The 69539-nt window shown below is 47.6% G+C and overlaps 4 protein-coding genes and 13 non-coding genes across 18 annotated transcripts in view; 7 read left to right on the plus strand and 10 right to left on the minus strand.

The window, feature by feature from the left end:
• Window positions 1–8225: 8225 nt before the first annotated feature.
• Window positions 8226–36456, minus strand: LOC139216949 (LIM and SH3 domain protein 1-like). Its single transcript, XM_070848197.1, has 7 exons — window positions 36085–36456; window positions 27198–27292; window positions 20717–20801; window positions 15395–15502; window positions 12500–12578; window positions 11388–11482; window positions 8226–11078 (listed from the first exon to the last, which is right to left on the minus strand). Exons 1-7 carry the CDS (start codon window positions 36151–36153, stop codon window positions 10905–10907), a joined length of 705 nt encoding a protein of 234 aa, XP_070704298.1. The 5' UTR covers window positions 36154–36456; the 3' UTR covers window positions 8226–10904.
• Window positions 36457–37141: 685 nt separating this feature from the next.
• On the minus strand, window positions 37142–51258 carry LOC139217018 (plexin domain-containing protein 1-like). The gene is made up of 14 exons (XM_070848286.1): window positions 51186–51258; window positions 45438–45604; window positions 45109–45252; window positions 42307–42376; window positions 42069–42191; window positions 41879–41997; window positions 41694–41793; window positions 41516–41611; window positions 38262–38343; window positions 38121–38181; window positions 37918–38038; window positions 37792–37827; window positions 37558–37715; window positions 37142–37458 (listed from the first exon to the last, which is right to left on the minus strand). The coding sequence occupies exons 1-14, from the start codon at window positions 51256–51258 to the stop codon at window positions 37348–37350; spliced, it is 1461 nt and encodes a 486-aa protein (XP_070704387.1). The 3' UTR covers window positions 37142–37347.
• trnac-gca (transfer RNA cysteine (anticodon GCA)) lies at window positions 38529–38600 on the plus strand. The gene has a single exon. It is a non-coding gene; the product is annotated as a tRNA-Cys (tRNA).
• On the plus strand, window positions 38951–39022 carry trnac-gca (transfer RNA cysteine (anticodon GCA)). Its single transcript has one exon. It is a non-coding gene; the product is annotated as a tRNA-Cys (tRNA).
• Window positions 39445–39516, minus strand: trnac-gca (transfer RNA cysteine (anticodon GCA)). Its single transcript has one exon. It is a non-coding gene; the product is annotated as a tRNA-Cys (tRNA).
• On the plus strand, window positions 39720–39791 carry trnac-gca (transfer RNA cysteine (anticodon GCA)). Its single transcript has one exon. It is a non-coding gene; the product is annotated as a tRNA-Cys (tRNA).
• On the minus strand, window positions 40133–40204 carry trnac-gca (transfer RNA cysteine (anticodon GCA)). The gene has a single exon. It is a non-coding gene; the product is annotated as a tRNA-Cys (tRNA).
• Window positions 40574–40645, minus strand: trnac-gca (transfer RNA cysteine (anticodon GCA)). The gene has a single exon. It is a non-coding gene; the product is annotated as a tRNA-Cys (tRNA).
• trnac-gca (transfer RNA cysteine (anticodon GCA)) lies at window positions 40847–40918 on the plus strand. The gene has a single exon. It is a non-coding gene; the product is annotated as a tRNA-Cys (tRNA).
• On the plus strand, window positions 41214–41285 carry trnac-gca (transfer RNA cysteine (anticodon GCA)). Its single transcript has one exon. It is a non-coding gene; the product is annotated as a tRNA-Cys (tRNA).
• Window positions 42936–43007, minus strand: trnac-gca (transfer RNA cysteine (anticodon GCA)). Its single transcript has one exon. It is a non-coding gene; the product is annotated as a tRNA-Cys (tRNA).
• trnac-gca (transfer RNA cysteine (anticodon GCA)) lies at window positions 44047–44118 on the minus strand. Its single transcript has one exon. It is a non-coding gene; the product is annotated as a tRNA-Cys (tRNA).
• On the plus strand, window positions 44391–44462 carry trnac-gca (transfer RNA cysteine (anticodon GCA)). Its single transcript has one exon. It is a non-coding gene; the product is annotated as a tRNA-Cys (tRNA).
• On the minus strand, window positions 44809–44880 carry trnac-gca (transfer RNA cysteine (anticodon GCA)). Its single transcript has one exon. It is a non-coding gene; the product is annotated as a tRNA-Cys (tRNA).
• Window positions 51259–53057: 1799 nt separating the features above from the next.
• Window positions 53058–53129, plus strand: trnac-gca (transfer RNA cysteine (anticodon GCA)). The gene has a single exon. It is a non-coding gene; the product is annotated as a tRNA-Cys (tRNA).
• Window positions 53130–53665: 536 nt separating this feature from the next.
• On the minus strand, window positions 53666–57263 carry arl5c (ADP-ribosylation factor-like 5C). Its single transcript, XM_070848170.1, has 6 exons — window positions 57194–57263; window positions 56752–56812; window positions 56469–56616; window positions 55902–55985; window positions 55365–55516; window positions 53666–54414 (listed from the first exon to the last, which is right to left on the minus strand). The coding sequence occupies exons 1-6, from the start codon at window positions 57237–57239 to the stop codon at window positions 54366–54368; spliced, it is 540 nt and encodes a 179-aa protein (XP_070704271.1). The 5' UTR covers window positions 57240–57263; the 3' UTR covers window positions 53666–54365.
• A 6890-nt stretch (window positions 57264–64153) lies between these two features.
• The window catches only part of cacnb1 (calcium channel, voltage-dependent, beta 1 subunit), a 27350-nt gene continuing 21964 nt past the window's right edge, over window positions 64154–69539 (minus strand). For both annotated transcript variants that reach the window (XM_070847292.1, XM_070847291.1), the window contains exons 11-14: window positions 68423–68574; window positions 67765–67860; window positions 67499–67684; window positions 64154–66184 (exon numbers count right to left, since the gene is read on the minus strand). In XM_070847292.1, the coding sequence (XP_070703393.1) occupies window positions 65645–66184; window positions 67499–67684; window positions 67765–67860; window positions 68423–68574 (974 nt within the window). In that variant the 3' untranslated portion in view covers window positions 64154–65644. The remainder of the gene's footprint in view (window positions 66185–67498; window positions 67685–67764; window positions 67861–68422; window positions 68575–69539) is intronic.

The raw sequence follows: 69539 nt of genomic DNA on the forward strand, positions 1-69539 counted from the left end.
GAGGGTGAAATCATCAGCTAAGTTCATCCAGCGCAGTAAAACAGAGCGGATGTGGTCAGGAGACTCCACAGAGCCTGAATGATCGATCAGACAGCACTAATGAGCCAAAGTGATCTGCAGTGAGTCTGGCAGTTTAATCGTCCTCTGACGATCGGCGTTCCCACACCGAGAGCCTTCCCGGTGTTTTACAAACTTGTAAAACCTGCACTGAGTGGACGCTCGCTCAGACCCTCTCTGGCACAAAGAGGTGTCCCACCGCTGCCCTCCATTCGCTCTCACAGACACTTTATGTAACCAGCTTTTTCCTGTTCCTCCCCGAGCCCCTGCCCTCCTTATCACCCTGCATGTGTGTTTGAACATGTGTGTGTCCTCGCACGGCCATGTCCTGTAAACTCTGCAGCCTTTCCACGACTACAGTAAACACTACACGCCTCTGTTTACGCTCACACGGCGATGTTAGTGTGTGTTTACGCTGCCGAATGACAGCAGACGTTCCTCAGACTCATTCTGGACGTCCAGAATCATCCTGAAACACCCGGACGGGGCAGGAAGCACGAGCAGAGATAAGACGCTCGGCTAAACCACCATGATACTCCGTCACGTGATGAACAGGAAGTGCTATAATCATATTTGGCCGTGACATCACAATGTGGTCGATCTCTAAGATGACAGTGAGCCAACCTTGCCGTGCAGCGAGGCCTCGCCGCGTCAGCATCTCGCCACTTATAAATAGTCTTTGTTTCCTGTGAGCTGAAATGTGCTGTAAGCGACACCGTGCTGGGCTTTTGGTGCAGAATGTGAACTGATACTGAGTGTGTGTGTGTGTGTGTGTGTGTGTGTGTGTGTGTGTGTGTGTGTGTGTGTGTGTGTGACCCGTACACGTGGCGTCCACTTGTTCTCAGACACACTGTGGACTCTGTGCTGCTGCCTGAGGTTTCTCATTTGGGGAAATAAGGTTAAGAGATAAACAACACACACACACACACACACACACACACACACACACACACACACACACACACACACACACACACCCAGTCTGACCAGCAGCAGTGGTGACATCATCTGTGCTGTTCTGGGGGGGTAACGTCACCCCGACCAGCAGACGTCCCCCTCATGGACCACATGTATTATTCACCCACAGGAAGGGCTGGGCTGGGGTGTCCCACCCTTACACCACCTTAATCTCCCCCCTCCTCCTCCTCCTTAATGTTCAACCTGATGCTGACAACAGTTCCACCTCAGGAGAGGAGAGGGGGAGGAGGGGGAGGAGGGGGAGGAGCAGGAAAAGGGGGGAGGAAAGAGGGATGAGGTAATCAATGAGTAGGACACAGTGGCAGTGCGAGGAGGGCAACGGAGGGGAGATATGAGGGTGTGTGTGAGCGCTCTCTCTCTCTCCTCCATCAGATAATCCATCCATCACTACAACTAGCAGCAGCAGAGTAACAGCACACACACACACACACACACACACACACACACACAGAATATCTAAACACACCCGTAAACCCGTCAGGTGAGAGCAGGTGCAGCACACACACACTGACTCTGGATGTGAACCCTGTTGCACGACACCCTGCCTCCCACCTCCCACCTCCCTCTCTCCCTCCCTCCCTCCTCCCTCCTCCATCCTGACTCCAGGACGGATCACGACAGAGGACGCCACCAAACCGAGCCACACCCCTCCCTGTACACCCCTCCCGGTGAAGTTTCCAGCTGTGTCATCTCTCCAGAGGCCCGCCAGGAGCTGGTGCCTGTGCCCGCCTGATGGCAGCACCTCTGCCCCCTCCCCCCTCTGCCTCCCCCAGAGTGAAACCGAGCTGGCCTCAGGGAGGCAGAAAACACATCTGCAGAATAAGCAACATGCTGTGCTGTTTGTGTTCGCCTGGAGGGAGTGGACAGGGCGATGATGGATGCTATGAATGCACCACGAGCTGCTGTGTGTGTGTGTGTGTGTGTGTGTGTGTGTGTGTGTGTGTGTGTGATGTGAAGCACGCCGAAGGTGGTGCTCCCCTTCACTTCCCCTTCAGTCCCTCCCCTCCTCGCCTCCTCTCCATCCTCACCTGGTCCATGGTTTCAGCGAGCCTCCTCCCTCCTCCTGTCCCCGCTCATGACACGAGATCTCCGGCTGCCTTCCTCCTGCTTTTCTCCTCCTTTTCTCCTCCTTTTCTCCTCCTCCTCCTCCTCGTTCGGGGTCCCGGCAGCCGTTCGGTCCTGCTCTGCTCACAGAGGCGAGGCAGGCTGGCAGCCGCCTGCTGCTGCTGCCGCCGTCCTCAGAGGCATGCTCCTGCCTCTCCTTGTGTCTCCGGGTGTGACAGGCTGAAAGCTTCCTCTCTGCTCCTTCCCTCCGGCTTCTCCTCCTCTCCTGCTGCTGAGGGGGGAGGCTGGAGGGCAAACAGGGCGTGCGTGGGATCCTCACCCCTCTCTCTAGCCCGATAACCACACAGAGGGAAGAGGCTCCCGCTCTCCGTTTTCGCTCTTCCACTCGCTCCCTGTGTAAGCTGGCCCCTCGCCTCCCCTCCCTCACTCCCTCCCTCCCTCTGTGTCTCCACTTCCCTCCTCTCTTTCCACCTCCCCTCCCCCTCCTGCTGCAGCCCAACAGCCCGAGCGAGCCAATGAGAGGGAGGGAGCGAGGGAGAGAGGAGGGCGGGGGGCTGGGATTGGCTGCCGGGGGATCACGTGACCCCCCAGCAGAGGGCTGAGGGACCCTCTACCAGCTGTCCAGCTCATGCTTCCCTCAAAACCTCTGTTGCCATTGACAACAGCTGCCGTGCAACGCACCAACCACAGGTCTCCAGACACAAAGCCATTGGCTGGCGGGATCTACGGCCCCCGCCCCCTATTGTTGGGGGGGTTGGGGGTGGCATGTTGGGACGTGTAGTCCAATCTGAAGTGAAAGTGGTCGTGGCGCTGAAGAGCAAACCCCCCCCCCACCCTGTGCTTCAGCTTCAAACTCACAGAAAACACACAGGAGGGGAGGAAAGACCTGCAGGCCCGGGCAGGAAAGAGATCAGCCTCCATGGCCCCCCCCCGGCCTGCACGGAGGGAAACTCCCAACCCACAACAACAGGAACTCCAGCGCTGAAGGCCACAGCAACCCCCCCTCACTATTTTCTTTCATTGCCTCATTTTTCTTTATTTGCTCTGCCCCCCCCCCCCCCCCCTTCCCTCTCCATCTATTGTATTATTATACTCAGCTCCTCACTGCTGCCCCCCCCCCCTTGTTGGGTCCAGAGGAGGCTGCAGGAGGTTACAGGTGCCTCAGGGGGGGGGGGCAGCATGCTTCAAGGAAAAATAGCTCAGTTACACATCATCAGTCAGGGAGCTTCAGCACATTCCTGGAGTTATTACATGATGAAGTGATGTAATTTATGATGGGGGGGGGGGCTCCCTCTGTCTGTGCTGTCTGTGACTGATCACTACAGCCGCTCTCTGCCTCACTGGTGCCCCCCCCCCCCACGACTGTCCACCCAAACCTGGTGTGTAATCCGCTGCCCTGCAAACATCTGGCTCTGGTGTCACAGCAAAATGAGCCCAGACAAGTGAGGCCCACAGCTGGAGCAGAGCCGGAGCACTTCCTGCCCCCCCACAGCGTCCTGTGTCACCACATCCACCCCAGAAACACCCCCCCCCCCCGGGAGGGCCAGCGTCCCTGCAGCTGGGAGACAAAAGAGCACCTGTTCTGGCTCTTTTTGACTCGACGGACACGTTTGAGCCGTGACGCAGCTCTGATGGGGCAGAGTGACAGGCCACAGGGGGGGGGGGGGGGGGGGGGGGGTCAGCAGGAATGCAGGTGTGTGTGTGTGTGTGTGTGTGTGTGTGGGGGGGGGGGGGGGGGGGGGGGCAGTGAGGTCATGCTACATGCTCAGCTGCCTACAGTCCGTCTGTCCCTCTGAGCCCTCGGCTGCAGACTGTCCATCACACAGAGATGCTGTTTGAAGTGTGTGTGTGTGTGTGTGTGTGTGTGTGTGTGTGTGTGTGTGTGTGTGTGTGTGTGTGTGTGTGTGTGTGAGTGTGTGTGTGTGTGTGTGTGTGTGTGTGTGTGTATGTGTGAGTGTGTGTGTGTGAGTGTGTGTGTGTGTGTGTGTGTGTGTGTGTGTGTGAGTGTGTGTGTGTGTGAGTGTGAGTGTGTGAGTGTGTGTGTGTGTGTCAGACAGAACAGCGGCTGTATTGTGGTGGCAGAGTGGCAGATTATACTATCAGCAGAGGAATTCAGATTATTTCCCAGAGAGTCTGTCTGCACACATGTGGGAGAAACTTTAGCCGGGGTGGGGGGGGGGGGGACATGAAGCTACAGCCATCAGATGGTTAGCTTAGCTTAGCATAAAGACTGGAAACAGGGGGAAACAGCTAGCCTGGCTCTGTCACAGGGTCGTCACTTAACAAGGCGCTCTGACCAGGCTAACTGTTTCATGTCTTTGTGCTAAGCTAAACTAAAATAAGCTAAACTAAGCTAAGCTACTGCTAGCTTCACATTAACTCTCTGCAAGGAAGCACTGATGTTCTGATGTTTCTCCCAAAATGCTGAAGTGCTCCTTTAAGGACAGAGTGTGTGCTGACAGGAAGGTGTAAACTAGAGACATGGAGAAGAGAGGGGGTCTGTTCAGAGACAAACCTGCACCTGAGCTCACCTGGTCCTTCTCACCTCCACTGGTGCTGCACAGCTGAAGGCTGACAGGACCGACAGGTGTGTGGGAGCAGTGGGGGCCAGGTGAGCCACCGAGGCTCCTGTAGATTAAAGTTTATGATGGTTCTCCTCCACCACCGAAGGTGAACGGCGCCATCTGCAGGACACAGCTCACACCTCCATGTCTATTCTATTCTATTCTATTCTATTCTATTCTATTATATTATATTATATTATATTATGTTATGTTATGTTATGTTATGTTATATTATATTATATTATATTATTTTATATTATATTATATTATATTATATTATGTTATTTTATATTATATTATATCATATTATGTTATATTTTACTGCAGATTTATTGTCTTTTGTCATATTTTATTTCATTTGATTGTTTCTTGTTAAATACTTTAAATGTCCTCACACTGATGGAAACAGGACTAGTTTTGCCCCTGGGGGGCTGAATGAAGTAGTCTGAAGGTGACACACCTCAGAGCTGCTGTCCTGTTCGACAGGTAAGACTTGGCCCCCTACTGTGATTTGGCCCCGCCCACTAAGAACCCGAGTCCGCCTGTCTGTCCTCCATGGTTGTTACCTGTCTGTTGTTACCTGTCTGTTGTCACCTGGTCCATCTGTCCTGGGGAGGCCCGCTACCGGTCGGAGCTCCAGCTCGGATCGATGGCGGCCGTCTGTGAAGCTGCAGGTTTGTTTTTCTGCTGTTTATTTTCAGGTTAGCCTGTTAGCATTAGCATGTAGCCTTAAAGAGACAGGAGCCAAAACGTGTCTCCTTTAAAACACGGCGCGGTGAGTCACGTGACCATCACAGGAACCGGAAGCTGACGTCAGACACTTATTTTAAAACTAATAACTCAGCTCAGAGGTCAGACAGAAATCATTTTATTATAATTATAGAAGAAACTACATAACAGTCCGTTTTGTGTGCGGGGAGGGGAAACAGTGTAAATAGGGAATAAATAGTTCTTATTTCATCTCCTGCAGGTCATCTGCAGCTGGAGCTCATTTCTCCACAAATACACATTCATAATAATAATAATAATAATAATAATAAGAGATGACCACATCAGGAACCAGAACACCATCTAGCACAGACACTTCAGATATCTAATGATCTGTAAAGGGCAGAAGAGTCTTCCTCACTGTAAACACATGAGATGTGACCAAATGGTGCTGCTCTTCATCTCTGAGGTCCTGATTCATCAAAAGGCTGCAGGTCGCTCAGAGTTTAGGACTCGCTCGCTGTAGCAGAGTAACTCTAACGTTACCTTTGTGATAACCTGTGTGCTGAACTGAAGAGGAAGCTTCACTGAAACCATCACGTGATCAGTAAACTCAACACTATTCAAACATAAGAGATGATTTCTATGAGCTGTGGTGTAAACACTGAGATGAACACTGAGATACTGAGCCTTTGTTTCAGCAGTGAGGAGGAGACCACGGTGAAAATAACATGGAGTTGGCAGTGGAGGCGTATCTGAGCGCAGTCACTGTTAAAAAGCCTCCAGCTCTGCTCTCCTGCTGCCTCACCTACCGGCTCACTGTGCACAGGTAACTAGTCCTCCTCTACGGGAAACAGGGTTAGGAAGCATAGAAAACACACGGAGGGGGCTGCTGGAGCATCCTGGTCTGATGGAGGACGGGGGGGGGGGGTGATGGCAGAGAGGCACAAGGAGTTTGGCTTCTTCTTCTTCTTCTTCAGGTGTTTTTCCCCTCTCTGCTGCTCCGGCAGTGAGACGCCATCGGGGCCCTGCAGCCTGGAGCAGGAGACATTTAGTCTGAATCACTGACAGCCAGCAGGGTCAGCAGCTCTGTGACACACACACACACACACACACACACACTCTGTCCGGCAGCTTTCTGACATTTTCTCCCGGAAATGTGTGAAAATCATCCCGGTTATCAGCCCGCATGCAAACAAACGCGCCCTCACCGATGTCCATGATGGAGAGCAGGGATGCAGGAGAGCACAAACACACACCTTCTGTCCGCCGGGGCAGCGGCCGCCTCATCGTCATCTTCATCGTCACCATCATCATCCTCAGAGCAGGTAGATGATGTAGGAGAGGAAGACGAGGCCAACGATGGCGAAGAACATCAACATCAAAATGTCCACCATGATGAACAGGCTGTCGGAGGCTGCTGGAGACGCGGAGGACACGCAGCACTCGGGCCAGGAGATCGGCAAAGATCGGAGCCGCTCGGAGGTCGACGGAGCGGGTGAGTCAGCTCGACCCTCCCCCCTCGAAACAGGAAGCGACGGGAAAAGAGGCTCTTTCACCTGATGGTTAGCTGCAAAAATGAAGCAAGACGTTTGATTCAAAAGCCACAAAGTGTCGTTGTTAGGGCCTCAGCAGGAGGAGGAGGAGAGGAGCCTGACAGGACCAACTCAGGGTAAAGACTCCCCCAGCAGGAGGAGGAGGAGGAGGAGGAGGAGGATGAAGAGGAGGGGCAGCAGGAGGAGGAGGAGGAGGGGCAGCAGGAGGTCAGAGATGCCAGTGAGCCTCACATCACTCCTCCTTTGTGTCCAACAACTCAGGAAAACTCAGCCAGGTGCCTTTTTATTAGGAACACCTGAGTGACACCACCTCCTCCATCAGGACGGCTTCACCTCAGACTGAACTGTGACCTCCTCATGGGGGGGGGGGGGGGGGGTGACCCCAGGTGACTCCAGGTGACCCCAGGTGACTCCAGGGAACTATTTGTACTGTATATTTTCTCTGCGAGCTTCAGCAGAGACGGCAGAGTGTTTTGTAGGAGACCGAGCTGTAAAATAACTTTTGTAATTAAATGAAAAGTGAACTCTGTAGTTCTGGTGTCTTCTAAACCCTCGGGAACATAAACAAGACTAAAATACAATCAATGAAGTTAAGTTTTTGTGATCAGGGAATTAAATTTAAGGCCGGTTTTAAACACAAACCTAAACTGCAGTCGTCCAAACACTCTGCTGTCAGTTAAAGAACATTAATGTTTATTAATGTCCTGAAACAGGACGACAGGCGTCTGGAGGGATTTCATCAAATATTAAATGTTCAGACGTTTTGTTCCTGGAGTGGATTCAGACCAGCTGACAGCATCAACACATCAAACATTTAAGACTCTTTAATACTTTTTAACAACCAACAGAAGTAATAGTAACATTTTAAGGACTCTGGCTGTGACACTAATGTTCAGAATGTTGTTTTATTTAAAAGGCTAATTAAAGCCAAAAGAACTGAAACATGGAAGATATGTAAGTTTTTAACAGAAAACTTTAAGAGCAGTAATAATAGCTTTAATAATAATACTGTGGGTGTGTGTCGGGGGGGTGAACCGCTCAGCAGGCGGCTAACAGGCTAATTTGATTAATTACAAAAATAATTGGCACCGCTAAATAAATAAAAGATTAAATCTCATCTTTGTGTTGCAGAAACTGAAGTTTTGTTTTGAACCAAGCGACCAAAAGCACATCAGTAACACACACAGACCCCCCCCAGAGGGCTGGGGGCCGAGAGGGGCCCAACGGTGGGGTTATTTCTGTGCCCCGGGGGCCTCCGGACGTCTCTGCTACACAACACAAGACAAGACGAGTCGAGTCTGAGAAAAAATGACATTTTATTGAATCTGCAGAATCATAAGTACAATTTGAAGTGCTGTAACAGGGAACAGGAGATGATATCAGGTCCTTTACTCTGAGGATGTATCCAGTACGAGCTTTGAATACACGTGTAAGTCAATATGATGCATATGATATCTTTATTTTTTTATTTAAAAAATAACAAAATTATATCAAAAACAAAAACAATTTAAGATGGAATGCACAAAACCGGTCTGAATGCTAAACCCGATTGTGGATTACATGATTTCACTCTGCGAAGTCTACAGTATATATCCAGTATCATAGAAGCGGGGGTGATCGGTGAGAAGCGCAGGAGCCTACGATGGCGGCTGGAGGACGGGGGAGGGGGGGGGATGTGTGAGCAGACGGGGGGCGGGACGCAGACGGGGTTATGGCATGGCGGCACGGTTCAGTAGACGAGTGATGAGGTGAAGTCCTGATGAACATCCAGGTCAGACAAACAACCTGCCCTGCCTCGCTGCCGGGGTGGGGGGGGGGGCGCAGGAGGGCGTCAGATCAGCACCCTCCGTCACCCCCCCACCCCCCCACCGGTCTACATCACCACACGCTCAGTCGACTTGAGCCAAACTAACATAAACCACCTCAAACCTTCAGTTCACCCCAGAAAAACACCAGAGACGACTTCTCTGCCCACTACAGGTCCACACACACACACACACACAACACACACACACACACAACACACACACACACACACTCCAATCAGAAACCTGCAAAGTGTCCCATCACTTCCTCTCATCTGCAGGTGAGTCACTTCCCAGAGCACCAAGACCTGTGTCACATTCCCCACCTCACCTTTATGATACATATACAATGATACAACGTCGTCTAGCTACATAGTGAGAGCCTGTTTTTTTTTGTTTTTTTTTAAGTAAAGCTGTTTCCACCCCCGCCCCCCCTCCCACCTGAAAACACGGCGCTCATGTCTGTGACCGTCACAGTGCATCACAGGAGGGCGGGAGGGCGGAGAGGTGTGAGCGGTCCGGGGCCGATCAGATTATTTACACCACTGAGATGTTCACACGTCATGATCAGAGTCTGAGGAGTCGTGCAGCATCTGTGTGTGTGTGTGTGTGTAGAGGTATATGTGTGTGTGTGTGTGTGTGTGTGTGTGTGTGTGTGTAGAGGCGTGTGTGTGTGTGTGTGTGTGTGGACCAGCCTTCTTCACGTCTCAGTGACCACCAACCAAACGCTGGAACCTTTGGGTCGGATATCAAAAATAGTGGATGGTGTTTTGATTCACCTGCCAGACGGACAGAGAAAACCTCCCATCCTGGGTCAGGGTGCAGAGCTGCCCCCCCCCCCCCCTTTAGATAAAACTCTTTCACGTGTTTTTTAAATGCCTTTTTTTTTTTTAAAACATGACTTTCTCATGAGCTCCAGAATATCAAAGAGCCTCCAGACGTTCAGGGGAGTTAAACTGATCTGAGCTGCTGGTTCGTTCATTTGCTTTTTTCTTTTATGGGTTTTTTTTTGTGTGTTGAAAATAAAAATCTCACGATAACAAGAAGAAGAAAGCCAAAAGAAGAAGAGCATGAGGAAACAACAACGGCACCGACATTTACCACAACCAACGAGTCAACAACTTTAGCTCTCACGTTAAATGGAAGAACAGACGGGGACGTTAGTGGAGTCACTAAAACAACCAAAGAGCCACGACAGGAAGTTGTGCTCGGCAGAGGGGGAAGGAGGAGACCTGTTCCCATCTCCTCTCCACACACGGTTTAACCTCCATCACCAAAACTTTGTGATTCTCTCGGGACTGAAGGCATTCAGGCTGTGAGTGTGTGTGTGTGTGTGTGTGTGTGTGTGTGAGGCGATGCACTCTGCAAGAGTCGGACTGATGTGTCCCCTAACGTGTCCCTGACCCCTCCTGTGGTTCTCACTTAGGCTACGATTCCAGTTTGACAGCGATACCCACAATGCAGCGCAGGACACCAGGGCGCCACGGTGGCGAGACGCCCGTCGGGCCCGTGAGCGAGTTAAAAACCGATAACCGGCTGATCGTCGCCGCAGCAACAAGGTTAGAGGTTAAAGGAATGTACGCGAGTCAGAAGTATTCAAGCTTTGTTATGAGAGACTGAGATTGTTCACCGTGTTTCACAGTCCGGCCAAACACACACACACACACACACACACACACACACACAAAACACACACACACACACAACACACACACACACACACAACACACACACACACACACACACACACACACACACACACACACACACTCACACACTCACACACACTCTCCTCAGTAACGTCTGCAGCTCTGTTCGAACATGTGATTGTTGAGAGCTGCAGTCTGCTGTGAGTTTTTTTTTAATAAAGAATTTAGATTTCCACGTGTGACGGCGCCGGAGTGGAGCCGGGAGACGATAACAGAGGACGGGGGACATCAGCACAGACGGACAGACAGACAGACAGACAGACAGGAGGACAGAGGACGTCTGTGGCTGAACAGTGAGAGCAGAGCAGGGGATGCTGAGGGGGTGGGGGTGGGGGGGTCACAGGACAGGCTGGGGTAAAATCAAGAGAAAGCGGCGTTAAGATGAGATGGCACTGGGCTTTTCCTTTCCTTCTTTCCCTCCCTTTCTCTACCTCCTCCTCCACCTCTCTCCCTCCCTCTCGCTCAGATGGCCTCCACGTAGTTGGCGGGCAGCATGCCCTGCTGGCCGGTGCGCTCCACGCGGCCGTACATCCAGCCCTCGTCGATCTGCTGCACGTCCATGATCACGTCTCCGTCCACGAAGGACACCTCGTCCTCGTCGGCGGCGGAGTAGTCGTACACGGCCCTGTACCGCTTCTGTGGACGACAGCAAGAGCTTCGGTCAGCGCTTCTCATCAATACATCCGGCTTTCTTTTTCACACATGCTACAACTAAATATAAAGCTGCTCCTAAGTTACTGTTACTGACGAACATTCATATTCTGTCCATCATCTCAGTGATAACATTTATTACTCTGCTTTGTTCAATACTCCATTCTGCCGTTCTACGTCTGTCTCTGTATAACAGACTGTTTCTACGGACGCCGTCAGGACAGGAAATCATGTTTAATCATCTTCAGTACAAAGCCGAGCGATAAGCAGAATAAGGCCCAGTGGAGGACTCACCCCAGTGGCGGGAGGCGGGGCGGCGGCCGCCTGGCGCACCGGTTCAGGAGCTGGATCAAAGTGGTAGTTCTGAGTGGCTGCAGGCTGGAAGGCGCCTGGTGAGAGAAAGAAAGAAAGACTGTGAGCGGAAAACACTGGAAACATTTCTCCTGACACCAGACGCCCCGGGGGGGCCACACCGGGAGCCACCGTTTTAAGAGGGAGAATGGAGATGCTATAGAGACAATCCCTGTTGATGCGTGGTGCGTTCACTGACTGCGCGCTGCTCCACACAGACGGAGGAATTCTGGAACACGACAAGCCGGGACGTGCGTCCGCTGGCTCTGGATTTCCCCGTTACACAACCTGCTGAACAAAGCCTCTCTGTGTCGAGGTGGAAACGTCCGACACAAGCAGCAGGTGGACTCAGACGCTCCTCATGCTTCAGTGTCGCTCATACTCACGACTTCACAGTGGCTTAAATGTTGAGCAAACCTGTTTGTCAGTAGATCTGACCACTTCATGTCAGACTGTTACAACTATTTTCATGCTTGCAGCTCTGCAACACAGGAGTGAACGCAGGGAACAAGTCAGGACCAGTGGCGGCCTGCGGTGGACGGAGCCACGACCACACGGGTCTGAAGGGTTAAAGTTCACCCACATTACAAAACATTAGCACTTTTCAAGCACTTTCAAGGCCTCTAAAACAAAAGTTTCCAGACTGTAAAAAGCCTCTATCATCACGTCTAGTCATTATAAATGCAACTGTGAAAGCTCCTTCACACTTCAGTCTGTGTGCGCTGACACCTGCTTTATTTCACCAGCAGCGACACAACGAGCAAATATTGATTCATTTCAAATACTGTTACAGATTATATTGAAAATCAAGCATTTTTTCAACAGAATGTGTTCAAACTCAAACATCTTCACGACCTTGAAAACATCAGTTGTACAAACTGGTATCTAATATAGGAGGTTTTATTTAGGAGGGTTTATTTGGGTGAACTGATCCTTTATGAGTGTTTCATAGGGTGCCCTCTCTGTAAACTTCTCCTCCCTACTGTTCTTACTCCTCCTCCTCCTCATCCTCTGTCTACTGATGAAGATCATGTCATGTGTGTTGGAGGGGATACCTGGGCTGGGGTTACTCGGCTGGTGATGTGAGGCCTCTCCTCCCATCTTCCTCTTCTCAAACTCCTCGTGGTACTTAATCTGTGGGAGACACACACACACAGGGTCAGGACACACACACACACACACACACACACAGAAACAGCCTCAGATCGACAGGAAGCCTGTGGAGGAGCGCAGTTCCCTTTCCGCCCCCCAGAGGGCTCCCACTCGCCCTGCTGCGGTCGTGGTCATAGGTGGGGCGCTACGAGCAGCGGCGCCTCGGGAAGCAGCTTGACGCTGAGGGGAAATGACATCTCGGCGGGCGGAAGTGGTGTGAGCTCCGAGTCGCTGAGCAACCGTCGCTGACACATCAGGAAGAACAGGTGAAGTGAAAAAGGGAACTAAGAAGACGCTTCGACGCTCGGGGCGAGAATGAGCCAGCTCGATTTAAGAGGAAGCACTGAGAGGAGGAGGAGGAGGAGGGAATCATATGACTAAGCTAAATCATTCAAATTAGTGCTCTTACATGGAATTAATGGACATTTTGAACATTTTCCTCAGAGCTTTATCAGTCCTAAAGCAGGTAACCACCATGTCAGGTACAAAGAGATCAATTAAACAGAACACAGTCCTCACAAACATTAGTTTTAATCAGTTTACGGGCTGAAATAAAAGCTTTAACGTGCTCACAGTATAAACACACTGCTGCATTTTCTAGTGTTATGTGGATTTATCATTTATTTATTGCTAATGTGCGTCGTATCCACGCCCCAGAGATATGAGAAGATGCTCCATGTGCTGTAATATATTTATTGTCCAGTGCCTGTTTTAAATAAACCAATAAATCAGGGAACAGACAGACGCTGCAGCCTCAGCAGTGAGCGTGACAGAGGCAGCATTCAGAGCTAATAAAACTAAAACTGCTCTATGGCTGCACTAAATAACCCGTCCGCCTCATTAGCCGCCTGATAACAGACTGACTCACAGAGATCTACAGCCCCGATTGTGTCCACGCTCACGCCCGCGCTCAAAGAGCCCAGTGTGCCGCCAGCGAGGGGGTGTGTTCACGGACAGGGGGGGTAAATGACGGAGCGTTTGTGAGAGGACGGCGGAGCGAGTGACTGAGAGGACACAGGGACGCTTCTCCAGCGCAATATGCTGCGTGAGAGTGTGTGAGGGAGATTATTTAGGTTTGTTTTGAAGCAGCAGCTCCAACAGATGGTTGGTGTGTGTGTGTGTGTGTGTGTGTTCACAGGAAGTGACCAGGCTGCTGCTGCCACCACTTCTCATTTGCTGCTTGACGAGAGGAAGGTGACAGGAAACGGAGGAGGGTTGACGGAGGAGTGAAAAGTCATGACGAAGAAAAGCAAAAAAAACCCCAAAAGTCTAGAGACGCCTGGAGGAGGAGGAGGAGATGAACAAAAGGCTTCATGTGTCTGTTGTTCTGGGAAGCCGACCAGTTTGTTTCTTCTTCTCTCTTCTGATTGGCTGTGAGTGACGCACTGATTGTCAGCAGATGTCTCTTGGTCATCAGTTATACCTCACGATGCGCCCAAATCCATCACATCCATCACATCCATCACATCCATCACATCCATCACATCCATCCCGGCTCGTATCTGGATGCGGCCGGTGTGTCTGCGCACTCACACACGAACACATCGCGCGTCTTTGATCTCAGACACTCACAAACTTTCTCCACATGAAAGCGGTAATTACCCATCACCCTCCACACTAATTATGTGGTTAGCGAGGCCGGAGCGGAGCTGGTTAGGCGAGCGTGAGACTGAAGGTTGACACTGCGCACATGTCTACAGCGCTGTGCTGCGTTTACAGAGAAACGGCAAATCAATGACGGGAGCTGAGGGGGAGACGAGGGGGGGAGAGTCCATTACTATAACCGAGGAGCGGTGTGAGCAGAGGAGGGAGGATGAACGATACGTAAAACAGTCATGATTAAAAACAGACTTTTTTTTCCACTGATCTGATTCAAGAGAAACAATTCAGGTGGATTTATTTTCTCCTCATTTAACCCTGAACACTACACGTTATCTAGTTTTATTTTACACGTTATCTAGTTTTATTTTACATGTTATCTCTTTACTAGTTAGATCTTTAGTTGTGCTCATGCGTCGGCACGTGTGTTTTTCCCTCAGAGCCGTTTCTCGATTTATCTGTTTTCTCTCCGTGTTCTCGGACGAACGTCACATCTTATCCGTGTTCATAGGAAATGTTCTGTCCACGGCGTCTGACTGACAAATTAACAACTCTGTAAAATGTCACAGTCACATAAACGGGAGAAAACAGCCGTCGCAGACGTACAGGCCAAAATAAATGATTGGACGGGTTTATTACGATGAAGCATTTTCCAGACTTTCTACAACGAGTGATTTCACCACTTCCTCTACTGACGTCTGACAGTTTTATTTGAGAGAACTGATCTGAAAGTTTCTGTATTTTCAGATTACAGTTTTCTGTTTTCATTTATTGGTGATGACACTATGACAACAAGTGCCTCTAAGCCGAGTTGCAGACGTGCCTTTAATGTGGTGAAGCTCTCTGAGGCCTGAGGTGAAGAAGCTGCAGCCAATCAGGGAGTGAAATGAGAAGTCTTGTGGCTTCCGCTGGTGAATATCAGTAAATCTTTATATTAGAGCTAACGAACGTATCATGCAGAGTTTTTAAACCACACACCACATGAGCATGACCTGCTTATTAGGTAGCTTGAAGCTAAGGGAGGGAACGGACGTTTTCAGAGTACCGTCAAATAAACCCTCAGTTCAGTATTGGCGAAGGGATTATGGTCAGAAACTAATCAATCCACAAGAGAGCACTTGGAGCTCCGCTGTTAAGACTGAGAGGAATAAATGACCCGGTGGAGTGACGGGTGATCGCTGGCTGTAGCCGACACTCACATTGCTGATTTGGTCCTGCGTCTTCTTAATTCTCTGCATCTCTGGCGTGTCTGCGACCACGCTGAAGCCTTTCCCTTTATTCCTCTCAAAGTCCTCCTTGTAGCGAACCTGCAGAACAAACACGACCACGTTAGAAACGACGAGGAGGCTCAAACAAATAATGAATGAATAAAACAGTTTCTATGAGTCAAGAAGGAAATCCAACCAATACCCAGCAAATGATTATTTATAGATGCTCTGACCTACATTCCTGCAACATGTCAAAGAAACTCCTGTTTTCTTTTGCTGCTCGTTTAAAATTCATCCATATTTCAGTTTCTTTAAAAGATGATTGTTTATTTACAATGTGCCCGACACTCACCAGAGTTACAGCTGCGGTGTTTAAACTAGTGTTCCTGAACGCAGCTTCGCCTTTTTGTTTAAATTATTACACCCAAGATGTTTGTAGTTTGAGTTTATACCATAAACCCACAGAACATTGTTCTCTATACACGAGGAGCATTTTGTTCCTGACCTCTTGAATATCATAAAGTCGTCTGTTTTGGAGAATCAACAACAAAGTTAGTTAATATAAGGACTTCAACTCCCAATAATCCCAAAAGAAATAATATTCTTCACCTGCAGTATCTGTGGTGTCACTGTTCACCTTATAAGTGCTTCAGTTTGGCCTAATAAAGGCTCTAATTTGACCTAATTAACGGAGGGAAATGATGTTACTGTTGATTTTATAACAACTCCAGTGAAAAGGAGCATTTTTCTCTTTTTGTAAGTATTTTCTTGACTGAGGAACATGTTAACCCACATTTAACGGACCATGAATGTGCTGCTATGAACATTTTTATCACCGTAGTCAGATTTCTGGTTGTTTGATGAGAATATGAGAAACTTGGTGGTGACTTTAAAACCCCATTTCCTTCACAGAGAGACTTTGGCTTCAACCATAAATGTTCACTTGTGCAGAAACTATGACCGAAGTCAGCATCAGCAGAGTGTGTGTGTGTGTGTGTGTGTGTGTGTGTGTTATGAGTGCAAACAAAGAGAGGCAGGGCCGACACATATTGCTTAGTCTTTTTGTGGTGACGTTCGCTTCCTGTTTGCTGGGGATTGAAGGTTGAAGGCCGCACACACAGGACGTGGTAGCAACCATACATGGTCATAAAGAGAGGTGGTGTGTGACAAACACAGTCTGAGTGTGTGTGTGTGTGTGTGTGTGTGTGTGTACAGTTAATAGTTTGGTGTAGTTTATACCATTGTTGTGAGGACATTTTATCTGGTGCTTGTTACTTTTGAGGGTTAAATTAAGTTATGATAAGGGTTAAGGTAAGTGTTATGATAAGGGTTAAGGTAAGTGTTATGATAAGGGTTAAGGTAAGGGTTATGATAAGGGTTAAGGTAAGTGTTATGATAAGGGTTAAGGTAAGTGTTATGATAAGGGTTAAGGTAAGTGTTAAGGTAAGGGTTATGATAAGGGTTAAGGTAAGGATTAAGGTAAGGGTTATGATAAGGGTTAAGGTAAGGGTTATGATAAGGGTTAAGGTAAGGGTTAGGATAAGGGTTATAATAAGGGTTATGATAAGGGTTAAGGTAAGGGTTATGATAAGGGTTATGATAGGGGTTAAGGTAAGGGTTATGATAAGGGTTAAGGTAAGGGTTATGATAAGGGTTAAGGTAAGGGTTAGGATAAGGGTTATGATAAGGGTTAAGGTAAGGGTTAGGATAAGGGTTATGATAAGGGTTAAGGTAAGGGTTAGGATAAGGGTTATGATAAGGGTTAAGGTAAGGGTTAGGATAAGGGTTATAATAAGGGTTAGGATAAGGGTTATGATAAGGGTTAAGGTAAGGGTTAGGATAAGGGTTATGATAAGGGTTAAGGTAAGGGTTAGGATAAGGGTTAAGATAAGGGTTAAGGATTTGCCGTCCCACCCTGTCCTGACCCCGAGGGCAGAGGAGGAAATGTCCATGCAGCTCCAGATGAGAATCAGAAAAGACACAGCACGGTGCTCTGCAGCTGATCGCGAGTGTTCAAACCCACAACCACGCACGCCGCTCTGCAAACCCCCAAACAGGAAGTCAGGTGCAGGTTTTATCCTCAGACTAATCCAGACTCTCCTCCACCTGACCGAAGACAAACCTGCCCCCTCCACGGTGACCGCACCAGTCTGCGGCCCTCCGTCCCCGCACGCTCGCCCCCGGCATCCGCATCATGTCTGACACCGCTAAACAGAGCGCTGACCAACCCTGCTCTCATGTCCCGCCGCCTCGTGATAACAAGACGTGGCTCTGACTCACATATATCGCCTGTGTGTGTGTGTGTGTGTGTGTGTGTGTGTGTGTGTGTGTGTGTGTGTGTGTGTGTGTGTGTGTGTGTGTGTGTGTGATGCATCCTGAGCTGCAGTCACTGGGAGGAAACTCTGTCCGACTCATTCCACGGGAAATTATACACGGCTCAAGCCTGCACACAAAGATAAGTCACGAAGAAGATTAACGCGGCCTCGACTCATCTTTGTCCTTGGCTCCGCTGCCGTCACTCAGCGCTCGGTCCTCCCTTACTTCTGTTCCTCAGTCTGCCTCCTTTGTCTGTTTGGTCCATGCAACAGCTTCTTCTCCTCCAATCAAGCCTCTGTTTTCGCTCCCCACCCACACTCGCTTCTCTCCCTGCTCTGTTTTCATTCATTCATATTTTACTGCCTCAGCAGCAGCAGACAGTCGTCTTCATCGAGCCGGAGCTCTTCCTCATTATAGTCTCTCTCTCTCTCTGCTTCTATTTGCATTCCTCTCGCTTTACTTCCTCTGGGGATTTTACTTTTATCTCTTCCTCTTTCACCCTGCTCTCCTCACTCTCTCTGTGTGTTGGTGCCTTCCTGTCTCTTCTTCTTTTTTTTTTACCCCCTCGTGTTCATGTGCGCCTCATTGCTCTCCCTCTCCTCCTCCCCAATTCACTCTCTCCAGTTTTCTTTATTTCTCCCTCTCTCTCAGTCTTGTTTCCCCTTGCAAAGTCTTGTAATGAGGTGTGACAAACCTCTACCCTGCTACCATAGCAATAGGGTTCCCGTAGCAACGCAGCGGCGATGGCGGTGCGGCGTTAGACGGCCACTCACGGAGAGTACAGGACAATAACACTGGAGCTTATTCTCCCTCTTTGAACCAATCTGCATTAACTATGTGCAGCTTTTACTTTGTTAAATCATCCATTCAGACATCCAGATGTATTTGAATGGGTAAAAACAATGGGATTATATTTTAAAATACCACCTGAAGGTCAAATATTTGTGGTCTAAAAGGAAGCCCTTTAAAAATGACCTTTTCTTTAAAGGACTCTGGTTGACTTGCAGCACAATTAGTAAATGTTTTTCTTCACTTTCTGTAACATTCAGCTGCCTCCATCAGGAAATGGCTGCATTCACTTCCAACTATGTCCCTTTTTAAAGGGAACTTCAACAAAAACAAATGAATTATTCTACACGTATCTACTTCCATTAAAAGCTTTGGGTATTTCTTAGTGAAATAATAGTTTCCTATCCACTGTTCTCGTGCTACAGAGAAGAGAAACACAATCACCATCACATGCAAACATCTTCTGTGCATTAATAATCTCGTTCTTCAGCTGTGATGAAGCTTCGGTATAATGACCGGCTCTTGTGTTTGTGGGGGGCTGCTAGGATGTTCAGTCCGTGCAGAAAAACACCATCTGTCACTTGATCCCTCAGTTATCCCCCTCCTCATATGACCACTACCCCCACCACCCCAGCACTCCACAGGACCCCCTCTCACCGACACACACACCCCGGCCTCATCTGTACCGTTTGACACCGACACTCGGATCAGCCTCGACGCTCTTTGAGGAGCCCGTCTCCTTCTGCGACATGCTAACAAAACAAGCCTCGCTTTCAGTTTCCCCGACGGATCCTTCCCTGGTTCCACACACATTAACACCTCAGTCCATCAGAGTTTTTGTGATTAATGAGGCTTGAAATGGCTGAATTTTAAGGGGACTTTGTACTGAATTGTACTAAAACTTGTGTATTTTTGCATTAAGATGCGTCCTGTAGCTTCAGGAGTTGTTCTGTGGTCACCACATCGATAGACGTGTTTCTAGAATACTAAGGAAGAACAAATAAGAAGTGAAACCAGCCTTCAAGGTTGACGAGTATCTGCCACCATAAGTGATAGTATTTTATAGGTAAGTAGGAATCTCTCCTCTCTCTATCAGAGCCATCTTTATTAAGGCAATAACACATGACCCAGTTCAGATGGATATTTTGGTCTGATGAAGGTTTTTTTTAATCCCTGAATATATTTGGGTCTTTGTTATTTTAGATTCTGCAGGCAGGAGAAGCCATAGTGGCGTTTTCTCTGGCTACAGATCAGACTGGGGACCTAAAGTATTTGAGGAAAACAGATATAATCGGTACACTTGGGTGGCCATGCGAAAAATGTACAACAACAAAGATGCAGAGGAAAGAAAACTGCATCAGTTGTGGGCCACAGTGAACATGGTACGGTACATACCGCTAGATTTATTAGGCTGTAATCCAGTTTGCAACCATCATAAAAAAGCACGCAGATGTCAGCCAGACACATTAACACTGCAGAGTGCAACAAGAGGGCTGATCCGCGAGGTAAGAGTATTACAGTATTTGGCATGGGCTTTTCTTTGGTTTCCACATTTGGTTTCTCAGCAGAGGCAGAGCTTTCTCCAGACTCCTGCCAGTTAATTCAAACTACAACAGGAAAATGGGCTTTAACTGGTGTCAAGGACGTTCACGCTGCACCACTTTCTTATGTAACAGGCAACTCTTTTTTTTTTTTTTTGGGTGACAAAAGGAAACGGAAAGTGTTGCAAAACAGATTTAAGCAAGGTCCTGTTTGATAGTTCCAAACTGCATTACTTTTTCATGTAATTTAAGGTGTGTGACCCAAAGCCTCAGTAACAGAACCTGTGCGGCCCGGCTTTCTTTTCCTCTTTGGCGATAACTTTTGCCTTTTTATGTCTCCATAAAATTGGGTTTATCATACTACTACATGACTGCGGCCTTCCCAGTCTCTTACTTGTCCATTGTGAATCAATTTCATGCTTGACTTCTCAGGTCTGTCTTAAAGCTGCAGTTATCTCCACTGTTCAAACTAGAATTAGACTGATTATGTTATCTGAAAGTTGGCTCTATGAAAGCACTTACTCCCAGATCAATTTTTAGGGTTAACTCAAGTTAAGCTTTTCAAATTCAAGTTTTTATTGCCTGCTTTGAGGAGCGATGCCAAAATGTGTGTGTGTGTGTGTTTTATGGAGTTTGTTTATCCTCCACTCCTGGCACAAAGAGTTACCTGGCTCTGCATCTTGCTCTGCTCTTTGAGGCGGAGGTTCTCTAGAGTGTCAGCCACAAAGGTGAAGTTTGTCTTGGGGTAGTGTCTGCGAAACAAACACACAAAACAGTACAGAATGTCAGCTCACAGTAAACTCACACAGGCAGATGCCAACTTTCTCTTAGACTCCCACTGTGGCGCTCAAGCCTAGACGCTAAGAGAAAACACAGCATAACTCAAGCAGTGTGCAGTCTGTGGCTCCACAGTAGGGGCACTTGTTATTCAAGGTGGTCCTGAGGTTGAGTTAGGAGCCCCTGTAGACAAAAAGCATGTCAGTGTAGCACACAATGCTCTGTCAGTAGGAGCCAAGGTGGTCTGTGAAAGAGGAAGTGCAGGCAGGGCTGTGTGGGGGGGGATGAGAGCCTCAAGGTTGCAGAGTTTTGGAGGCGAGCCATAGCAGGTGTGGAGAAAGCTTTCGGAGGTTAGACAACACAGACACACGGGCAGAGGGGCACGGCCCTGTGGGGGATAACAGGAAGAGGAACAGCACAGCACACACAGCAACGGGGTCAAAGAGACGGTGGGTGAGTGTGAATGATGTCATGGGTAGCCCCCGTCAGCAGAGCGTGAAGGCCAGTCTCTTTTCTCAATGGATTCTGGGAATTTTCTTGACAGCCGCAGACACATAACCACCCGACCTCCTCCTGCTCAGGAGAAAACGCTCTGCCTGAAACAAACACAAGAAACATAAATATACTGTACACGACGGAGCATGAACACCACACAGACATGCACACATGCAGCACGCCGAGCATCAATCCAAAAGCCATTCGCTGCACGCTCTCTTATTGATCGCCTAAACCGCTGTCAACTGCTCCTGGGTGCACAAGAAGCCTTCACATGACGGTGCCTGTCAGTGTGGTGTTGGTCTGGTCCCCCTGGCTGCAGAGACACATGGCTCAGAGCCCTCAGAGCTTATCTAACAGCTCATATGGACTACAGTTCCCAGCCTGCCTCGGGGTGCTGGGTGACCTCAAAAATCTCAAACCACTAACTGAGCCTCTGGGTAGCCCATTTAGGCAATATGTTTACCGTTCCCTTGACAACATGGTAAACAAACCGAACTCGCATTCGTCCCAATGGGGCGTAAAAAACTTCAACAAAAGGATTGTGGCTGCTGAGTTTTACATAGAGTGTTGTTAAAAAAAGATATATGAGCCACTTTAAAGAAAGAATGAGAATGAATTGAAAGAGCTGGAGGTGGAATGTGAACGACGCTCTGTGATATACAACAAGCCCGACAGCTCGATCCCATCCAGACAAACACATGCAGGTCTGTGCACGCTCTCGCACCAATTCTCCCAAAACGGGAGCTGCTGGTTTGCTACGTTAGCAGCTGATGCTAGACAGGCTGTGAACTCGCTAATCGAACGGTGCGAACGGAGGCTCTTTCATGGCTGAGAGAAATCTAATCACAGACCCACGACTCCGTCATTTGTTAGTTTCTATTTAGTAACTTAACATTTGTATGTTGTACGTAGAACAAAAAGGAAAACAGGAGGAACGGACACCCACAGAGCAGTGTAAATAATCCTGATATACTTTGTCAAATTGTTGTCTATAGAGAAAATCACCAGGAGGCATCGTCCCACTCTGTGGTTTTCATACGTTAAGTAGGGCAGAATCAAGTCTGCAAGGACAAAAATCTACATCATGTTACACAACAAATGTGCATCTATGTGGAGGCAGACCCTGCATGAGAAAGAAAAGCTAACTGGCTTCAGACTTTCCTAAATTCCCAAACAGGCTGCCATACATTTTACAGTTTAAGGCTTTGGGCTACTTTCACAGCATCTCTTTGTTTTTCTGTCCTTTGATCAACGCTGGAGACTAATAATACGTGTTCAGTTTTCTCCGGAGTTGGGTGTGTCTGGTTTGTGGTGGAGAATGCTTCCTGTCACTGAGCATCACTGTGCCTGAAATCCTGCAGAGAGAGTGTGTGTGTGTGTGTTCGAGCCAGCCATCATCAGCACTCCTGCCATCTTCAGCGAGTCTTTACAAACTGCCCGTGCACTCGAGGGTCAGTAAATTGCTATACAAACATACAACAGGGCTGCAGATATAAGCTTAGTGACTCAGTGGGATCTTGTGATGTGTGTGTGTGTGTGTGTGCACACAACCATGCTGGTGTTTTCATGCCTGTTTGAGGGTATGAGTGAGTCAGAAGAACACTCATCCATCTGTCAGGTTGTATAACGAGGTAATAAGTGGCAGACGGGAGTGGGTGACACATGCACAAACTCAGTTAGCCCTGTGAACGCTGAACAGGGAGTGAGATCAAAATGGAGGGGAGGCACCGCTGAAGTGGAGGAGTGAGGGGCCACACATGTGTAATCACACACACACACACACACACACACACAAACCGCCTACTGTGCAGGAGGAGAGGCCTGTTTGCATAGTGGAACCTGGAGATGTTGAAGCCGACTCCACCCTGTGAGACCTGGAAAGGTGGTGATGCATCATTCAGCAGAAACATTTCATCTACAGGTAAAGCACATTATCGTCTGACTTGACATGAACACACACACACACACACACACACACCTCAGACACACACACACCTCACATGTGGTTGGGCGATAAGACGTATAAACCGTGAGACGGTTGGGGGACCAAGTCTCGTCAAATGAGGGTCGATGGTCTAGTTTGTGTCAGTTTAGGGGCCCTTGGTATATTCGGTCCTCGGATACTAAATCAAATACTAAAGATTAAACCTTAAAATAAGCGACACGCAGAGTGATTGCTGATAAAGTTGGAGACAAGGCTGAGCCGCGGTTCTCATAATACATCCACAGACAGAGCTGACGAGGGAGAGCTAATAAACACCAGGCGCAGATGTCTGTCCTTCCATGACTGGCAGAATCCATTATACACTGAAGCTCGTATATCAGAGTTCATTTGATATTCTACTGACTCGACCTCTCTGCTGGTCAGCCTCCACACAGACGGCAGCACCAAGCGTTCTCAATGCCAAACTGAGAAAGTAGTTTTATTTTATTTTGCTAACAACAGATCAACAAATAACCTCAAACTATGATTCTGGGAAGAAAACTGGCAGCAAGTTTTGCAAACGGCGACAGTAAATCAAGACATCTGTGGCAGGTTTTAATGACGCCGCAATGTTGTTCAAATTAACTACAGACAATCGGTCATCAAGGCGGCGTCCCAGCAGTGGCTTCAGCGATCTCCGAGGGAAGAGAAGAATTTTTCTGCCTACTTATCTGTCCTCCAAAATCTCCCACAATGCCCCCTGTGACTCCAGCATCTAATCAGGGATGGGACTCTCAGGGAAGAGGTGGGTGGGAATAAAGCGAAAACAAACAAGGTCTGTATCAGTTACGAAGGACAAATATAGAGGAGTAATGATAAAGTAGTTCTCCCACAGAATAATAACAGAGAACGTAGCCTGCATTCCTCTCTTAGAGCGGGAGCCTCTTCCACTGATGATGTTTACTCGATCTACGCTCGTTTTAAACAAACGGAAAGAGGCATAATAAACAGGCGCTGAAGGGCCGAGCTCCTGCCGGCGCTGCGGGCGGAAGGGAACATCGGAGCAGGCAAAAGCAAAAGAAGACGCGACTTGAGTCCGTGGAAACAAAGGCGACGGCAGGAAGACACCTGCTGTACGGTAACACCTCGAAAGAGACATTACATTTAGAAAAAACAGATGTTTACTGCAACAATGATGCTTTATAATCTAATAGGAGCTCATAATTAGGCCTGTGTGCAGGTGTTAGCACTTATTATGGCTAATTAGACCTCTGCTGTGCTGTGGTCACAAATCCTCACACAGTCAAATGAATCATAAAAGGTGTTGCCCTGAAATCACAGCAGTGCAAAAGCTAACAGGGGAGTAAGGGAGACGCGGGTGACGATGGGAGTGGAGCTTTCAATGACACGTTTCTGGCCAATAGGACTCCGACACATTAAAGAAGTCAGTTTGATGCGTCAATGCAGAAAAAGCACAGGAGTAAATAATAAATAATAAAGTAACGATGGCTCCATTTCATTCAGACCAGCACAGCTGAGATGTTAAGATGAAGACAAACACTCACCAAAGACTTTAATGTACAAAACAAAACCAAAAGAAAACCCGCAATTAAATCAGTTCATAAATAAACAAAGACTTTGAGCCGCCCATAAAACTGCAGCTGACCTGTTTTTACCTCCCTGAGCCTCCAGGTTGGCCAATTACCTGAGAAATATTTCACTTTTCAGTGCTGCCCTGCCTGACGACAGCCCTAGCTAACGTTATAGCCTAGTTAACCAGTGTAACCTGAGCTCAGACCAGTAAGTGTAGCCTACAAAGAGCCCAGGCACCACTACAAGCTGCTCTTTATGTACTGCAGGCTACAGGAGGCTGCCAGTTTATATGGTTATTACTTCTGCAAAGTAGACGAGCGCTCAACGAACTGGCTGCCACCAACATCTGTGGTTAGGGTTTAAAACGTGGGCAGATGAGCAAACTAGCGGCTAACACATGAGCATATAGCATTAGCATGTTAGCATGCAGCCCTTCTATCAGGACATGGTGGGGAACAAATGGCAGACGAGGGATTTTGGATTCATTGCTGGTGCAGCCAAGTTCACAGCAACTCTTCAGCACAGTGTTATTGATCTGCTGTGACAACGGACTGACTGTTTCCCCCAAAAAGCAGCGTGGTGCTGGCAGCAAAATGCTGTTCATTACTACATGTGTGCTTTTCCTGCTATGACAAGTCAAAATGTCTGCGGTTTAAAAAAAAAGGACTATTGCATGATTTTCCACAATTACAATGGGAGGACAGTTCACCAGGTGCACTCCAGAAACAGATCAACACATTTGGCTCACCTGGACATTATTTGCATGTCTGTGGGGCTTCTGTCTATCAGATCTAGAGCGAAAGAGTTAGTTTTATTTCCTCCGGTTAAACTGAGAGCCTTCATCAGATTGGAAAGGTGCAACTAGAGAGAAACTTTTGCAGTTGTGAAAACACAGAACCAGAGTGATTCAGGGAAAATTAGGGAAACAATCACTGCTGGTTCCTGTTCTTATAAAATCAGTCCAACCCTGCCTGTGCTTCTTGTTAATCGGCTGCAAATACCTGCAATTTCTGTTGGGGGACATTTTAGCGACTGTTTGTGACGATTAAATAAGGCAAAAACTTGCTCCACCAGCAGCAGGGAAACAAGGAAATCTAGGTTTGAACATGCAGCCAGTAGCTAAAGGGTTTCTTTCCAGAAGCAGACAGGTTTTTCTTCCAGGGTGGAATGAAAGGAAGCGCCTCTTTATTTCACTCCACACTTGGCACAAACTACTTAATGTCTCTGGTATTATTCATAAATCAGGATTCAACGTTTCTGAGTCGGGTAAGTGGGTCAGAAATCTACGTACCCCTATACGACGTGTTTTATTCATTAGCGGTTATTAAATAACAACAAAGACTAATATTAACCGCCATATTTAATGTTTATTGAAGTAAACAACAAGTCAATTTACTTTGCTTTAGTTTGCCCCCACAAACAGACACAAGAAATAAAAAATCTATTAAAGAAACGACTATTTGGAGCTGGGCAATAAATTGATTTTTATAAATTAATTCAAATGTACGTTTCTGTAACTCATAGCAACGTGAGGGTTCAACATGGTTTTGTGTGCTAATAAAAATAAGTTCCTTCTCAAAGTGGCTCTTTCTCCTCAGGCAGCCATTTTTTTTTTTTTTTTTTTTTGGGAAAGTAGATCGAACAAGTGAGTGGCTAGATTTGGGGCATTTCACTGGTCCCAGGCAAACGGGAAAGCCTTACTGCTGAACCCTGTAGCGGGAGCCAAATCTCAGAGAGAAAACAGCTGAGCACAAGCTGTCTGGCAATAAAACAGCGGTTTGGAAAAATGCAAAAGAGCTTGTCAGAACATGAAGCAACTCCACTGCACACACACACACACACACACACACACACACACACACACACACATCTTAATAAGTAATGGACGAGGGGGATTCCATGGATTCCTGATGAGCCTTTCTGTGAGACTAAGTGCTGCAGCGTGAGTGGACACGCTAGTTTTCAGTGTGTCCGCCTGTGTCACTGTAGAGGAACTTCAGGAATTTCCTTTGTTGATAACCCCCCCCCCCTCTCTCTTCCATCCTCCCCTCCCCAGTGAGGAGGAGGAGGAGGAGGGAGGGAGGGAGGGAGGGAGAGAGGGAGGCACTTTCCCACACCACATATAGGCCTTTTCTCTGAGGGGGGAGCTGGAATAGTCACTGATAAACAGCAGAAGAGGGAGAAGAGAGGGGCCTCGGCTGGGTTGCAGCATGAATACAGGCACATTCAGAGAGTCCTGTTTCCATGTGTGGACGGATTAAACGCTGCTGTCAGGGTCTGTGTGATGCAGGCTGAACCAGTTCACAGCAAAAACATGAGACACGACACACAAAATGATGACTTAGGAGCAACTTACGCATTGCAGTATGGTCTCTTCTCGAAGCCTTTGTAATTCTTCATGTTTAGAGTCATTTTGCAGACCTCGCAGCTGAAGCATCCTTTATGCCAGTACTGTCGGACACAGAGAGACAGAGGACACAAAATGTTGAGCAGGGAGACATTTGAGACTTTTGTTTCACCTTCCTGAGGGTCCAGAGGGCAGCTCTGCACCGAGTAGCACCAGGAAGCTAACTGAATGAGTGAAGCCAGGACTGCTTTCTATTCCCTTGAGGTCTGGCAGGGACAGAAGCTGGACACAGACAGACAGAACAGAGACTGTTTAGACTGTGGGAAAAAAGAGTGGAAACAGTAGTCTGTGTATGCTGGCACTGAGCAGAAAGAAACCAACGTCACCTTTTGCTAGCACATTTTTAGCATGTATGGGCAGACAGAGCTGTCTGCAGCGGCCTGAGCCGTGAGGAGGATCGTGTGTCTGCTGTGTCACAATCTAATCTGCTGTTCACACCTTTACTACCTCTCTCAGCTCAGACGTATGTGAGGAGAATGAGCGTTTTTGTTGTTTTCGACGTTTAGCAGAGCAGCGGTTGTTTTCGGCTGGTGCTGCAGAGTCCAAACCAGCTTTTTGACTCTCTCTCTGTCCGCCTGCTCATCTCTGCAGGCCTGTGAGTGTCTGTAGCTCCTCCATCCAGCTTCATAAGAGAACAGGTCTCCATCTCCCTTTCCATCCTTTCTCCCAGCCTCCCCACCCACCTCCTTCCCCTTTCTCTCCTGGCACTGGGCTGATCTGCGGCCTGAGGGTTCAAAGAGGAACCGAGGGAGGGAGGATTGGAGAAAACTGGAAGGAGGGAGGAAACATGAAAGGAAGGGGCTGGAGAGAGCAAAGGGAAGGGAGCAAGCAGGGGAGGGGCTGGCAAGAGAGAGAAAACGCTGGAGAGTGAAGCAATGATCTGGCTGCTCTCTCTATCGTCAGGGGAAGGGAGGGAGGAGTGCAAAGACGCACAGAGAGCAGGAAAGAATGGGAGGAAAAGAAAGAGGGAGTCCTTATTAACATGGCCTCAGGGCGCTCTGTCATCCCTCTCATTCTCTCTCCCACTCTTTATCACTTTCTACAACAGTTGCCCACACACAAAACACTCATCTGCCAAACAAACAGCGCAAAAAAGATGCTTCAAATCAGAGGCTAAAACCTGCAGAAACACGTTTAAGTACAACAACACTTTCTGGATGTTTCTCACAGTCCACACAGTCTCCTCGGGGAGAGAGAGGAAGACATCGCTTACTGAAAACCCCGTCATGTGTTACAGCACCGATACACAGCTGGATGATGACGTTTGCGTCTGTGATCGCTGCAGAGGGACGGTCGACACGATCGTGGCGTGGAAACATGACCGAGCACACAGCAGATCATCTCACTCACGTCCTTTATCCAACAAGAATCTGGCTTCAGGCTGGTTTTAACAGCAGCCTTATCTGTTCTGTCTGGATGTAGCAGACCACCCAGGGCGGATGTGATGACAGCAGGACAGTGTGTCAGTGTGTGTTTGACATGGGTGTTTGTAGCCGTGGCCCAGCGGTACAGAGGCTCACAGCGGAGGCCGAGCCCAGGCTCTGCTCAGTGGAGCTATGATCCACAGCCAAACACACCGGGCCAAGCCTTCAAAACCCAAGCCCCCCGTCCCACGGCGACCTGACCGGGGCTTCGGGGGGCTGCAGATGGACACATGGTGTTGCTCTTTCCACTGCTCTCCCTCTCTCCATTGTCCTGACTAGCACTGCAACCACAAATCCCTTCCCAAACAACAGTACAGTGCAGGCAGATTCCATTTCCTCTAGCTTCAGCTGATTTTCAGATGTGGTGGCTGCTGTCTGTACATGCACGCCACCCAGTTCACCAGTGCAGCAGCCCAGTGTGATGTCCTCCACACACAACTGTTTCATCCCTCCAACTCTGTGATCATGGAAAAGCAGGGGTTGACTAACAGAAAGTGATGGTAGAGGAGAAGTGTGGGTATGTGTGGTGCTGGGAGAAAGGTGAGACTATCAGCTGAGCATGGACTTTGATACTCTGGATGTTTCCCAGAACAAATATTGAGCCTGGATCTATTCCAGACAAGCAGCCTGCTGTTTAACAACTATTCCTCAGCCTCGCCCAACCTGCTAACCCACATTCCAGCAGGACAACCTTTGTAACCTTCCCACCTTTACGGGGATAAAACGACCCTCTGAGGTGAACAAAGGCCCCTGCAAGCATACCGCTCTAAATACAGGCGAGAAAATGCACTGAGGACACGAGGGGGCACGCTTGGATACGGTCAGGGCAGCGTATGTCCACATTAGCAGTTTAGTGTGAACTCTAAAACTTAAATACATCACTGACGCACCAAAAATACCAGCTGGTGAATTTTATTCATGCTTTTAGCTGCTGCAGGCATCTTCTCTGCCTCTGTGGCTGAACACACATTTTTATTTTTTCCCCATCAGCAGTGGTTGCAGTTTCCCTCTGAGTAAAATCAAATGTGTGCAGGGAGGTGAAATGTAATCACAAATGGTCACCTGAGACACATTTGAGGGGTATTATTTGCCAGGCATGAACCGCCACCCACCTCATCTGAACCTAGACCCAGCCTGAATATACAGATCTGGTTAGGATGTATTAGGTTTAGGATTAAAGGATAACTCCGGTATTTTCAAAACTGGGCTATATTTTTTGGGTTATTTTGGGTTCGAAATGACAGGTAGCAACTGCACCTGATCACAGTAGGTCCACTAAAAGTGCTTGTTTGATCCACTGACAGGCTCAGAGTGTTATTCTAAGTGTGTGACAGCATCATGGAAAGGATCCCTACAGAGAGAGACCTGGAAGATCCTTTTGGTTTAACCACAAACAGCACACACACCAGACTACATTCACTAAAACAGGGATTTTACATGGAGGTTGCTGGTCTACTGCTGCCTCCATCAGTTAGCTATCAGTTAGTTTGTTTGTGTTATTGTGAGACTTTTAGGGTTTTAAAGGGTTAGTTGGAATAGAACACAAATTTGTGTAACACAAAATGACACAAACAAATGAACTAACAGAGGCAGCAGCACACCAGCAACTCCTGTGTTCTGCGAAGTAAAATGACTGTTTTTGTGAATGGAGTCTGGCGTGTGTGCAGAGAGCGATATAATGGCTGTTTTTGGCTAAAACAAGCACTTTTAGTGGACCTACTGTGATCAGTTGCAGTTGTCCCAAAGGATCATGTTGCAGCCCGTGGCTATGGGCTGAGGTGATCTACTGGACCAGTTCCAACACTTTTACCACCTACCAGTCACTCAGACACCAGGATGTGAGTCTTAAGTTATCCTTTAAGACAAATAGATGCCACAGTGACAGGAAGAGACAATCCGAGGTGTGGGGGTGAGCTACATCCCAGATGTGTGTTAGAGGCCATGCAGCAGTTATCCATGTCCAGCTCCAGGAAAACCTGACTCTCGGCTGCCAAGGCAGGACCTGGCAGTCAGCTGGAAAATGAGGACACTGCAGAGACGAAGCCCTAGAAATAAAACACCCATTTAAAAAAAGAGCACTGTCTCCCTGCATCAGTGCAGCTCAGGGGCACGTGTGTGTGTGTGTGTGTGTGTGTGTATACGTGTTTGTGTACATGTGTGTAGTGCTGTATGTAGGTTATATGTCTCAGTGCATGATGCATGTATGTCAGCAGGGATTCAAGAAATGCTCAGTCAGCCTCACAGCTCCCTCTTGGTGAGAACCAAATACATGTTGGCCTGAACTGAAACCCTGGAGCTATCTGGGAGGCCAGCACGGCTTCAAACACACACACACACACACACACACACTCGCCAACGAGAGTCCGATCAGGAGCATGCTCACACATACTAACTACAGGCTGATAGAAGATAATTAAGTGACTGGGTAAAGGCAGAGCAAAAGGCTGCAGGCATCTTTTGTTAACCACTTCCTATGTGGCTATTAATGTCTGAACTAAAACATCCCTCCGTATGTTCTGATAACAACTGCAAAACATCTACCAAACCAAACCACACATCTACCAAACCATGGCCGTCATTTGGTTTTAACAGGAACACTGGACAGCTACCAGTTCTCTCAGAGAGTTGATAAATCTACCACTGCTTGGTGCTATTTTCTACACTGATTAGATGAGAATTTCTGATATTATTTTATTTTTAGATGGAAAAAAAAAGGTCTAACCAATCTACAGACCGTGTTTAATGGCTTTTTAATCATCAAATGAAGCATTGGAGGAGTTTAGTGCCTTATAGCACTGGAGGACATCCCCCAGGACTCTGCTGAAACGCTTCAAAACTCAAATCAGTGGCAATTAACTTCAGTCCACTTTTCAAACCACTTTGTCTGAAAGATGCCGTTTGACTCAGATATTCATTTCAAACCGATGGTGGCTAAATAAAAAGCCACACACACACAGCAGCAGCTTACTCTGTGTGTGGAAGATTATTCTTGCGTAAGCTAGTACATGCCCAAAGACAAAGTGCCCACATCTGGCCGCTGCTAATAGAGGAAACTAACTCATTAAAGCGCTCTGGTTAATTATTAGCCTACCCGATGCCATTCATTTTAACCCGAGCCGAGGGCCTCGTCTCTGGCCGGCAGGCAGACGGTGATTTGAACAGACATACTACGCTAGAGTAGAGTACGCACTTAACACACTTTCCAAACCACTCCAGACCGTGATGTGCACTCAGGAACACACACACACACATATATATAAACAGCAGCATGTTAGAAAACAAATAAAACTCCCAGCAAAGGAGAGAAGAGATGAAGGTGAAATGTCCAAACACTTATCATAAATCATCTGTATGATTTCATTTCATTCTCTGGCCAATTTTTGGGGGTTTTGTAACATGTCTTCTTTCAGACTAGTGGAAAAAAACATCTTTAATACACATTTAGCTCTTTATTTTACCACACTTTGCCTATTTGAGCCTGTAGATTTCTCCTTAAATGATAACTGCAGTATGTTTAAACCCTGTAAATACCCTGGTGTCTAAAAATCCTGGTAGGTACAAACAATGTTGGAATTGGTCCAATAGATCACCTTGGCGACAGCGGTAGACCAGCAGCTCCTGTGTAAAATCCCTGTTTTAGTGAATGTAGTCTGGTGTGTGTGCAGAGAGTGATATAACGGCTGTTTGTGGTTAAACCAGAAGGATATTCCAAAGCCAAAATATGTCAAACTTGGGCCAAGGTTTAAAAACACGAAGCTGTCCTTTAAAGGCCCAGATTCATGTAATATTTTATTACTGGAAACATGGTAATCATTGTTTTTTTTTATGGCAGCATTGTCTGATTTATGGAGCGATAAATACAGATACATTTCCTCTGTAAAAACCTTTTGCTCTAATATATTGACAAAATAAAACCAGAGTTTTGAACCTTCTTTGTCCAGATTTCTGCATATTTAATTAGATAATGCATCATTTGCATATTAGACATAACATTTGTCTTATGTACAGATAAAAACAAGTTTCACTGCATAATGAATTTGTGCTTTCGCCTTCAATGGAATAATAATAATATTAGATAAATAGAAAAAGATAGGAGATAAATAAACTGTGGCTATACAAGAAAAACTATATACAACTCAAGTAATAATCTGTAACACAATAGATAACAGTGGAGGAAGTTTTATGGTGATACACACGAGTTAAAACCTGTTTATAACTAAAACTAGTGGCACTAATGGGAAGTACCTGGTCGCTCTGCTGAGTTTGTGACTGTGAGTCATCAGCGGGAGGCGGCTGGACACATTCATCACCTCTTTGTAGCATCTGGACAACATGAATCAGCGCTCAGAATAATCTGTCCGAATAAGAGCAAGTTAACGGACCAACTCCTCCAACAGTGGAGGTAAAGGTGTTCACACAGACCTCTGTTTCCATCAGGACGCTGTTAAATCACTTTATCTGCATTATGATGAACTATAACCAGCCAGGAATCACCTGTAGCACACTCCTCTATCAGCTATCAGATGTTTAATTACTCATTTGATTGCACAAAGCGTGGCTTGGTTCATGATGTCAGCTCCTCCACGCCGTAACGACCGCACAACTCGAATACTGTACTCTTCTGACCTTTGACCTCCTTCTCCAGCAATTTCCTGGGATTGAAAAGCAGCAGCACAATCGAGGCTCACAGAAATCCCCAAATAGTCAGCGGGACAAGGAGCTCAAGCACAGAGCATATGGTGTGTGTGATACATCAGCGTGTGACGGAAATGGTGGATAAGATCTGATAAATACACATGCTTTTATTTACGGAAACTGTGTCCGAACAGTTGGGATCACGTGAACCAAGAAGTGCTTTCTGTCCAACTGAAACACTTTTAAAGTTTCTATATGATTTCTTAATATGCAGTCAGATTCCCTCCTGCGGCTGATTATTCTGAGCGTAACGTCAGGGGTCTTTCTGGTCCGTCCAAAATAATGTAAAATAACCCCCCAGCTGGCTTCTTTTGACTTTCTCCTCCACCAACACACTGTTTTGTTTTGAGTGACTTTTTAATGAAACTTAACACCATGTATGAGATCATCTGTTGCATAAAACCGCCTCTGAGGAAACATCACCAGTATTGTGTAGTCTATGAACACGTGAAAATTTCTGATGTATTCAAGAGCCAAAACACATTAGCAACGCTTCTTTCATACTTAATTATCTAAGGATGAGCTGTCAGAACACACAAGTCAGTTTCTCACATTATTTATAGGCTAGACGCTGAAATATTACGACTGAAATAGCAGGTGATTTACTACCAGGGAGCCGGTTCCTCCACTTCATAAAATACAGCATAATGGCACGTTAGTCAGTTAATTATTAATAAATCTCATGAAGAGATGGAGGATGACTGTACTTCTCAGCTGCAGATGGGAACTGGCTTGGTAATTCAGTAACATGCAGACGGCACAGGCAGTGTTTTAGTGAGAGATGAGATTTACGCTCCAGCCTCTCCACACACAGATCTTAGTTTATCTTTAACACACACACACACACACACAGATAATCATGGCCATTAATCACACACACATATCACTCTTACACACACTGTACATTAGCCTACATGTCACCCGTTTTTCTGGTTTGCATATTCGGCACTGCTAAAAGAAACAAAAAATGACTGTATTACTTCCTTGTTGTAAGTTTCATTGGCTGCAGTTCAACAGCTGCTCTGACTCGAGCGACAAATACCTACATTGATAGACATGAGCCTGACATTTCAGCCAAACACGCCACGCTATCAACACGTATGTTCAGGATCGAAGGAGAGACGAACGACGAGACAAAACCGTCACCACCAAAATTCACTTCCTGTCTTTACATGTGCTCGGCTCCCTCTGCCAGGCCCGACCCTGCTGTGCTGGTATGCAGCTGACAGACAAACACGCCTCTGTGGCTCAGACTGTCAGGTAAAGGTATTCTGAGAACACCAATAACCTCCATCACCCTGCGTCCACCAGAGCCGGCCAAGCACACGGAGAAAACCCCCAGCGAACGTGGCCTCGGCTGCTTAAAAGAAGCCAAGAAGAGCGTGCAGAGTGTGGGTGACAGAGGAGGGAAGGGGGAGGCTGCTTGGCTAGTGTGTGAAGGGGCGAGCGCTGATGCAGAATGGCAGCAAAGACAGACGGCAGGCTCCTCTCCTGGTCGTGGATCAGAGCAGGGAGACGACAAACCAGGCCTCTGACTGAGCACGTTTCATGGGAGTGTCTGTCTGCTGGAATGCACTCTGCTCCAGGCCTGATTCCTCGGCACGCTCTGGCTCCATACGTGTGGCGGTTTGGCTCTCACCAACGCCAGCCCTGCTAGCATGACAGCAGCACTTGTATTTTCAGGGGAACGAAGAGCGGTTCTGGGGTGAATCAGTCCGAGTCTGGAGCACTTTGGGGGGAGCATTAGTGCTGGTGCATTCAGTGATACATCCAATCAGGAGCTGATGTTACTTTAGATAACGTGCTCCCCACCTTCCTCTGCTGACAGATAAGCTCGTCTCCACAGGGATTGATTTTCAGCAGCCTTTCAGACGTCCATTAGACAAATTATCTACTTGCCCCAAGCCCCCCAGCTTTGGTGCAAACAGAGCAACACTGCCATTTATATGCCAAACATTGCAGACCCCACCCAGCTCCTAAATCCAGGGTGCTACAGTGCCCATGCTGCACAGAGCAATAAAACAATCACCTTAATGAAGAGGGGTCACAGAGGAGGAGGAAGGAGCCTGGCTGTGCTGCCTCCTCAGAGACACTCTGGGTGGGAATGATGAGATTATCACCTTAAACTGACCGAGGAGGCTCCAGTAATCATCCCTGACTCGGATTAGCCGCTCAGTCTGGACGGGGAGGCGTCCGGGCTGCCGTGCCCGGGGCCGGGCACCGAGCCCCCGGTGGTGCCCCGGTGCTGCTGCGCCCTGACGGGACCCCGGGAGTCCTGTGAGCTTCGGTTTGTGTGATAAACGGGTTTTTCTGGAGAGGTGAAAGGCGTTAGCTAGCAGCCCCAGGCCCAGACCAGGCTCGGCTGTCCGGGCTCTGAGAGGCTCCGGACCGGCCTTCATCGCAGCCTGGAGTCTCTAATTACTGATAAAATAAACCCCCTCTCTCCCTAAAGTTTCCTCTCTATCCTCACAGCCGGGTCCGGTCCCGGTTCGGGTCCCGCGCTGCCGAGCCGTCGCCTCTAAGCTAGCAGCTAGCTTGAGATGCTAGCGGCATACCTGTGCTGCCGCTGCCGCTCGGTTCATTCACAAAAAACACGGAAAAAGGTGACATTTTGTGGGGAGCGGGAGACCCAGCAGGCGGGTCACAGAGGGACGGAAGGGAGCCGGGGCTCGGTCACAGAGAACCACACCAAGTAAGACGTGTTTGAATGCTCTTACCTTGTCCAGACAATTCACTTTTTCCGTGGGGTAAACGACTAGATTACATCTGCTACACAGCGGGTTCATGTCGGAGGAAGGCTCTTCTAGCTAGCTTAGCACGGAAACCGCCGAGGAAACGGGTTAGTAGCTGCGTGCCGTCGACCGAGCACTTCCCAAACTAGCTACAGTGACTAGTAGTGACTAGTAGTGGCCAACAGTAACCTAGTTAGAGAGGCAGATCCTGGAGGTTGTTGTTGTCGCCGTGGCCGCACAGCTGGCTGTCAGTCCACTAACCAGACACGGAGAGCGCGCTCCCGCTACACACTCTCTCCTCTCGCCTGCGCGTGCCCGAGCAGAGAGGGAAGAAGCAGAGTGGGAGGTTCAGCTTCTTTTTTTTTTTTTTTTTTTTTTTCTTTCTTCCTCTTCTCTCACCAACAAGTTCAGTTTGGGTTTTCAAGAGGAGCTGCAGCTACACAGCGCGCTTATTTTGGCTTTGAGCTGTGCGCAAATCCAGCTCCGTCCGTCCGTCAGTCCGTCCGTGCGCGCGTCCGGCACATCTGTCCTCGTCCCATCTGTGCGTGCATAGCAGACTCATGCCATCATCTGTGCTGCTGCAGGTTTTTGGGGTTTTACCAATCCGGTGATCTCAAATCGTATTTCTACACATCTGCCACGTTCACTGCACGTCCCGGTCACAGATGTTCCTGCGGTGTGTTTGGTTAGGAGGACATCTGCTGGACGGACCGCTGTCCCGCCAGGGTCCGCACATGCATGCATGCATGCAACACATTTTTTTTTTACCCTGCATGTTTTGTGAGTTTTGGCTCCTTTTTAAGCGCAGCATCACATATAAAAAAGATCAGGAGGTGTGCAGCAGGAGCAGGAGTTAAAAGAGTTGACCATGAAAAGCAGCAGGAAGTGAAACAGAAACACACCCAGATCTTTCCTTTATTTGATGTAAAAGTTTTACAGACTTCAGTTAGAGTTTTATAAGGCCTCCAACCTTTAGGCACTGCTGAGTTTATTGTAGTCAACTTAGATGAGGTTTTTTTTTTTTAAAAAAAGGGTGGAAATAACCAACAATTTATTCCAGCAGAGATTTAAATCATTCAGTATCAGATAGCATTCAGCTGTAATCTGCCCAAACTGTTTCATCTTCAGTTTAAAAACAGCCACAAACTGAGAGCAGACGTTGAACTGGACTTGGATTGTGAGTCTTTTGACAAATCTGTTCCCTCGTATGTTTTTAGAAGTCAGTGTATTTGGTTTTTGTCCGTTGCTTCAACACGGCCCGGCCTCAACAATGCTGTCTTTCTCATGGCCTCCTCCCTCCACTTCTGAGTACCCAGGCTGCTTCTGAAACTTCAAGGAGGGCCAGTAGTCCTTGCGTCGCTAAAAAAAAAAAAGAAAAAAGAAAAAAATCAAGCACACAGAACTGATGTTTGGTGTGTGGCTGCAGCCTAGCAGGTGTCGGACACACGCAGCGCTCACCTGGAGCAGGTAAAGTGGTGATGCAGCGGTAGGATGGTAGTTGATGTAAAGAGCCACGAGGATCAGAGCCAAAAGCAGCACGAGTGCAGCTGTTATCCCGGCGATCACCCCTGTGTTAGCCATCCCGTCAGTCTGGGTGGAGGAGTCCGTCTTCACACCTGTACAGAGCATTTACCCACAGTTACATCCCTTCATAAAGCTCAGCCTTTATGCATCTGACAGGTGTTAACTCACCGCTGCCGATCTTAAATATATGATGCTTGGTCTCATCTGAAAGAAAACATCCAAGCTTAACAAAATACGGCATCGCGATCAAATACTCCAGACATTACACCGTCCCGAACACGAGCTCAGCCTCACCTTCACTCTGACATCCTTTTTGTAGAGGGGTCAAAGAGGTCACGGCATCCACCTGTGGTGTGGCAGAGGAGCCGTCGGGGCTGTCGTCCCTGGAGTAATCCTCACAGGTGGCATCTTTGCTCTGCACAAACACAATCCGGCACATGCACGAGTTTGGAAGCTAGAAAATGTGCAGGTACTCGTTGATTAATGTAGAGAAATACCTCCTCTGAACAGGCGTAGTCCAGCCACTCCTGTCTGTGTCTGTCCATGCCGTCCGAACACCTGAATCACACAAGATGTAGAGTTGTAAGTGTTGAAACTGCACGGTATCACCCTTTAGGCTGGCGTGGCGGCCCTCTCACCTCTGGAGGACGTTGCACCAGCTGCAGCCAGAGGTCTGGTTGGACGAGAGGCAGAGCTCACAGCTGTCAAGCTGCAGGCAGGCTGATCAGAGACACACACGAGTACAACAAATGTCTTTTTAGCAAAACTCACCCTCCTATCTTCTTTTTTTAAGCTGAATCAAGAGTTAACGTGGGTACAAGCTCTCTCTTATTTGTATTTAACTCTCAGCATTATTTACATGTAGTTTTACAGCTGGATGTACAGTAGAAAACATGCTCTCCACAGGGGGTATAGCTCAGTGGTAGAGCGTTTGACTGCAGATCAACAGGTCCCCAGTTCAACTCTGGGTGCCCCCTACCTGGAATATCACATTTCTTTACTAAAGGAGAGAATTAAAGGTAAACTGTGTCCCATCTGTACATATAAACTGGCTGATCAAGGCAGTGTCAGACCCTTGTTCCCCTCTAAATAGGAGTTCAGTCTCTACAGTAAACTATTGAAGTTTCTGAAAAATTCAAATTTAGCTTAAACAACAACAAATGTCTTATTTTTTCTAGGAAAACTCTTTTTCTCTTTATTTTTGAAAAGATGTCTGAATCAAGAGTTAACACAAGAATTCAAGCTCTCTCTTATTTGTATTTAACTCTCAGCATTTTATACATGTAGTTTTACAGCTGGATGTACAGTAGAAAACATAATCTCCACAGGGGGTATAGCTCAGTGGTAGAGCGTTTGACTGCAGATCAACAGGTCCCCAGTTCAACTCTGGGTGCCCCCTACCTGGAAGGTCATGTTAGATGTGATTTTTCCCTTCAGGATCAAATTAAAGACGGACTCTGTGTCCCATCTGTTCATATCCTGCTGCCTGAATGAAACTCACTGATCAAGGCAGCATTAGATCAGCACCTGCTTGGTTGAATTCTGGTTTTAAATTCAGACTTCCTTAATAAAACAAAGGTAGAAGCAGTTTTACTAAAAAGAAAAAGACATTTGTTTTTTACAATTAATTTGAAATTTTCAAAAACTTTTACCATGTAGAGACTAAGATGCTCTCTCATTAAGGTCTAAGACTGTCTTAATCAGTCAGTTTCATTTAGACACCAGCATGTGTACTGATAGGACACAGTGTTTATCTTTACCTCTTCCCTGAAGGAAAGTATTCAGGAATCAAACATAATTGTACCACATGATATTCCAGGTAGGGGGCACCCAGAGTTGAACTGGGGACCTGTTGATCTGCAGTCAAACGCTCTACCACTGAGCTATACCCCCTGTGGAGACTAGTCTTCGTCCTGTACATCCTGACCTAAAACTACAGATATAGCATGTTAAGAATTAAATAGAGAGCTTGTATTCTTACGTTAACTCTTGTTTCAGGTTGAATTCTGATTTTAAATTCAGGCATCATTAAAAAAAAATAAAGATAGGAGGGTGAGTTAACATTAGAATCATATTTGTCATTAAGGCTCTCCACAGGGGGTATAGCTCAGTGGTAGAGCGTTTGACTGCAGATCAACAGGTCCCCAGGTCAACTCTGGGTGCCCCCTAAAAAAGACCCAATATTGCATTTAAACATGCTCTAGTCAAAGTAAACTAGTCAAGGGAGAGTTGTGCTGTGTTGACTTAATCAAGGTTTAACAGCAGCTCATACACACTATAATCTAAACATGCCAGACACTTAATAACAATTAATCAGTCATAATAATAACTGACTGAGGCTTTCATACATCTTATTCTGAAAACCACCTTTGACAAAAACAGTTTTAGTTTTACACAGCAGGTGCTGGTCTGCTGCTGCCTTGAGCAGTGAGCAACATTGAGACACCAGGATATATACAGTCAAAACTCAGACATACAGGTACAACACATCTAATATTACCTTCCAGGTAGGGGGCACCCAGAGTTGAACTGGGGACCTGTTGATCTGCAGTCAAACGCTCTACCACTGAGCTATACCCCCTCTGACAACTGCTGCTCTTTCTGCACATCACACTGTAAAATCCCTGTTTTAGTGAATGTAGTCTGGTGTGTGTGCAGAGAGCGATATAACTGCTGTTTGTGGTTAAACCAGAAGGATCTTCCAGGTCTCTCTCAGTAGGGATCCTTTCCATGATGCTGTCACACACTTAGAATAACAATTCATCAATCATAAGAATAACAACCTGACACTGAGGCAGTCTTATATCTTCATCTTACCTTCAAAGCCACCAGACTCCATTGACAAAAGTCCTCATTTTAGACAGCAGTTACTTTCATTTAAACACCAGGATATGTACTGATGAAATTCATTCCTTCAGGAAGGAAACATACTAAACATGATATTCCAGGTAGGGGGCACCCAGAGTTGAACTGGGGACCTGTTGATCTGCAGTCAAACGCTCTACCACTGAGCTATACCCCCTGTGGAGAGCCTTAATGACAAATATGATTCTAATGTTAACTCACCCTCCTATCTTTATTTTTTTAATGATGCCTGAATTTAAAATCAGAATTCAACCTGAAACAAGAGTTAACGTAAGAATACAAGCTCTCTATTTAATTCTTAACATGTTATATCTGTAGTTTTAGGTCAGGATGTACAGGAGGAAGTCTAGTCTCCACAGGGGGTATAGCTCAGTGGTAGAGTGTTTGACTGCAGATCAACAGGTCCCCAGTTCAACTCTGGGTGCCCCCTACCTGGAAGATAAAGTTTGATATGTTTCCTTCCTGAAGGAATGAATTTCATCAGTACATATCCTGGTGTTTAAATGAAAGTAACTGCTGTCTAAAATCAGGGCTTTTGTCAATGGAGTCTGGTGGTTTTGAAGGTAAGATGAAGATATAAGACTGCCTCAGGCTCAGGTTGTTATTCTTATGGTTGATGAATTGTTATTCTTAGTGTGTGACACCTCTCTGCACACACACCAGACTGCATTCACTAAAACAGTGATTTTACAGTGTGATGTACAGAAAGAGCAGTAGTTGCCAGAGGGGGTATAGCTCAGTGGTAGAGCGTTTGACTGCAGATCAACAGGTCCCCAGTTCAACTCTGGGTGCCCCCTACCTTTAAAGTCATATTTAATATGATATCCTCAACACTTTCCTTCTCTACATATCCTGGTGTCTAGACAGCTTTAGACCAGCACCTGCTGTGTGAAGTTACTAGTTACAAAACTGGTTGGAGATTCAAGCAAGAATAGGTGAGTTTTATTGTTGCTGTCAGTCTGACTTATGGATGGAAATGAATCCCTGGATGTGTTCCTGATAACAGTGATGGATGCAGATCACTTACTAGGCAGGGGGGAGAACTCCACAGCAGAGCTGCTGGTGATCTTTGTGATGTCTATCTCAACACGGTGGTACTCATAAATGGTGCGCTGCTGGGCGTCTGCGTCAGAGACACCACAGGGTTAGTCAGCTGAGGGTTTCCTCTGAAGTCTGAGTGGACAGACGTGAACATGACTGCTGACCTGGTGCTGGAGTAGAAGCTGACGTGACCATGAAGGCGTCAGACAAACCGGCCTTCACTGGATGTTCAGCCGAACTGATGCCGTCTAACGACAGAGGAATCTGATAACCAGAGAGAGAGAGAGGAGTCACTGAAGCAGGCGGCAGCAGGGAATCAGAGCAGGCTGCTGAGAGAGGCGTGTCTCACGTCTCGGTAGCTGAAACTGATGGTTCCTGTTCTGTAAAGCGCAGCCTGAAATGTGAAGGCTCCTTCGGACTCTTTTCCCGGGAGTCTGACCTTCTCCCACTGGACCACAAACACCTCACCTGGAGACAAACAGACACAGTCACGTGATCTGAGAAACAAGGACGTGTTCACATACCTGGTGCTTTCTTACCGTTATCCAGGTACTGCACAGTGGAGTCTTTGGAGTAGCTGGGGTCAAAATTGGCCATGAGGGGGGCGATGTACTGGGTCGCGGTCAGCATACGGTGAGTAATGTCCCCTGTAAAGATAAACCCTGGAGAAAACATGTAAGAACTGAGTGTGACTTGTTACCTCGCAGAAAACACTGATCTGCTCTGAACATGTGCAGCAAAGGTCACTGGGACATCTGCTAGAAAATCAGAAAGTACCTCCTGTTGCTATGGTGATCTGCCTCAGGTAATGTCCGTAAAAAGGAAAGTCAAACGACAGGGCGACCCTCTGCGAAGAGAGAAGACAGGAACAGACAGAGACAGAGAGAGAGAGAGAGAGAGAGAGAGAGAGAGGTGCTTTAATAAAGGTTCATACCTCAGCTTCAATTAAACTAAATCCACAGTTCACAGATTGCAGCCTCTTGTTTTGAGGTCACGGTCTGAGGAGGAGGAGGAGGAGGAGGAGGAGGAGGAAGAGGAGGAGGTTTGTATTTCACTGAGGTAGAATAAAGATGCTGACTGGTCTGGGAAAGGCTGCAGTAGGCTTGGTTTCATTTCTCTGACTCACTCAGTAACCCCACACCTGAAGGTTCACACAGATGTTCATGAAGTAAAACTGTTTTTTTACATCATATCCGTTCCAGAAACATCCATTTCACGTGTTCACATCCTGTTATTATCTCTGCATGGAAGTTTTCGGCTCCGGCGGCTCCTGAGGATAACTGTTTACTGATAGTGAGGGAGCTCGCCATGAGGAAGTAACGCAGCATATAAACAGGTTTAATCTAATTAATACCAAATTCACAGTTTACTGAGTACATGGAGCATAATTTGACTTTTAATAATAGAGGGGGCACCCGGATTTGAACCGGGGACCTCTTGATCTGCAGTCAAATGCTCTACCACTGAGCTATACCCCCGCCCTGCTCTCATGTTCACACAGGGAGGTGTTGTACTGGCAGGCTTGGCCTCGGCCTTAGAGGCGGCCTGTGTGTGGTTAACACGTGTCTCATCACTCAGTCTGACATAACTCTGCTGCAGTGACCCAGCAGCAGGTGTCTCCTACTCAAAAAACACCTTTAACTGTGATCACAACGCCGTGATTAATTCTCACAGTCCACAACATCAGAGTGGAGATCAATGGGTCAGAAAGGGAAATGTGCCCCCGCTGTAGGCAGTGATAAGAGAGATAAGACAGATGACAGCTTTATCAGAATAAACCAGAGACACCTGTTCTCTGAGCCATATTTATGATGTGATGTAAGAACGGCTGCCTCTTACTCTATCTAACCTGGACCGTACTTCTGTAAAGCACTCTGTATGGTGAGTATTACACAGCTGTTGGACTGTAGAGGCTCAAGATGCTGAAAGCTTCTTGGCATGTACCAATGTGTTCTTTAGAAAACACAGATTACCTTCTCACACTGTTTTGGACCACTGGAAAGATCTGGATAACATTCTCAGGTTCAGGCTGAACAAGGACAAGGACAGACATGACAACACATCTAACATGATATTACAGGTAGGGGGCACCCAGAGTTGAACTGTTGATCTGCAGTCAAACGCTCTACCACTGAGCTATACCCCCTCTGACAACTGCTGCTCTTTCTGCACATCACACTGTAAAATCCCTGTTTTAGTGAATGTAGTCTGGTGTGTGTGTGCAGAGAGCGATATAACGGCTGTTTGTGGTTAAACCAAAAGGATCTTCCAGGTCTCTCTCTGTAGGGATCCTTTCCATGATGCTGTCACACACTTAGAATAACAATTCATCAATCATAAGAATAACAACCTGAACCTGAGGCAGTCTTATATCTTCATCTTACCTTCAAAGCCACCAGACTCCATTGACAAAAGTCCTCATTTTAGACAGCAGTTACTTTCATTTAAACACCAGGATATGTACTGATGAAATTCATTCCTTCAGGAAGGAAACATACTAAACTTCATATTCCAGGTAGGGGGCACCCAGAGTTGAACTGGGGACCTGTTGATCTGCAGTCAAACGCTCTACCACTGAGCTATACCCCCTGTGGAGAGCCTTAATGACAAATATGATTCTAATGTTAACTCACCCTCCTATCTTTATTTTTTTTAATGATGCCTGAGTTTAAAATCAGAATTCCACCTGAAATAAGAGTTAACGTAAGAATACAAGCTCTCTATTCAATTCTTTACATGTTATATCTGTAGTTTTAGGTCAGGATGTACAGGAGAAAGTCTAGTCTCCACACACACCAGACTACAGTCACTAAAACAGGGATTTTACAGCGTGATGTGCAGAAAGAGCAGCACTTGCCAGAGGGGGTATAGCTCAGTGGTAGAGCGTTTGACTGCAGATCAACAGGTCCCCAGTTCAACTCTGGGTGCCCCCTACCTCTAATATCATGTTGTACCATTATGTTTGATTCCTGAATACTTTCCTTAAGGAAAGAGGTAAAGATAAACACTGTGTCCTATCAGTACACATGCTGGTGTCTAAATGAAACTGACTGATTAAGACAGTCTTGGACTTTTTTTTTAGCAAAACTCATCCTTCTTTCTTTATTTTTTTAAGGAAGTCTGAATTTAAAACCAGAATTCAACCAAGCAGGTGCTGATCTAATGCTGCCTTGATCAGTGAGTTTCATTCAGGCAGCAGGATATGAACAGATGGGACACAGAGTCAGTCTTTAATTTGATCCTGAAGGGAAAAATCACATCTAACATGATATTCCAGGTAGGGGGCACACAGAGTTGAACTGGGGACCTGTTGATCTGCAGTCAAACGCTCTACCACTGAGCTATACCCCCTCTCTCAGGGCCCCATTATTGCTCATTCATACTCTGGTAAATGACCATGTAAGAAAAGGCAAAAATTCTGGATCCTCTGACCGACGTTGACTAGTTAACAGTAACAGCTGTCACCCACTTCTCAGTGACGGCCTGGCCGATTCAAACACGGGTTCAGATTTCTATGAATCACTCACAAAGAAAGTAAGAAGGTGTGTGTGTGTGTGTGTGTGTGTGTGTGACACTCACCACAGCCTGTTTGTATGAATTGGACAGGATGCCGTGGACTCTAACTTGACCATGTCGAACGTCACTCATGTCTACCCAGAGTTCCTGTGTGCGCTGGTCCTCTGGGCCAAAGCTACGCCAGGTGTAGTACCTGCTGGAGTCCTCCTTCCAGTCACACACACAAAGGGGAGCAGAGGCAGAGATGGGGGGGGCGTCATACAATCAAATCATACACTGAAGCACGTGCCTTCCAAGAGAGGGCGGTGTTCAACTCCAACTAAAACAGACTCTACACGTCAGAGACCAGGAACAAACCAGCCGTTATGGTAGTGAGTGTGGTGCAGCCTCACCACCACACGTGTCCTGTTGTCTGGCAGGGTGTTGATGGTCAGCCCTCCACCCAGCACCGCCCTGCTCACCCTGGCCTGACCCGAGGAAGACCGCCAGCCTCTGAGAGGAGGAGCGGCGCCTCCGGGTGACTCGTCGGGCCGCTGTGAGCTCAGGCCGAGCCAATCATCTGTCCACAGTAATGAAGATCAGGTTAGGGTGTTGAGCTGGTTGTTATGGGACGTGATGACATGATGCATTTCATCTCCACCCTCTCAGACCAATAAAAGAGAAGAGAAAGCAGACCAGAGCAGCAGCTTCACACACCACAGAGGAACACCTGACTTAATCTGATGTTTACGGCTGTGGATCAATCAGCTGAATGAGACGCTACAGTTTGCTTTGGAAACTGTCCGTCTGAGCCTCGTCAGGTGAAGCTGCTGCTGACTGAAGACAAAAACAACACAGAGAATTCAGTGATGCTGGGAGGGAACTGTCAAACCATGTAACCCATGTTTGGTAAGCAGACTGGGGTAGGTAGGCCCTGTTCTACGGTTTGGGGGATTTAAGTGATGGCTTGACTTTCTTTCAAGCTTCGAGTTTATTTTAGCAGCACACTGTGTTTGGAAAATGGATGTCTGCTGGCACATTTATACATTCAGGACCTGGATGTGGACCTGTGGACAGCTTGGTCCCTGCAAAGATAAATGACCCGACTGGGAGACTTAAAGTCTGCAGAAACATTCATCTGAGGAAGTGGTCACTGAGTCAGTTTGAATCAGCTGGTTGATGGATGATTAATCTGCTAAATGTTCATTTTCCCTCGTTGTTTTGGATGTGGGATGTGTTTTCATTGGCCTAGCACTTTTTTAGACAAGCCTGAATACAGGAGACTACAATTTCAGCAAACGTCAAACTTATATTTGGCTTCCATAAAACAAATCTGTTCCACTCTGAGTCACAGATAAAAAGTTTCCTCTCTGAGCAAGTCTTCAGAGTTTACAGTTGCGCTGAAATGTTTCCAATCACAGTTCCTCTGTGTCCATAAGAGAGCCGATAAAAGTGTGTGCGCTATCTATCTGTCTATCTATCTGTCTGTCTATCTATCTATATATCTATATATCTATCTAATCTAATTACGGTAATTGTTTGGTGTTTGCGGGTTTTTTAGGTCCATTACGGGACACGGATGTGACGTCACGCAGCAGTCGTATAAATACCCCGCGGCTGCGCGCCTCGGTGCGAGTGTTTGATCTAACCCTAAGTCCGGAAGCCCTCCTGTCCGTAACGTCCACTGTTTTGTGTCCGGCTCTCAGTGAACCACAGGAGGGTTTGGGGATGTTTACGAACGAACAAAAAAGCCGGGAGAATCACTCCGCCATGTTCAGTTATCCCGTCCGGAGACGCCGTGGATCCTCCCGCCGTGGATCCTTCCGCCGCGGTCAGCTCGGCTGCCGCGAAGAGTTGGTCTCTGCCGCCCCGGTGTGTCCGTGTCGGGTGATCAGCCACTGAGCAGAGTAAGACTGAGCGGGGCGACCCTGCCGGGCCTCCGAGTGGCCCGGTCAGGAAGCCCGAGCTCAAACACCTGATGACCGTCAGTGTCAACCTCTACCTGCTCCCAGAGCCATGCTAACGCTAGCTAGCAGCTAACGGGGTAACAGAGGTGTCCCTGTGAAGCAGCATCTGTCATGGCGTCCAATCTAATGTATTAAACAACTTGACACATGAATTCTTCTTGTTGCGAATCTTATCTTTGTCCGTCCAGTGTTGGGGCGGCCTCATAGTCTCAAGCACTGGAAGTTTAGTTTTGTTCATTTTTCTTCAGAAAGTATTGATACCCCCCCTAGCTAGCAGCTAACGTTAGCCGCTAGTGTTAGCTCTAACAGCAGCCGCTAGCAGTAACACCTCCCCCCAAACACGAACCACTGAAACCAGACTTACCAGGCCGGCAGTCCGGACGCTGGAGGGGTGAAAGGTGACATTTAAAGGTTTGTGCCTCAGTACAAAGATGCATCCAGCCATGCTGTCACCTGAGGGCTAGCTCTACCTGTGACCCGATCCTAACCTGCTGCACCTGAGACTTAAAGTCTGACGAACCACAGAACACCTGATGATGATCAGAGCTGTTACCTGCTCAGGTCACTTCAGTGTTGTGGGTCTGCATCAGGGTTCACTTTGTCTGCTCACACTTTATTTCTTTAATGGTCTCAAACACTTGATTCAAGGTTCCTTTACTGTGTTTGCTTCATATATATACACACTTTATATATATTTTACAGATATATGTGTACTTACAGATATTTCTAAAGAAATCCAGGTGCACGGCCTGAAACAATACTTGAAAAATGCTTTAAAAGAATTCAGCTCACACAGCTGCTGTACAATATATGTGTGTATAAGTACTGCCTCCATAGCAGTTACTGCACAGATTAAAATATGTTAATAAATAAGGTTATAAATAAATGGCAGATATGTGTTTGTGATCTTTTTCAGAGGTTTTTGTGAGAATTATTGTCAGCTGCTGAGCTGCTGGGGGGGCTGGAGCCAATTGTTGCTGTTATCTGTTGTTCAATATCATAATTTTGCTTTTATAGGCACTTACTGCAGTTCTTTCATTTTAACTCACGTGTTGCATTTAATTTCTCTCATTCAGTTTTGTAAATTGAGTCGTGCTAATGTGAAAACCTGCTTGGCAGTGAACCTGGCTGTAAAAAGCCTCAGACTGATTAAAGGCGGGGTAAGGGTAAAGACGTGTCACATTCATGTAAATAACCAGGGTGTAGCTCACTGGGGTGGAAACGTGAACTCCACCTCCAGCCAGAGCCGGGTTGTAACACACTGTGTTCGCCGTATTGTTCTCAGAATGGACTTTAAGAGACGCCGTGCTTATTTTACACATGTTCTCAACAGAGCCATGCAGGCAGACCTCCCACACCCTTCCTGCTTCTCTACCAGCATGTCAATGAGAACATTTACAGACTAGGACTTAATCCTTCTTTGCAGTTTTGCAGATGTGGACTGTTAAACACAAAGCAGGGAGCCACAGCTCGTTTCCCTCAACAAGAAAACTGGATAATCAACAAGAGAGCCGAGTGCAGAGGATGAAATCTGACATATGTAGCTTCTGGATGAGCTCCTGTGGTTGGCAGCAGCTCGTCTGATGCCAGTGAAACGTCAGCAGACGCTGGTTTGACGGCTGCTTTTCTGTGTGTGTGTGAGGGGAGCAGGAGCCTGTTGGTCCCCCCCCAGAGCTCAGACTGTGGGGGGCTGCTGGAAACACCCCTCTGTTGTCACACTGATGTCTGTGGAAGACATCAGTGTCATTTAACAAGTTCCTACACCCCAACCGTCCTGAGCTCATAGGGAGCTCGCTGGGTTTGTTCCTGGGTGTTGCTCTCCACCCTTTGATTCAATTAAGTGCTGCGTCAATGCATTCGTGGCAGCTCATATATTAAATCTAGACGTGTGATTGTTGAGCTCTGGGTCCGCCCTGTTACGGCATCTATGAGGTAAGAGGAGGGGTGATGTTTAAACAAGCTGGGGGGGGGGGGCCTGTAATGTCTCGTCTCCACTCAATCATTTCCATTCAGATCATTCAAAATATCAAATATAATAAAACAAGTGTTAGCAGACTGAAAACTCTCTCTCTCTCTTTAATACTTGAACTCCTCAGATTTTCTCTTTCCTTATTGAAAGAACTTCAATCTTTCGGATGCTTCTGAAACCTTAAAGTCAGTAATCTTTAGATAACTACTTAACTTTATGATTTAAATGATTCAAACGATGGTTTGACGTTGAAGTTAAGTTAATAAAAAGTTGCAGTGGAACAGTTTCTCCACGGTCCAGCAGTGCACACTTTTCTCTTCATGAACTCCCCTCCTGAAACAAATCCAGTGGGAGGATTACAGCAGAATACCTGAGTGGTGAATCAATAACAAGATGGCACTCTTCTTTTAGGAAAACAACAGGCTGCTGCCTCGGTTGGAGGACAATGACTGAGAATAGATCATCTCAGTCTTCGTCACACCTCAGTGTGCAGAGACGGAGTGTGAAAGCTGCACAGATGAGGTTTGTGCACTTCAGTTTCAGGGGGTCAAAGGTTTAAAAAGTAACTGGAGCCAGCACTGAGGAGGAGAAGTAACTGAGACCCCGTGAGGTGAAACTGTTTCAGCTGCAGGCAGATGTTTGGACAGAAAAGTGACCTCTGCCAACCAGCTACCAAACCACGGCGATCAGCGGCCTTTTTCTGTGAGCGGTCAGTCTGGGAGAACACGCCCTTCCTGCGTCGAGGCCGGACGGGCTGGCATGGGCTCCCCAGCATCACCCACAATGAGCATGTCTGGTTCATCTGAAGGCGTGTGGTTGAGCTGCAGATGTGCAGCTCTTTAGCTCCATTCCACTGGGTCAGTTTTTAGAAAAGTGCATATTTGACTGAACATTGTTAACCAGCAGAGTGGCCAGTAAATGAGCCGCTAACATCCACAGCAACAATTAACCACCGTGGAAGAGCTGCAAGAGGAGCCTCAACAACAGCCACAGGTCTGATCCCTGAGAGATGCAGCAAACGTCCATTTCAACAAATCAAGTCCTGTAAAGAGATGGAGAGCTGTGTGCTGATTGGCTTCTCTTCTCTTGTAGTGATCACAATTCTGGTGTTTTTTTTGCTTTTCGTCGTCCGACAGGCTAAATAGATGAAGGAGACATGGAGTCATTTCCTTGACAGACGCTGTTCCAGATTACAGCATGAATCAAAGAACATGTTGCTCGCTGCTGCCAGATAATTGTTTTTCTTCCTGCCATTTTAGTTTTTCCTAAAACACAAGCATGCTCCTCCATCACAGGTCAGACTGCATGTGAGCCAGTGTGAGACGTTAACATCCTATCTGCTCCCCTGGATCACAGTCCCACCGTCTGCTGAGCCAAACTCTGAGGTCACTGCCGGGTACACCATTCATTCTCAGTGTTTTTACAGTCGGGTTCTGACGCTGCTCATGGCTCTCCCAGGACCACGGTCATTTATAAAACTGAGCTCTGTAATGCTGAGTGACGAAGCAGATAAGAGCTGGTTATGCACAGGGAGGGAGGACGTGCAGGGTCAGAGCTGACAGCCGGCCCCTGATGAAGCACAGCGATCAAACCCTCTGATGCTGCTTTAAAGAAACGTAGGAGAAGTGAATCACCAGTCTTTAAGATCACAGCTCTCTCGGATGATAGATTACTGATGGGGGGGGGGGTCGTAGAGAGCGAGCAGTCAAATTTCTGCATCACTCTGCACCCGTCCACCTCCCACAGCTCGCCCTTCATCGATATTGAAGGTGTCTCCTCTCGTGTCTCCTCTCCAGCAGCACAAAGGCCTCCTACAGCTTCCTGGAAGAAAGTCTCCGTCTAATTTTAAACCTGCTGTTTGTGGGTTGTTGTTTAGACTCCGCTGCATGCTTGTGGAAGAGGGTATTTTTATTGTACACTTTATTGTAAACTATGTCACTTGCTTTTGTGTGTAAAATGAAAAGGGCATGGCAGGCCCATTTTCTGCTCCATAAAGATTCCTACTGAAGTTTTGTGGTTTATAGCGAGTTTAAATAGCAGCAGCAGCACACGCAGCATCGGCATGAAAAACAAGAACTGCTCCTTTAAGTCCAGAACAGACTGATTGAGAAACATCAGAGATCAGAGCATGAAGTGAAGAAGGTGGAGAAGCTGCAGGACAGACGAGCGCCGCCTGCACGTGCTCAGGTGGAGGGAGGGAGGGAGGGAAAACACACACAGCTCACCTGTTCGAGCCCAAACTCTGTCCAGCTCCGTTTGGGAGAGACACAGGAGCAGCACCACCCAGCTGGAGCTCATGACGGCCGGCAGAAGACCTCCAACAGTTAGAAGAATGTAAAACAGCCTCAGCTCTGTCTCAGCTCCTCTCTGCTTCCTCCTCTTCTCCTCTCTGCACAAACTGTTTTCTCCAAACCAAACCTCCTCCTCCTCCTCTTTCTCTCTCTCTCTACACACACCTCCCTGTTTCTAACTACACCCTTCCTCTCCTCCTCGCAGCTGTTGCCATGGTTCCACACTTTTTTAAAAACCTGTTGTCTCTGTTAAAGTGAAGCACAGACTGGACCATGGGGGGGCTGTTTCACCATCAGCAGCATGTGTGACGCCTCCCTCCGTCCTCACCGGCTCAAATCAGACACAAACCAGGCCTGGAATCAGCACTAGTTATCATCCTGTTTACGACGCCTCAAAACATTTAGTTTCTGCTCCAACAAGAGGAAAACCTCTTTGATCTTCAGCGGTTCTGTCAAAGCCTTGTTTTTTCATGTGGAACTGACAGACAGACAGCCAGTGTGGCTGTGGCTGACCCCGCCACCATCATCCATATCTGCTAACATGGACAGAGAAAAAGGCAGTCAGGAGGTCCCATGATGAGACAGATGGGTTTATTTAAACCAACGGACAGGAGCAAGGACGGGGAACAGGGGCTAGCGGGAAGCAGGACCGGGGTGGGGACCAGGGAAGACAACCAGGGGGATCAGGGAGAGCAGACAGGAGAGCAGACGGGAGAGGGAGACAAAAACCAGAACCAGGACAGAGAGCAGACACGAGCAAAACCACAAGAAGTCTTGGAGAAAGGAGCCTGAAGTGTACCAAGGGCAACAGACAGTCTGGCAGGGAGTGGTGATCTGGGCTGGGCTTAAGTAGGCAGGGAAGGAGGGGGTGGCCTGATTGGAGATTGGTGTCAGGTGTGTGTGAATTGCAGGTGTGTGGGTGCAGTGATCTGGAGTAACCTCTGCTCAGGTGGCAGGTAGAGGGAGACAGAGACCAACAGGATCCTAACACACAGATCTACTGTCTGATGTTCCCATCGTTCTTTAATGAAGATGTTTGAAGAGTGTGTGTGGAATCAGTGCACACTGTTTAATAAAATCACACACATTCAATGACAGCATTAAAGGATCAGTCCACACGTTTTAAAAACACTGCTGGCAGGTTTTATCGTCTGCAGCTCCGAGGACATACTCACAGGTTTAATACCAGATAGGCTCCGGCGTCTTGGAATCAATACATAGAATGAATGGATATTTTTATATTCATCACTAACTGCACATTAACTACCACACTAACTAGTCTTTTATTAACCACCAACCACCAGCTGAAGGTGTTTTGGTCCTTTTCTGAGGACTCATGTTTAATTGTGACTGTATTTGATGGCAGCGGTGCAGCTTCACCACTGATCACTGTGATGATCATTGATCATTGATCAGTGATCAGTGTGTCGTGGGTTTGTGCAGCAGAGCTGTAAGAAACCAGCTTCACTTCAGGTTAACGTTTGTCTTTACTCCTCCTCTTTAATCCTCTTTATTTATTTCTTCTTTTTAAAAAGATGCATCTCATGTAACCCCCCTCCCTGACTGACCTGAGCTACCTGAGCCCCTGACATGTTCCTGGTCTGCAGACACACATGTGGGCAGGTTTCGCCCCCTGCTGGTCAGACTACCGACATGTCTGTTAAATATGGGACAAACACACGATTACCGGCAGCTTGTGACGGTGTTTGGCTGAAACAAGCTCACAGCAGCTCAGAGAGCCTCTGAAGGCTGCAGCAGGCTGCTTCTCTCATCATATAACCAGCGGATGCTCCTGTGCTGTCATGAGGGGGTATAGCTCAGTGGTAGAGCATTTGACTGCAGATCAAGAGGTCTCCGGTTCAAATCCGGATGCCCCCTGAAAGCTTTTCATCATCGAAACCTTCCTGAGACGTTTTCAGAGTCACACCAGCTCATGTCACTTACTGCTGGAGGGGATATTTATTATTATCTGTTCACATCACAGCTCACGGTATCGTTCCACTGTAGTGCTGCCAGAACACACACACACACAGCTGCACCTTTGAAAGGCAGAAACTAAGAATATCATAGCTGCAGGACAGAAAACACACACACACACACACACACACACACACACACACACACACACACACACACTGTTGTTCTGCTCTGAGTTACTTCACAGGAATGTTGCTTCATTCATCTCGGTCTGATTCAGGAAACATTCAAAAACAGGTGGTTCATGTCTGTGTGTGCATGATCATAACGGGTCTCTCTACAGGCCACAAGATCCTGGTCTGAGGATCCAGGTCTCTATCTGGTCTGAGGATCCAGGTCTTTATCTGGTCTTCAAGATTCAAGATTCAAGATTCAAGATTCAAGATTCAAAATTCAAGATTCTTTATTTGTCACACACACAGTTATACACAGTATAATGAGCAGTGAAATGTTCCAGACTGAAACAATAACATAGAAATAAATATAAAAAACACACAAAGTGAAACAATAAGAATAGAAACACACATAAGATAAAGATAAATAAATAATAAAACAAAGTCTAAAACAAGGTATGTGGGTGTCCTTAAAGTCTATTGTTTCAGGTTCAGCAGGCAGACTATCAGGTCTGAGGATCCTGGTCTGAGGATCCAGGTCTCTATCAGGTCTGAGGATCCTGGTCTGAGGATCCAGGTCTCTATCAGGTCTGAGGATCCTGGTCTGAGGACCCTGGTCTCTATCAGGTCTGAGGATCCAGGTCTCTATCAGGTCTGAGGATCCTGGTCTGAGGATCTTGGTCTCTATCAGGTCTGAGGATCCAGGTCTCTATCAGGTCTGAGGATCCTGGTCTCTATCAGGTCTGAGGATCCTGGTCTGAGGATCTTGGTCTCTATCAGGTCTGAGGATCCAGGTCTCTATCAGGTCTGAGGATCCTGGTCTCTGTGTGATAAATCTGTTCTGGGACCATGTGTTACAGAAACATGGTGCAGCTCTCCAGGTCAGATCCAGATCAGGTCTTGGCTCTGCTCACCCCCCCAGATTCTGGACTCTGTCAGAGCTGGTGTGGGGGGGTTGGACTCTGTGGGTGCTGAGGCTCCGTCACAGGAACGCTGTCACTATCTCGGCCTGCTGCAGCGTCCTCTAGTTCGTGACGACCTGCGATTTCATCCAGTCCAGACTGGCAGGAAGTCTGAGGAGACAGGAAGTGATGACATCATGGTTCAGGGGGAGAAATATCTGGTTTAAAAGTGATTTATTACGTTTATCTTGTGTTTTGTGTCAAATCTGAATCTGAAGAGTCACTACAGTCACCACAGCAGGCTGAGGGTTCCCCGGTTTACCCCCCTGCACCCCCCCTGTACCCCCTGTACCCCCCTGTAGTCCCCTGTACCCCCCTGTAGCCCCCTGTACTCCCCTGTACCCCCCTGTACCCACCTGTACCCCCCTGTAGTCCCCTGTACCCCCCTGTAGTCCCCTGTACCCCCCTGTACTCCCCTGTACCCCCCTGTACCCCCCTGTACCCCCTGTACTCCCTGTACTCCCCTGTACCCCCCTGTACTCCCTGTACTCCTCTGTACTCCCCTGTACCCCCCTGTACTCCCCTGTACCCCCCTGTACCCCCTGTACCCCCCTGTACCCCCTGTACTCCCTGTACCCCCCTGCACCCCCCTGTACTCCCTGTACCCCCCTGTACCCCCTGTACTCCCTGTACCACCCTGCACCCCCCTGTACTCCCCTGTACCCCCCTGTACTCCCATGTACCCCCCTGTACGCCCCTGTACTCCCATGTACCCCCCTGTACTCCCCTGTACCCCCCTGTACTCCCTGTACCCCCCTGTACTCCCATGTACCCCCCTGTACCCCCCTGTACTCCCTGTACCCCCCTGTACTCCCATGTACCCCCCTGTACTCCCCTGTACCCCCCTGTACTCCCTGTACCCCCCTGTACTCCCTGTACCCCCCTGTACTCCCCTGTACTCCCATGTACCCCCATGTACCCCCCTGCACCCCCCTGTACTCCCTGTACTCCCATGTACCCCCCTGTACCCCCATGTACCCCCCTGCACCCCCCTGCACCCCCCTGTACTCCCTGTACCCCCATGTACCCCCCTGTACCCCCATGTACCCCCCTGTACTCACCCCTCCCCCGTCAGGGCGCAGCAGGCCTGGATGTGCCAGGGCTGTGTGGTGATGGAGTCCAGCGTCAGGCTCTGGCAGATCTCCGCCGCCGTCATGGAGCCCTTCACGTCCTGCTTGTTGGCCAAAATGAGGACGGCGGCCTTCTGCAGGTCCTGCGTTCAGACGGGAGAGGACGGGTGCTGGTTATTATCTACTTCCATTATGTTTGTTGGTCGGCCGGCAGGTGTCGGACCAGCATGCACCTGGGTGGGCCTGCAGTTTGTGCTCGCTGCATGCATCAGTGGCTCTTTATTCTAAAGCTTGTCCAATCAATCAATCTTCATTTAAATATCACCTTCTTATCACAAACGTTATGTCTTCATGTCAGACTCCCTCTCGGTGTTTCCAGAGAGCTGACAGCAGCAGGACCCGCTCTGACGCTCTGAAACTTCCTGACGGTGTCACAGGTTTGTTACCTGCTCGTCACTGACACCTGACTGAGAGCAGCAGCCCCGAGCGGTTTCACTCTGTGACAGAGCGCTTTCTGATGAGTCGTACCTCATGTGAGAGCATCCGGTGCAGCTCCTCTCTGGTGGCCGTGAGGCGTTCACGGTCGGTGCTGTCCACAACCAGGATGACGATCTGAAAGAGAGCGGCGGTTTAAACCAGAGCAGAGAGAGGAGCTGATGTCACACGACTGAAAACCATCTGGTTTGTGTGGATGTTTTTAAATCGACCTGACCTGTTTTAGATAGATGGCCTGAGGTACCTCAGGGGCCGACCAGACCAAATATAACGAGATATAATAATAGAAAACAGTTTAACATCAGACAGACTCGCAGCCTTTAAATAATCTGATCTCATCCACGACAGTCAACATTAATCTGGTTCTCTGGTTGATAATAATAATAATAATAATAATAATAATAATACTGTGTTTCTGTATACTGTCTTTGCTCTTGAATACCAAACTACAGGTGCTTTTAACAAACAGCTTTTATAGCTGAATTTGAGATTTTCTGGTGTTTTTTGCAGGATGGAGGAGCGACAAACTTCACTGGTGAGACTGGTGTGTTTCAGACAGACAGACAGTCAGACAGACAGGTGGTGGTGGGGGGGTTGTACCTCCGTGTTGCCGTAGTAGGAGTACCAGCTGGCCCGGAGGCTCTCCTGTCCCCCGATGTCCCAAACCAGGAAGTGTGTCCTCCTCACGGTGATCTCCTCCACGTTGCTGCCGATGGTCGGCGACGTGTGGACGGCCTCCTTGGTCAGGCTGTGTGTGTGTGGAGGGGGGGGGGTAAAAACATTTCACATATGTCAGAAGGTTACACACACACACACACACACACACACACCAGGCAGGTTTTACAGTCACGTGACCCTGAAGAGGCCTCAGAGAGTCACTCACAACTGGTAGAGGATGGTCGTCTTCCCGGCGTTGTCCAAACCCACAATGATGACTTTGTGCTCTGCAGGGGGGGGGGGGGGTGAAAAAAAACACACTGAAACTGAAGAGTACAAACTGGATTTGTGGGTATTTGAACACATCCTTATCTTCAGTTACATAAGTTTGAGTGCAGATAAGATTGACAGAGGGACGGTGCGTTCAGGTCACTTCTGCTGACTGACCGTGAGGCTGTTAGGTTTAGTGTCAGTCAGTCAGAATGAAAAACTCAAACTAGTGTGAGAAAACATGTTTTTATTTCTGAGGGGCTTCATGAAGCAGCGGTTTCTTTTTATTTCATAGATTCTACATATTCTTTATACTATACATTTGATATTTCATATATTTTTAGTTTTAGAGACTGTTAAACAGGTCTGGATAAACTCTGAGTGGAGGTTCCTCTTACCTCTGTCACCAAACACAGCCATCATCTTCGTCAGGAGGAAGCCCATGTCCGACAGGTGTGTGTATGTGTGTGTGAGCCGGCAGCTGACTGTCACACACTCCTGACCCCCTTCAGCTCTTGTGAGGACAGTTAAAGGGAGGAGCATAGTAACGGTGCGTTCATGGTGCTGTGGGAAATGTGTGAATTAGGCATGTGGACACACTCGCAGCTCAAACTGACGCAGCAGATTTAGAGATCTGGCTGTAGTTTGTTCAACTGTTTTGCATTATTGTGTCATTTAGCTGAAGTTCATTGATTTGTATTGGATGGGGTGGACAAAATAATAGAAACAGTTCTAACAGAGATTATTAACCTCACACCACAGACAACACAATCATAGACGGTCAATGTCTATTTATTCCTGTTCGCCATCTTGAGAAAATGGGAATAAATGTAGAGGTTATATGTGATATTTATGGAGGCTATGTTAATCATAAGTGGTAAAACTGATAAACATCTTTATAAGTAGGCTCAGCTGTTTCTTTTGGGACAAAGAAACAAGAAGTAGAAGTGAAACCTTCAGGCCCTGAAATACACAGATAACAACAACACTTTTTTTTGTGCTGCTGAAAGTTTGTTTAAACCAGTAAAGGAGTAATGTGAGATTTAATGATACACAGAAGCTTCTGTAGTGACACTTGTTGTTAATATGCTCAAAACATCCCTGATCTTAAAATGTAGCTGCTGATACAAACCAGTCTGTACACACAGACAGACACACAGGCTGTGTACAGACTGGATATAATGATCAGAGGACATGGAGGCACCTGAACAGGCCGACGGCTGAAACCTGAGCCCTGATGTTCAGAAGTCGGAGTCGGTGAGGAGCACCTGAAGGCATCACACGGCACAGGCGTGTCCTCTGTGACGTGACGGCAGCAGAACTGATGACGTAACTGATGACACGCACGCATGGGCGAACCATATATGGAAGACAGGAAGTGGAACTGGTCTACTTCCTGTTTGGTATCAACAGAAAGCAAAACTGGGTGTGAAGAAGAGGAGGAATCCCCACAAGTTTCCACCGAGTTTCCAAGAAACCAAGTTCCCTTTTCCCCTCTAATAATGATTATAACAACTACAATGGTAATAATAATAATAATAATAATAATAATAATAATAATAATTAAATTTAAAATATCTAATATTTCCCCAGACGACTGGATTCTCCCCCAAAATAAAACAAAACGACGCAGAATAAAAAACAGAACATGTGATCTTGTTTTGTTACTTTAAAATTCTGCATTTATGTCCAATTTTACTGGAGTTTTACTGTTTCACTGTTTTTGCTCTGCAAAGCTGTAAAAGTGTAACAGGTGTAAAACACCCACATAATCTGAGGTGGATTTAAGAGCAACACTTTCTGTGAGTATTTCCACTCACTTAGATGGCGCTTTATTCGCCTACTTCGCATTTCAGAGGTAAAATGACACCACTAGATTTATTCAACACCCACAGTTACTGGCTAGCAAACAGATTTAGGATTTAATTAATAAAACCTACATTCAGCCTCTGAATCATGATGATTATCACGGAGAGATCAGCTGGTCTGATCAACAGGACGTGTATTGTCTTGCATATTTCAGGTCTACAGGCCAACCCCCAGTTTGGGTTGTAATTTGGCGTAACAAGTTTGTTTCTCATGAGATCCACAATCAATCAGCTTTTTATCGCTTGTAGCGTAAACGAAGTGATCCTAACAGAGACGTCTGTATTGTAATAGTTGTGCACAACCTCCACATTTGGAACGGGGAGTAAGGGAAGGACCGACTGTGGATGTCATGAGAGAGGAGAGAAAAAAGAAAAAAGAGGAAAAGGTTTGACATGTTTGTCTGTATGGAAATACAGAAATATGGGTTCCCAGAATATGGTTCTTAGTATGAACGAACTGAAGGAACTGTGGGAAAGATTGGAGCAGCGAGAGAAGGATGGAGAAGGAACGTTTCTGTAAAAGATTTAGAAGATATACGAGCGCCAGTGGAGAGGGAGGAGTTCCAGAATCAGACGAGCCACAGAGACAGGTCACACACACACACACACACACACACACAGGTCACAACCACACACACACACAGACACACAGGTCACAACCACAGGTCACACACACACACACACACACACAGGTCACAACCACAGGTCACACACACACACAGGTCACAACCACAGGTCACACATACACACACACACACACACACACACACACACACACACACACACACACACACACAGGTCACACACACACACACACACAGGTCACACACACAGGTCACAACCACAGGTCACACACACACACACAGGTCACAACCACAGGTCACACACACAGGTCACACACACACACACAGGTCACAACCACAGGTCACACACACACACACAGGTCACAACCACAGGTCACACACACACACACAGGTCACACACACAGGTCACAACCACAGGTCACACGCACACACACAGGTCACAACCACAGGTCACACACACACACACAGGTCACACACACAGGTCACAACCACAGGTCACACACACACACACACACACACAGGTCACACACACAGGTCACAACCACAGGTCACACGCACACACACAGGTCACAACCACAGGTCACACACACACACACAGGTCACACACACAGGTCACACACACAGGTCACAACCACAGGTCACACACACACACACACACACACACACACAGGTCACACCCACAGGTCACACACACACACACACACACACACACACAGGTCACAACCACAGGTCACACACACACACAGGTCACAACCACAGGTCACACATACACACACACACACACACACACACACACACACACACACACACACACACACACACACACACACAGGTCACACCCACAGGTCACAACCACAGGTCACACACACACACACACACACACACACACAGACACACAGGTCACAACCACAGGTCACACACACACACACAGGTCACACACACACAGGTCACACACACACACACAGGTCACACACACACAGGTCACACACACACACAGGTCACACACACACAGGTCACACACACACACAGGTCACACACACACAGGTCACACACACACAGGACACAACCACAGGTCACACACCAGCTGAAAGGGACCACAAAGCTAGCCAATCAAAACTTAAATTTGTGAAACAAGAAGTAACATTTCTAGGACACGTTATTTCTCCACAGGGTAAAATCTCTCTCTCAAAAAAGAACTGAAGCCATTCGCAGGCTTCCCAAACCACAGACTAAAAATCAAATTATGTCCTGAATGTGTTCTTACTGTCGCACATTCATTCCAAACTTTGCTTTTATGGATAAACCACTCCGTGAGCTCACGACAGGCCTTCCCCACGAGCATGCGCCCCTGACCTGGACTGACAAAGCCGACAGCCGACTACTCTAGTCTAGTTGCATGACTTCTGTGCTTTTGCAGGACCATGGAGGGAAACTGCGCCCTGTGGCGTATTTCTCTGCTAAACTTGACCCTGTGGCTGCAGCACCCCCTCACTGTCTTCAGGCTGTTGCAGCAGCTGAGAAGGCATCACAGGATATTGTGTTTTATGCTCCTCTCACCCTGTCTGCTCCTCACTCTGTATGTAAACTCCTCGAGCAGAAAACATCTCACCTCTCTGCTGCTCGATGGCTACGGTATCACTCTGACCCTATTTCCACAGGCAACGCTCGTGCAGATGCAGCTGCTAAGGTTGCTGCAAAGAACAGTGGAAGTTTCCCCTCCATCTCACCTTCTGACACTTTTTGTTTCTCTCCCTCTTGACTGATGATCCACTTCTCTCCATACAGCAGTTTGTCACTGGAGATGAAAGGGCATTGTGGCGCAAATGCAATGCTTATGTTTCCCCCACAGGTGTATGGATCGGCCCTGACAGCAGGCCATACCTAGCCAAATATTTCTTTCCTCATTATGCCCGTTTGACACATGGTTCTGACCATGTTGGATCAAATTACAGTCTTGGTTCACTAAATTTTGTGAAAAATGTATGACCTGTGCCACTCACAACACAGGCCGTACAAAACCAAATCCACAGGCTGCACATCCTCCACCTCAGGGGGGTCAAACTCAATCAAAGAAAGGGCCAAAATTTAAAACACGGTCTAAGTCGTGGGCCAAACTGGCTCAACATTTAGTGAAGACTCTAATAGTGACTCTTTTATTATAGTATATAATATAATATAATAATATAATATATTTTTTAATCCAGAAATATGAATGTAAACAGCCAAACTTCAACAACTTTTCCTCAATAAAATAAATAGAATTTTAAATAATTTTTTTATTTTCTGTACTATCCTGATGTTTTGTCTCATAGTGTCGTCTTATATTTATATTCTTTAATTATGGCCACATCAGCTCCACAAACAAGACACACAGGTTCACCTCTGATATCGACAAACAGGTAAAACTCCGCCCCCCCACCTGCTGAGAAAGTCTCTGTTTTCAAAGTCCACTTTTCCTTTAGCCATTTATTTTGGGGGGGTTCTAGCTTAATGGCTCGTTTCCACTAGTACCTACTCCGAGTACAGCTGAGTAGGTTCTAGTGGAAACGCTCCATAAGTGTCGCTATAACAGCACTGATCGATGCATTGATCCGCTGATCGGTGTGTCATTATACCTGCGGGAGGAGGGGCTGCTGCACGGGTCCTGACTAGTACTACTACTACTGTTCAGTGCATTGTGGGATTTGTAGTATTAGAGGTGGGAGTGCTGTTTACCGACGGGCCGTTCTTAATAGTCACATGACATTATCTCGCGGGCCGGATATAATTGTATCGTGGGCCGGATGTGGTCCGCAGGCCTTGAGTTTGACATATGTGCTCTACCTGATGGCTCTTTTGAACACATCATGATGGACCACATTGAACGCACAAAAGAAATATGGTCTGAGATCTCACAGCAGGTGGAGACGGCCCTGCCCCAACCTGCTGGTCACACGCTGCATCATTTCAAGCCTGGAGACCAGGTGGTCATCAAGAACTTCCAACAACGCCACTAACGTTGGCAAGGTCTGTTCCAGATCCTCCTAACCACACACACGGCCATAAAGATCTCCAAAAGAGTCACCTGGATCCACGCTAGCCTCTGCAGAAAGGTCCCAACTCCACCTGAGGACATCTCTCCTCCTGGGCACCAACATGAAACCACAAGAGGACGCACAGGAGTGAACACTCGCTCTCCCACGAGTCGAGGCTGCGTTGATTCTTCCCAACAGCGAAACACATAACGCACATACACAATCCAGACAATACACAAACACGAGTAGACTCGATCTGCCCACATTGGACAACGGTGGAACACGGACGTGGACTCCGATGGAATTTGTGTGAACAGCCTAGGCTGCATGGACTTCATCACACCCCCCAACTCTTTGCAAAATGTGCCCATACCCCAGAAAGTCAGCATTATTTTCTCATGAATACTTTATGATGACAAACCTTAAATCCGCCTGAGATAGGTTTTGTTTGATGTAATATTCTTGATGTCAATAAGAGGTGTTAAAACATTTGGTATGGAACAAAGGGGTGTTAAAGTAACGTCTGATCAACAGGACGTGTATTGTCTTGCATATCTCAGGTCTACAGGCCAACCCCCAAGCCTACAGGTGAACCCCCACTGTCCTCACCCCATAAAAACCAACACAAAGAGAAGCTCTGGGAGCTCCGTTCAGAACTGTTATACTGCGTGACTGTCTCTGTAACAGCTGATCCTTTTTGCAAAAATAAATGTGCACAAGAACTCCATGCAGCAGATTTCATCTCCTAGAAATTTCCACAACACGTTAATAATAATAGAGAAATCATATATATGTAATGATGTGACACATTCTGCTGATACTTGAGTATATTTGAGAATATGTTTGAGCTTCTACTGAAGGAAAAGGATGAAACCTCGCTGTGAGTTCTCTCCACATCACGCCTTGTTAACAACAGGCTCACGTTTGGGTTTCAGGCAGAAAAACCGTCTGCAGAGCCAGCGAGCTGCAGATGTGAGGACCAGAAACCACATCCTGCTTTCAGCATCATGTTTCCTGTGTGACCGACAGGTCTTGCTGACGTTACACGGGCATGTTTGGTTCCTGCAGACCCAGAGAGGAAACAGTGGCGTGATGGAGGCTCACAGCTGGGTTCCTGTTGGCACTTTTACACCCATCGAAGCGCCTGAAGTCACGGTCAGGTGACGCTCAGACATGTTTGCTGCACGATGAGGATGCAGTCTGAGCTGATGGAGAAGAAACATTTACTCCTCAGTGTTACCTGGTTCCCTCAGAGAGGAAAGGTCTTCATATGTCCTGAGAGACACTGAAGGTCAGATGCTCTTTACACCCGGCTGTGTGTTGGAAAGAAGATATTTTGTGTTTAATGTACCTGCCTTTTATATTTGTTTTCATTTGATCATTTTAGCCCAAACCGTCATCTTTGGTTTGGTGCCTAAACATAACCAACCTGCTGCCAAAAACTGATGATGATAGAAGAAAAATAAAATATATGTTAACTTAGCCTACAAATACATTCATGACGATGCTATTTGCACCCAGATGTATGTTGGAAAGCTCATATTCTGTGTTTAACGTACCGGTCTGTTAGATTTCTGTTTGTAACTAGGATCCTTTCCTAAACCTAACCAGTCTGACACTGAAGTATATAAACGAACAGATCAATGAAATATACTATTTGCCTCACGTAAGATTCAAACACTTGAACCATCCAACCACCACATTTATCCTCATCTACACTGTGTGACTGCAGCAGGTGTAAATAGACACTGGAACATGTAATCTATCTGTAACTAAACCATTGAGTCACCCCCCCGCTGACCTGATGCTTTATGACCGGTGTAAACAGCCTAACATATCACTGATAATCACATCTCTCCACATCAAGTGAGCAACACAGAGGCGCTTTCTGATTAAATTTTTAATTAAAATACGAATTTGTCCACAGATTAAAAATGAAAAGGCAGAAAAAGCAAAATGTAGCTACAATCAGGCACCAATGATACATGTTATTTCATATTCTGAACAATTTGCTTTAACGCAACAATAACATTATTTACTGATCATTATTTAATATTTATTTATTCAACTGAAGACGGGCGGGCCGAGGCAGCCCGCCAAACACATTCATGGATTCTCTGTTAAAGACCAAAGCTGATCCTGCCCCCCCCTCCCCCCAACACACACACACACACTTCCACACCCCCACCCAACCGACCGGGAACTCCTCTCACGACCTCACGACCACCGAAGAGTTAAAATTTAAAAAAAAAAAAAAAAAAAAGTCCACAGGTAAAACACTAATTCAGTCAGAAATCAGGAGCAGGAAGAGAGAGAGCGTTGGGAGTGATTGACCACACACACACACACACACACACACACACACACTCACACACTCTCACACACACACACTCTCACTTTCACACACAGTAACTTTTCTATAAGCATTAGCCCTGAAAACCAGACGACGAAGCAGGAGCAAAGAAAAGGAGTGGAGCGGCATGCTGCGGCGGCACAGGCGGAGGGTGTGAAAACGAGCGTTAAGACGTCCCGCCGTGGCAGCGGTGGACATGGCTTGGCGAGACATTCCGGCACTTGTGATTGGAGTTTTCTTGAAATAAGGGTGTTTTTAAGGTGGGAGTGACTAAGGCAGGACACTTCATTCACAAAACGACGACCTGCTGTGAATCTGCACGGCGTTAGAAAACAAATGGATTCTGCGGGCGCCACGTGCACCCAGCGGAAACGGGAGGACCGGGTCAGACTGGTGAACCGGGTCAGGGAGGAAGTAAACATCTTTGGAGAGCGCTCTGTGTTCGAGCCGACACGAGCGTAGTAACATCGATATATCGTTGTGTTAAAGTATGGCAGCTTCTCCACCAGCTTCTTAAGGTCTGGGTGATCAGAAAGGTGAGAGGCTCAGAGCGTCTGGACATCAGCACCGGGAAACCCTGACATCCAGAAGCACTGAGCGTGAGTTTAAGGAACAGAAAGACCCTGACGCTGCACATGGGGACGGAGACACGAGACCCTGTTTGAGACGGCAGAGGACGGACAGACGAGACGGACTACAGCCTACCGGCCTTCAACTGTACAACCAGAGGATCACAATCACCGATTCACAATCAGAACAGTTACTGTCCTCGTGCTGTCAGGTTAGAAATCCATGATATTCATGCAGAATCAACACAGGAGACAAAAAGAGACCAATAGTAGTTTTCTAACAGAAATAAATTGAATTGCAAGAAGAAGGAGATGAGATGGCGTCTGGCAGTCGCTGTTTCTTTACATTGTACTGGGATGTAAACAGATTGGTTTGTTGGCCTGACTGGCGTGGCCCCGAGCCCAAAGCCTGAACCCCCCCTCCAGTCCGTCCTGTAGCTTCCTCGCCCCGTCATGTGTGTTCAGCGGATGTAGACGTCCCTCCCCCAGTCGTCCTGGTTCTTGTTGCGGCTCATGTTGGCCCCCGTGTCCACGGGGTCCTGGCAGTAACGCTCCCTCAGCTTGGCTCGTCCGTGCGGCTGCGTCTGGCTCGGCATCGGGGGGTGGTTCAGGTTCTCCTGGTCCGGCTCGGCGCCCTCGTCTTCCCAGGACGCCTGTCTGCCGTGGTGCTGCGCCAGGTGGAGGCGGCTGCCCCCGCCGCCTCGGTACGGCTCGGGCTCTTCGTAGGGGTCGGTCTCAATGTCCATGCAGGAGTCGCCGGCCTCGGTGTAGGCGGAGTCTCGGCTGCCCTGGGTCTCGGAGTCGAAGGTGTCTTGCCGTGACAGCCCCCGCCCGCTCCCCCCCCGGAGCTGACCACGAGAAGAGCGCATGTACGCCTGCTGCTGCTGCTGCTGCTGAGCTTTTCCTCCCAGGTCTGTCTGATAGTCGTGCAGGGGGCCGCTCCCACCGCACTCGGTCAGAGCCCCGTCCCGCTTCTGCTCACCGTGCACCAGGTACGGCCCCTGCAGCACGCCACGGCCACGGGCACGGGCACGGGCACGCCACGGCACACAGAAACCATGCAGAGACACAAACAGCAGAGCAAAACCAGACCGTCAGTGAGTGTTAGAGGACAGCACAACAACAGACCTGTGCTTCAGACACAGACACAGACACACACACACAGACACACACACACACACACACACACACACACACACACACACACACACACACACACACACACACACACACACACACACACACACAGACACACACACACACACACACACACACACACACACACACACACACACACACACACACACACACACAGTAAGTAGTTAGTTCTGTTAATCATCCATCTTAAACCCTTCCTGCAAACACAAACAGGCAGTTATTGAAGAAGCAGACTGAAGATCAGCGCCACCTACTGGCCACCTGACCGCAGGGCAGAGAACAGCAGAAATCTCACTGAATCATGATGTGATTAATTCTGTGCTCTCTCTCTCTCTCTCCACAGCACGAGACGTCTGTCCTGCACACAGTAGGAAACACTGAAATGCTTTTCTCGTGCCGCCTCAGTAGAAATGCTAGAAGGAGATTAAAAGCACGTTTCTGCCAGAGACACAAACGACAGCATGCAGCTCATCACCAGTGGTTAATTAGTTAAGATGAGAGACGATCAGGGCTTTGCTGTTAGAACGAGTCCACAGAGACTAAAGTGGACGCAGCGTTAGCAGCAGCCTCCACCACACCGAGCGCTGCCGTGTGAAGAGGCGGACATGACTTGCTGTTTTCAGGGGCGGTGCCATGGCAACACGGAGGAGGACAGCCGACTGGATTCAGCCTCCCAGAGAGGAAAAGGTGCCACGGAGCTGCAGAGGGAGGGACGGGGGCAGCGGATATCATCTTACTCTGGATTACAGAGAAATGGGGAGGGGGTCCAAGGGCCTTATGGGTTATTCGTTCAGTCCAGTGTGGATTGGGTGGAAGGAACCAGGGCTGGGGAGTCGACCCTGACTGGATCCAGATTTGACTGGTGGGTGTTTTTAAACGAGCAGCTCATGTGGCTCCTGGTGAGATTTATGTGTCACAGGTGTGTTTGTGTGAATGTGTTTCTATATACAGCACGGACGGGGGTTTAATGCACGTTTCCTTCAGGGTAAAGACAGCACGCTGCTGGGTCGGGGTCAGGGTTGAGTTGCCGGAGTCCCCCCCCACCCCCGTGCTGGCCTTCAGAGAGCGTGCTCTTCCTCTTTCCCCTCATTGGCTACAGCACCGACCATGTCAGGCCACAGATCCATGTTCCTGCGCAGGGAGGTGAGCACCTGTACCTGCAGGTTGGAGACGGGCTCGGGGGAGGCGGCCAGGGCTGCCGTGGCCATGGTGCGGTTCAGCAGAGGGTTGGGGGGGTTGCTGCTCGGGGGGTGTGTCGCCTTCCAGTACGCCTCCAGGTAGTCAGCCAGGTGCTCGCAGGCGTCCTCCAGCTGGTTCTCATCCAGGATGATGTCAAACAGTTCCTGCACACAGAAAACCACCGTTATCTTTTTATTCCTGTTAGAACTTGGAGCTTTTCTTTATTACTCAAAGCCAAACTCACGGGGGGGCACTGGGCCAGCTTGTCTGCCGCCACCATCTGCACATTTAGGTGTTTGGCCTGGGACTTCCCCCGAGATTTGATGAGCCTCTGGAGGACCTGAAAGGAGACAGCTGTTCGTGTGAATACGCTCGTCTACTTTTGTTATTTTATCATAGAAAAAGGAAAGAAATAATTAAAGAGAAAGAAAAACAGAACACACTTTAACAAAAAGGCTCTCAGTAGAGTTTTGGGGCTCTAGAAGCGTCACGTGTGCCACGACTTCTCTGCTGATTTATCAGAGATCTTTGTGGAACAAACTTCACTTACGGCTCCAAAAAAAAACAAGATGGCGACGCCTGTGAAGCCACTCGAGGCTTCAAAATGGTGGTCAAACTAGAAAACACTGATGTCAACAATTCAAATCTTAAACTTTATGAATTTTACTTTTGGTTCCAAGACTTAAATACTTTTGTTAGTTTATGACACAGAAGTCGACATCCTGACTAGTTTCATATTTTGGTTGCTGATGGTTTCAGTGGCAGCAAATATCTGAGACAAACAACAGATGAGCAGCTGGTGTCTGTTTACAGTGCAGCCAAACAAACTCAACTACAGTACAGAAACACATCGCAGGGTGTTTTACAGGAGAAAATCCCAAATATATGAATAGAAGGCGTACCTTAGGTGAGGCTATTTTGATGTAGACGATGATGGGAGCCAGGGACGTCTTTGCCAGCTGAGAGGGGTGGTTGATGGTGTCGGCATCCAGAGCGACCAGCTGGAGGGTTCGGGCCAGCTCAAAGATACGCTCGATCTCACTCTGCACCTCCGCTGAAGGCCCGGGACACAGGAGAGACACGTAAACACATACGGCGAGACACCAAACCGCTAATGTGAGCCACATCTGGGCCTGAGGAGACACAGCACCGAGCGTCGGCCGTGTTTCCTTCAGTCTGTACGTGTTAGTACTTCAACATGCATGTCCGAGTTTTAGGAGAAACAGTTCCAAGCGTATGAATTAGATCGGATCACAGTTTAAGTTCCATTTATGCACAGCTAAATGGAGCAGTGCAGCATCCTCATTCTGTCGCAGCCTCCCAACGTGCATCTGATGTGTTTCATTTCAGAGCTGTGGAGGAGGCAGGCACTTAAGAATGAGATGCCTGTGGCACTAATACCTAATAATAAGGGCACAACTTCTCACCATGTAAATAAAAAAAACAAAAAAAAAACACAACAACAAAAAAAAAAACACCCTCATCAGGCAAATTAAGTGGAACATTAGTTTCTGTTAGTGCCGACAGGCGCAGCAGTAATTATTCTATCAGGTGAACCACTCGACTCTGGACTGCTTGGGTGTTCTGTTTACATTGTTCCTCAACAACTATAACTAGAACAGCTTGTTATTTAGCATTTCGAGCACAGCCCCCCCTCCCCCCTTTATTTTTTTAATCAGCCTGTTGATGTGTAAGGAGCGAGATTAAAACCGAAAACCAGAGTGTTCCTCTCCTGTCTGGTCAGACCTCAGCGCCTGCGAGCTGCCAAGCCAGCGGCGGAGGGAGATAACGGGGGCGAGGCAATCTGCAGAGAGACGGGGCCTGCACGCAATTTAGCAGCCTCCAGAGGGCTGAGGGATGGAGAATTAAAGCTGGAGGCAAAAAAAAACAACCTCTGCAGAGCGATAAGAAGCGTGAACTTTAACTGGTATGAAGAAATAGCAGGCAAGGTTTCCATTAACCTCAAAGGAGACTTGGACTTTTGCAAATTTGGATTTGACTGCAGGGAGAAACTCGCTC

This window comes from Pempheris klunzingeri, chromosome 17 (genome assembly GCF_042242105.1).
Source record: "Pempheris klunzingeri isolate RE-2024b chromosome 17, fPemKlu1.hap1, whole genome shotgun sequence".
NCBI classification, from domain to species: Eukaryota; Metazoa; Chordata; class Actinopteri; order Acropomatiformes; family Pempheridae; genus Pempheris; species Pempheris klunzingeri.

Excerpts from the sequence above, each read along its gene's own strand:
- arl5c (XM_070848170.1), bottom strand. The coding sequence starts at position 57,239 with ATGGGCTTCCTCCTGACGAAGATGATGGCTGTGTTTGGTGACAGAG. Across the intron at positions 56,617-56,751 it reads ACGACCATCCTCTACCAGTT|CCTGACCAAGGAGGCCGTCC; the intron begins GTGAGTGACTCT and ends ACACACACACAG. Across the intron at positions 55,517-55,901 it reads ACCGGATGCTCTCACATGAG|GACCTGCAGAAGGCCGCCGT; the intron begins GTACGACTCATC and ends GTCTGAACGCAG.
- LOC139216949 (XM_070848197.1), bottom strand. The coding sequence starts at position 36,153 with ATGAACCCGCTGTGTAGCAGATGTAATCTAGTCGTTTACCCCACGGAA. Across the intron at positions 20,802-27,197 it reads AAGAGACCATACTGCAATGC|ACACTACCCCAAGACAAACT; the intron begins GTAAGTTGCTCC and ends TTTGTTTCGCAG. Across the intron at positions 15,503-20,716 it reads AGAGCAAGATGCAGAGCCAG|GTTCGCTACAAGGAGGACTT; the intron begins GTAACTCTTTGT and ends TTTGTTCTGCAG.
- LOC139217018 (XM_070848286.1), bottom strand. The coding sequence starts at position 51,258 with ATGAGCTCCAGCTGGGTGGTGCTGCTCCTGTGTCTCTCCCAAACGGAG. Across the intron at positions 38,182-38,261 it reads TGGTGCAACGTCCTCCAGAG|GTGTTCGGACGGCATGGACA; the intron begins GTGAGAGGGCCG and ends TGTGTGATTCAG. Across the intron at positions 37,459-37,557 it reads CACCACTTTACCTGCTCCAG|CGACGCAAGGACTACTGGCC; the intron begins GTGAGCGCTGCG and ends TTTTTTTTTTAG.